The sequence below is a fragment of the Desmodus rotundus genome, chromosome Y (assembly GCF_022682495.2).
Source record: "Desmodus rotundus isolate HL8 chromosome Y, HLdesRot8A.1, whole genome shotgun sequence".
Lineage (NCBI taxonomy): Eukaryota > Metazoa > Chordata > Mammalia > Chiroptera > Phyllostomidae > Desmodus > Desmodus rotundus.
The window spans coordinates 6112284-6184372 of NC_092332.1; the positions used below are offsets into that span (position 1 = coordinate 6112284).

General features: G+C 40.5%; 1 protein-coding gene across 4 annotated transcripts; it reads right to left on the reverse strand.

The window, feature by feature from the left end:
• Positions 1-9008: 9008 nt before the first annotated feature.
• LOC112310318 (lysine-specific demethylase 5D) lies at positions 9009-44490 on the reverse strand. 4 transcript variants are annotated; one of them, XM_024566535.2, is made up of 26 exons: positions 44173-44490; positions 43491-43568; positions 41822-41944; positions 41379-41546; positions 40449-40583; positions 36176-36299; positions 35893-36047; positions 34279-34437; positions 33693-33812; positions 33419-33577; positions 25557-25738; positions 25299-25461; positions 17329-17448; positions 17017-17211; positions 16562-16743; positions 16356-16480; positions 16094-16241; positions 13994-14090; positions 13113-13471; positions 12553-12691; positions 11641-11820; positions 11359-11496; positions 10584-11183; positions 10221-10299; positions 9903-10102; positions 9009-9811 (listed from the first exon to the last, which is right to left on the reverse strand). In XM_024566535.2, the coding sequence occupies exons 1-26, from the start codon at positions 44320-44322 to the stop codon at positions 9464-9466; spliced, it is 4626 nt and encodes a 1541-aa protein (XP_024422303.1). In that variant the 5' UTR covers positions 44323-44490; the 3' UTR covers positions 9009-9463. The 4 variants fall into 4 exon arrangements, with proteins under 4 accessions (XP_024422303.1, XP_045056397.1, XP_045056398.1 ...); XM_045200462.1 differs by having other exon boundaries at positions 17017-17172; positions 36140-36299; XM_045200463.1 differs by having other exon boundaries at positions 11719-11820; positions 36140-36299.
• Between the last annotated feature and the right edge of the window lie 27599 nt (positions 44491-72089).

The following is a 72089-nucleotide window of genomic DNA, read 5'->3' on the forward strand; positions in this document are numbered from 1 at the left end:
CACCATAGATGACCCAGTGGCTTGCATCCACACCTGCCACCACAGCCATGGTGGCATCCCCGCCCTGTGGGACTTGACTGACTTCCTAAGAGGAACGAGGTGGTGCTCCCCATAGTGATCAGCAGGGCTCAGGGAGTTAGCAGTCCCTGGAAAGACTTAAATCAGTGGGGGAGCTTAACTACCCTAAGAGGCTTTTTGAGAGTGCCCAGCACCTAGGACAGCAAAGAGCCAGAAGGTGGTGAGTTTTCCCTAATTGGTACACTTCAAGGACAGCACAACTGGTGGACGGAAGGCATAGGCCCAGTGCAGAACGGCACTGGGGGCCCAGCAGTGAACTGAGGAACTAGGCCGGAGGCTGGGTAACTGTGAAGAGTGCAGCCCAGATCTAGCCCATATTCTCCCAAAACCATAGGAAGGGAGAAAAGAGAAACCCAAAACTCCTCAGCGTGCTGCAATCAGGAAGACCAGCAGAACTCACCTGACCAGTTAAAAGCAAGCAGACTTATTTTCCTGTCTACAAGTAAGACAATAACACCTGGAGCTGTGAAGGCACCCAAGTCAGACCCAAAGAGATCATCCCAAGAACTGAGACACTGAGACAAATTTCACTTTGCTATTCCAAATTACTCTTTAAATTATTTTTACTTCTTTTACTAGTATTTATTTTGTTTTGTTTTCATTGCATTGTCTGATTGGTTTCCTGGTTCTCTGTTTCATATTGTATTTTAAATTCTTCTTCTTTAAATTCACTTGTTTTCCAATAGTGCAATACTTTAGGTCATGTACTTCCTAGTCTTGTTATTTAGATCAAATAGATTCTGTCATATGATTGTTGTTGAACTATTATGGTAATTAATTCTTACTCCACAAAATTGTAAATGCTACACAGCACCCATCCTGGATCTTACCAAGTTCACTGTCTTCCAGAACTTTATTACTGTTGTGGTTAACTCCATTCTCTTCCACACTATGCCTATTTCCTATCCTTTACTCTCATTGTAGTCATAATCTGACCTCCCACAAGCTCAGTTTTCTGGATTCAACTAACAATGCTTCCCCCCTATAACAAAAGTCTTATCTTTTTTCCACCCTTTCTAAAAAGTGGCTGAAATATCACGGTTAACACTATACTCATCCAAAGCATCTCCTATTGTTCCTCACATGTTGATACTATAATCGCACAGAATACACTCCCAATGTCTTACCCATTTTGCCTTCCCCTTCCAACTGATCACAAAAAAGAATACGTGAGAACTCTAGGATACCTGCTGGAAGACAAAACTTACCAACAGAGAAACCACCAACAGATAATAAAAGAAGAGGGTGAAGGAGTGAGTGGAAGCCACACTAATCTCCACCCAGGAAGTATAATCTCCACCAATTGGAAGTATAACTAAACAATACAGAAGTTATCCAGAACAAAACTGAACAACAGCAAGAGCATAGCCTCAAACCTCAGGCAGACAGGAGCAGATATGACACAACCTGTCCGCAGCTGCACAAAAGCACAAAAGATATGCTGGGCAGGGTGACTGTCAGTTAAGCAGCTGGAGGGAAAGGCCCACGAAAGAAAGACCCAACAACAATCAAAACAGAAAGACATCCGGAGAGCAACATAAATGACAACCAAAGAGCAGCAAGTTCAGGACATCAAGGAGACACACTACTGAATATCACAGGTCTCCTACCATAGAAGTTGACACCACAACCCCAGGGAGTCAGAACAGAACCATTTAAGATACAGAGGCTAATAAGAAGAGTCTCACAAACAATGGAAACACAACAAAACAATACCCAAATGAAAGGAGGAAGCCTCAGAAAGAATGCTAAAGGAAACAAAGGCAAGTCAATTATCAGACATTGAGTTCAAAACAATGCTTATAAGGAAGCTCAATGAGCTCACTGAGAATTACCAAAAACTACTGGAAACCTACAATGAACTCACTGAAAATTAAACCAACCTGAAAGAGGAAATAGTAACAACAAGGGCCTAGAGGTAATGGAGAATAAACCTTCTCAATTGAAGAACACAACAGAAGGAATCAAAAGCAGGCTAGATGAAGATGAGGATCAAATTCACAAGCTGGATGACAAGGTAGAAAAAAAATTTTTAGTTTTCTGAGGAAATTTCATACAGTGGCCACAACAGTTTGCATTCCCAACAATGTACTAGGGTTCCTTCTTCTTTGCATCCTCTCCAACATTTGAGAGGACGTTTGTTGATTTGTTTATGTTGGTCACTCTCACCGTGTGAGATGGTACCTCATTGTGGTTTTAATTTGCATCTCTGTGATGGCTAATGATGCTGAGCATCTTTTCATGTCTCTGGGCGCTTTCATGTCTCATGTCCTTGGAGAAGTGTCTGTTCAAGTCCTTTGCCCATTATTTAACTGGGGTGTCTGTCTTCCTATAGTGGAGTCGTGTGAGTTCTTTATATATTTTGGAGATCAGACCCTTGTCTTAGGTATCATTGGCAAATATGTTTTCCCATACTGTTGGTTCTCTTTTCATTTTAGAGGGGTGGGAAGAAAATTCAGACAACTGTAATTGAACAAAATAAAATAATTTAAAAAGAAAAAAGGAAAAAAAAAACCCAGGAAGAGCAAGAAAAGGAGGAAACACTGCGAAAGAATGAAGAGCTGTTAAGGGAACAGCAGGACAACGTGGAACATAATTAATATCCGTATAATAGGGAAACTAGAAGGAGAAGAAGAAAAAGGGATAGAACCAGTTTGAAAAAGTAATTATGGAAAACTTCCCTAATTTGATGAAAAAGTCACACAAATCCAGGAAACACAGGTCAAAATCAAGAATGCAAAGAAGCCCACTTAAAGAAATGTCAAAATTAAAATGGCAAAATTCCAAGACTATGAGAGAACCTTTAAGGAAGCAAGAGAGGAAAAGGAAGTAACATCCAAGGCAGCCCCAATAGAACTAGCAGCTGATTACTCAATGGAAATGCTCCAAGCCAAAAAGTAATGGCAAGAAATATTCCAAGTACTGAAAACCAAGGGCTGCAACCAAGACTATTTTATCCAGCAAGGCTCTCAATTAAAATGGAAGGCCAAATAAGGAGCTTCCAGGACAAAAGAAGCCTCAAGGAATATACCTCCTCCAAACCAGCTCTGCAAGAGACCCTAAAGGGTCTGATTTAAGGACAGGAAGAAAAACAGAGCAACACAGCTACGAAAAATGGCAATGAATAAGTACCTATCAATAATAACCTTAAATGTAAATGGATTAAATGCTCCAATCAAAAGATATAGAATAGCTGCAAGTATAAGATAACATGACCCACACATATGCTGCCTACAAGAGACCCACCTCAGATACAAAGACTGACACAGACTGAAAATGAAGGGCTAGAAACAAGCATTTTTCAAGCAAATGGACAGGGAAAAAATGCCAGGGTAGCAATACTCATATCAGACAATCTAGACTTCAACACAAAGGCCATAAGCGACCCAGAAGTTCACTTCACAGTATTTCAGAAAAGAATGCATAAAGATATAAACATTGTAAATATACATACACCATAATAGGAGCACCCAAGTAGAAGAGAAAAATCATGGAGGGCTGCAAGAAAGATATTGACAGCAACACATAATAGGAGGGGATTTTAACACCTCACTGTCAACAAAGAATAGATCTTCCAACAAAGTATCGAGTAAGATATTGTGGCATTGAACAATACCCTAGATCAAATGGACTTAACTGATATAGAGCTTTTCCTCCGAAAAAGGTAAAACAGACATTCTTTTCAAATGTGCATGGAACATTTTCAAAGAAAGACCACGTGATAGGACACAAAACAAGCCTCAGTTAGGTTCAAGAAAACTGAAATCATATCAAGCATTTTCTCTGTCCCCAAGGTACTGAATCTAGAAACCAACCTCAAGAAAGATTACAATTGATACAAGAGAAATAAAATGGATTGTAAGAAATTCCTACAAGTATATGCCAAGAAATTTAAAAATCTAGAAGAATGGACACATTTCTAGAGAAATATAATCTTCCAAAACAGAATGAAGAGGAGGCAGAAAGTCTAAACATACCAATAACAGCTGATAAAATTGAAGTAATTATCAAAAAACTGCCAGCACACAAAAGCCTTGGGTAGGACAGTTTCACAGTAGAATTTTACTAAGCATTTAAGGAAAAGCTAACCCCTATTCTTCACGGATATTCCAAAAATTCCAAGAAGATGGAAGACTCCAAAACTCTTTTTATGAAGCCCACATTATCCTAATCCCAAAACCAGATAAAGACATAAGAAAGAAAACTTCAGGCCATCAACACTGATCAACATAGATGCTAAAATCCTCAACAAAATACTGGCAAACTGCATCCAGCAATACGTTAAAAAGAGCATACACCATGACTAAGTGGATTCGTTCCAGGGATGAAAGGATTGTACAATATTTGCGATCAATAAACATAACACATCCCATAAACAGAAAACCAAAAACCACAAGATCATATTAACATATGTGGAAAAAGCATTTGATAAGGTACAGCACCCACTGATGATAAAAACATTCAGCAAAGTGGGAATAGAGGGACCATAATAAAGGCCACATACAACAGATCTACAGCCAACATCATACTCAACAAGCAAAAAGTAAGTTTCCACTAAGTTCAGAAACAATGCAAGAATACCCTCTCTCACCTCTCCTATTCAACATAGTATTGGAAGTCCTAGCCACAGCAATCAGACAAGAAAAAGCAATAAAAGGCATCCAAATTAGAAAGGAGGACATGAAACTGTCACTGTTTGCAGATGACACAATAGTGTACATGGGAAATCCTAAACTCGACCCATGGACATGAACTATAGCAGGGGAATGTGGGAGGGACGGGATGGGCAGGATGGAGTGGAGTGAGGGGGCGGGAAATGGGACAACTGTAATAGCATAATCAATAAATATATTTTTTAAAAAAGAAAGAAAATCCTATACTCCACCTAAAAATTACTCAACCTAAATAGTGAATTTGGCAAAACACCAGGATACAAGGTCAACATTTAGAAACCAAAGGCATTTTTATACAGCAACAAGGAATACTCAGAAAGAGAAATCAGGAAAAAAAATCCTATTTGATATAGCAACAAGAAAAATAAAGTACCTAGGAATCAACCTAACCCAGGAGGTAAAAGACCTATACTCAGAAAACTATACAACACTGAAGAAAAAAATAAAGGAAGACACAACAAATGGAAGCATGTACCATGCTCATGGATTGGAAGAATTAACATCATCAAAATGGCCATACTACCCAAACTGATTTATAGATTCAGGGCAATCCCTATTAGAGTACCCATGACATATTTCACAGATATAGAACGAACATTTCAGAAATTTATATGGAACCATAAACGACCCTGAATAGCTGCAGCAATTTTGAGAAAGAAGAACAAAGCAGGAGGGATCACAATACCTGATATCAAACTGTATTACAAGGCCACTGTAATCAAAACAGCCTGGTACTGGCATAAAAACAGGCACATAGACCAATGGAACAGAACAGAGAGCCCAGAAATAAACTCAACTCTCTATAGTCAGTATTTGACAAAGGAGGAACAGCATAAAATGGACTAAAATTAGCCTCTTCAACAAATGGTGCTGGGAGAGCTGTATAGCTTCATGCAAAAAAATGAAACTCGATCACCAATTAACACCAAACACAAAACTAAATTCAAGGTGGATAAGAGACTTAAATATTAAGTTGTGACACCATAAAAGTTCTTCAGAATATAGGCAGGAAAATCTGAGATATTCCATGTACCGATATGTTCACTGATATGTCCCCTAGAGCAAGGGACATAAAGGAAACAATAAACCAATGGGATCTCATTAAAATAAAAAGCTTCTACATGGCTAAAGAAAAGAGTATTAAAATGAAAAGAGAACCACACATTTGGGAAAACGTATTTGCAAATAATACCTTTCATAAGTGTTTGATATCCAAAATATAGAGAGAGAACTCACATGACCTCACTTCAAGAAGACAAGCAACTCAATTAAAAAATGGGCAAAAGACCTGAACAGACACATCTCTCAGTAGGACATACAGAGGACCCAGACACATATGAAAATGCTCAGCATCTATAGCCATATGAAAAATGCAAAATAAAATCACAATGGGATACCATTTTAGAGTAGTCAGAATGGCCATCATAAATAAATCAACAAACAACCAGTGTTGAGAGAGGATGTGGAGAAAAGGGAACCCTAGTACACTGTTGGTGGGAATGCAGACTGGTGCAGACACTGTAGAAACAGTATGGAATTTCCTCAGAAAACTAAAAATGGAGCTGACTTTTGACCTGGCAATTCCACTACTAGGATCATTTCCTAAGAACCCTGAAACACCAATCCAAAAGAACCCATGCACCCCAATGTTCATACCAGCACCATGTACAACAGCCGAGTGATGGAAGCAACCTAAGTGCCCATCAGTAAATGAAGGGATCAAAAAACTCTAATAAATTTACATAATGAAATACTATATGTAGCAGAAATAAAGAAGACTCCTACCCTTTGGGACAGCATAGATGGAACTGGAGAGCATTATGCTAAGTGAAATAAGCCAGGTGGTGAGGAAGCAATACCATATGATCTCTCCTGTAAGTGGAACTTAATCAACAAAAACAAACAGGCAGGCAAAAGAGAACCAGACACACTGAAATGAAGAACAAGTGGACAGTAACCAAGTGACAGGGCATAAAGTGGGGAGAGTAGTTTTCAGGAACAACTATAAAGGACACATGGACAAAACTAAGTGTTGGTGGAAGCAGGGGAGGGAAGTGGGGATGGCTGTGTTGGGGGCTAGATTTGGGGGTAAATGCAACTTTACTTGTACAATAATAACTTTTAAAAAAATGTTAAACCAGGATAAATGGACAAATTTCTAGAAAAATATAACCTCACAAAACTAAAGAAGCAGCAGCAGAAAGCCTCAACAGGCCAACAACAGGTGATGAAATCAAAGGAGTAATCAAAAAAGTCCTGGAACACAAAAGCCCTAGATTGTATGGTTTCACAGAATTTTACAAAACTTCTAAGGAAGAGCTAAATCCTATTCTTCATAGACGATTCCAAAAAGTCCAAGAAGAGGGAAGACTTTGAAACTTTTTATGAAGACAGCATCAATCCTAATACCAAAACCATAAAGACACAACAAAAGAAAGAAAACTACAAGGAATACTATAATGAACACAGACTACGAAATCCTCAATAAAATATTGCAAAACTATACCCAGCAACATTTGCAAATCAATACATCTAATACATGACATAAAAAAGGAAAGATGAAAATCACATTGTGATATCAATAGATGTGTTAAAACTATTTGAGATGTCTCTAGGAACAGGAAGTGAATTGGTAATGAAATAGGGAGAGGAAATGCTTAGAGTGAGGAAGGAAAACCAAGCTAAGACAGGGAAAAATTAGAGACAAAAAAAAGAGGAAAAAAAATAGGAAAGTAAAGGAAAATAAAAGGGCAGGGTAACAGAGAAAAAGAAGCAAAAAGAAATACAGGCTAAAGCATTGGAAAAATTAAAAATATGAGATGCAAAAAAAGACTAGGAAATGGGAATCATTAAAATTTATGATTTGAAATACAAAATTAGTTAAGGTCTAGTGATAAAGTTGCAAAAAAACACAATCATTACTACCCTGCACACAACCAACACAGATTGCTTAAGATGGAGAGAGAATGTGGGTACTTTAAGAGCAGGTAAAAGGATAGGATGACCATCAAGAAAATTGGTTTTGTGTTGCTGGATGGGGGAGAAATAAATGTGGAATGTAAACAAGTTTAGCATGAGAAAAAACAAAGTTTAACATGAAAATAATAAGGAAACAAGAAAGTAAAATGGGCTAAGAAAAGGAAGGCACAAACTATGTGAATTGAAATAAACTATAGTATAAAATCTAGTGACTAATACACACAAACTTGCTGGACAATAGATGAAATATTAGAAAGTTATGCAGGAAAATATTACAAATCATGGAGAAGACTACAGTGGATTTCGTCTTGACAGTTATCTTGTTTACCTTTACCACTGTTTTCTTTTTTTGGATCCACCTCTGGTGATGTTAGATGTTGACCCTATCTGACCTTAGGCAGCCTGTCCAAGACTTCCAAGGATCTACTGTCTGTGGTTGACTCCTTTGGTTGTCAATCTAGTCAGTCTGCACTCAGCAGTCAGGCTTAAACACCACAGGGCAAGGGCAGAGACCCTCTTGGCATCAGGCCTATTGTTTCCCTCAGGCTGCTGCCCCATCTGAGGGGAGAGGGCTGACTGAGGAGGATGGTTGCTGACACAGCACCATGATTGCCCTCATCGCTTTCCCCAAAGCTTCCATACCCAGTCTCATTCTTCAGGTGTCTCTAGCCACTCTGCCCCAGCCGTTGCCAGAGTACAGGATAAGCGGCTGCAAATGAAAAGTTGTGCACCAGTCCTCTAAAATGTCACTTTGCGTCTCCAGCCGTTGGTCTATGCAGCGAGCAACCACAGGTTGTTATCCGTATACTTTGGGCTCTGGTGCTCTAGGCTGGGGATCCCAGCTTAGGGATGAGACCCCACTCTTCTCAGGGGGGCCCAATCAATCATTTAATTATACCTATGGCACTGCTGTCTGTGGGCACCCCACCAGCCCTCTGAAGTCTCCACTGCAGTCCTTACCAGTCTGGCTGTGCTGAAGCTGAGTCTTCTGTCTATCCTAGGTTATAAGGCTTCTCTCTCGCTATTGTTCAGGTGTTTGTTCCAGGTGATTTCTCCACATTTTAGTTGTAGTTTTAGGTCAGTCCTGGGAGGAACTTAGTATGACTTCTATTCACTCCTCCGCTATCTTGAATCTATTCTTACATTTCTTAACTTCAGCCTTCTCTGCTATGTTGCAAAAAGCACAAATAAAATGCATAGTTGTAAAACACACATTTTATTTTTGACAAAAGAAATCAAATTACAAATGGACATCAGTTAGAACAAAGAACTTCTTGCTCTATGCTTTTTGTACTTAACAGAATTTTTTTTTAAATAACTGAACCAAGGTGAAAAAAACATGAGGTAGAAGGAAGATACAGTAATCCTTGAAGCACCTAAGTATTTCAATATATAAAGAAGAAAAAAATAAAATGCAGTGAAGTGTGTATGGCGGGGGTAGATTAGATACATTTCCTTTTCAAGTTTTATTTGCCTCAGTCTAAAACAACTGTCTTACAAAATCACTCACTGTATGGTGGTCCCAGTAATACTGCTACAAAAGAGTTCTGGAAAGAAGCATACTGGGTAAGGTCTGTGGGAAGTGAGCTTAAAACATTGCCTTTAGGAGTTAGGGTACTGAGTAGTCTGAAGTAACAGATTCTCAATGGGAAATGAGGTCAGGACCTAGAAAGGCCCAGGATTCAGTGAAATTAAAAACAAACAAAAAAAACCAAATCTTTTTTGTGTTGCTGTCACAGCTCTTGCTGCTGAAGATAGGACAAGTGTAGCAAAGGTGTTAAAGAAAGAAAAGGGGTGGTGGTACCAGAATCATTTTGTCCAAAGTTATTCTGGTTCCATTTCAAGATGTGACTCTGGTGTGTAGCCGGTGTCAGGAATTTATTTTCATGATCTGCATCCTCCTGAAGCTCTTGTTCCTCTTGACCAATCTCAGGCTTAATTTCTGACCTCCGGGCCTTTTTTGGCCGTAGCTCTTCTTGACCAAGATCTTCGCTCTCTCTACCCAGATTTACTTTCCACTGCCACTGCTTCTCCAATGACTGAATCCTTGTCCAACTTCCTCGATGCTCATGGTTCTCCACCTACAATCATGCACACACAAGCATAAAGAACTTCTTGGACAGTAGTCACACCTGTGCTTCCTGCTTGCTTTCCCATAAGCCACTGCCTTACCTCCAGAAGTGTACGGATCCGTTTCAGGTCTGGAGGCCGTCCAGCCTGCAACAGCTGCCAGATGCTGTAGTTTTCATCCAGAGTTACCTCAAGCAAATCACCCTCCAACATGAGTTCCTCCAGAGGGACCCGAGTTTCTTCAGGCAGCTCCAATACAGGGCCAGTCAACTGTGGTAACAACGATGACAGCAGTCCCAGGTCTACAGGGTTATGATAACAGGATGTGTTAGAGATTGCCTCTGGCTGTACTGCAGAGACAGAAGACTACATAGGTCACTTGTGATATTTAGTCAATAGGCTGCCCACACTTAGACCTACCTGTTTTCCTTGAGGACTGTGCTAGGGCTCCCTTCTCAATACTGGTCATCCTGTGTCTGTTCTGCGACAACCCCTGCACCTGCAAAAGAAAGCAAGAATGGGTAGCAACAATAGAATCAAGCAGTATTTTTCATCTCTGGGGCCCAACTTTGGAACCCTTCCACCTCCTGCAGGAGAAATGCAGACACAGACAGAAAGCAAGGAAGAGTCCAAAGAGCTGCACAGCATGGACAGGATGTAGAATGATGCAAGGAGGCTGGACAAAAGCAGACTGAAAATTAAGAGGACAGGCATAACTAGAGAGTAATAAGAGTAGTGTTAAGAAATATAATTTAATGTCAAGAGTGGGGCTGCATAATTTACCTTAGGCAAATCCTTGTCACTGTCTTTTCTGAGATGCTCAGATGCATGGACTGAAGGATAGGCAGAGGAGTCCTCAGATCTGTGATCAGACTGCAGCTGCTGGCGAATTTTGGAGAGCTGCCCCAACAGAGTCATCACATTTTTAGAAGCTAGAGCCTGCCTGGCACGCCCCTGCCAGCCAATGGCTCTCTCTGTGAGGCACTGTAGGGCCTCGCCTTCTGGTAGCCACACAGGCAGTCTCTGTAGAGCCACCAGCAGTGCTAGGATAGTCTCCAGGCGTGGGCGCCGTGAGCGCATACACAGTGGACACAGAAATTTGGTGTTCCACTCCCACCAGGCCAGTGGCGGGGAAGAGGCAGAAGTGGATCTTGGGGAGCTGAGCAGGTTGGGTACAGACACACACCGCCCATGAAACCAGTCCTGGCACAAGTCACACTGTAGAGCTCCCACCCCAGCTGGCACCTGCCCACACACACAGATGGAAGTTGCAGAGGCGGCTGTGACTGATGACACCAGTGGATGGGGCTTGGTGGAGTTGGTGCGACGCAATTTCAGGATACCTTCTTTCTCCTTCTGTTCCCCCTCCTTGAAAACCACAGTCTGCCATGACCAAGACAGGGGGAGAAGAGGTCAGGGGTCACTCTTCTTTAGTGCCTTTAATACCCTACTCCCAAAGCAGGAGAACTGAAGCCCAGGAAGCAAGCAATCTGCCCATGGTTACCAACATATTTTTTATCACTAGGCCTTTCTCCCCATCTAGGCCCAAAGCCCTTACCATAGAGCCTGGGTCCCTGAGGTCCTGTGCAGACAATCGTGGCAACTCTGTGTCAGACTGACATAATCCAAACTCCTTGTGAATCCACCGGCTGCGCCTGGTGCTGTCTGAGCCCACATCTACACACGGGCAGAGCACCTGAAGCAGGGAGACAGAACAGGAATGACCAGGATTCCCCTACCTTCTACTCTCCCCGGTACACCACAATTTCCCATGTAATCATGAATCATCTGAAAACAGCCAGGTCAGGGAAAGAATCCATGGGTCAGGACTGACTTTTACCTCTAGCAGTGTGTAACATGAACTGTTCTTCAAGAAGGTCTTGGAAACCTTTTCCTTCCAGGAATGTGCCCTCCGTACCTGTAGCTCTAGCTGTTTCAGCTCTTCCAGGCTCACAGGTAGGTCTCGGCCCACCGCCACCAAGCCCTCCAAGTCATCCAAGCATGGATAGTGATTACCATTCTGAAATAGGGACAATAAAATGGGGGGAAGGTAATGGGAATAAGAAGTATAATTGGTAGGTATAAAATAGGGAGAGGGTCAGAATGGTATAGGAAACAGAGAAGTGAAAGAACTAGTATATACAATCCATGGACATGAACTAAGGGTGGAAGGAATGCTGAAGGATTGGGGGGTGCAGGGCAGAGGAGGGATAAAGGGGAAAAATTGGGAAAACTGTAATAGCATAATCAGTAAAATATAAATTAAAAAAAAAAAAAAGAAAAGAAAAACCATTTCCAGCCCCTATTTGCACAGGTCTTAAATACAGAGCTTCCCCTTAGGAAAAGAAAAAGAAAAAAAAAAAGAAATCTCAGTTTTGTTATGGCTACAACCATTGTATCTTGAATGTGCTGAACAATTCTGGGTAACTGCAACACAGACCTATACTATTTTGGGGAAATGGATACCTTTCTCTCAAAATTCCTAGTTTCACAAGCTTAGAAAAAGTCCACTTAAAAGGTCAGTTACGTGGCATGCTTTGCTTCATCTGGCCCCCTCCTTGACAACATCTCCTCAGGTCTAGACCCACATATCTCTCTCTCCTTCCTGTTATTCTAATATCTACAGTTCCTTCATAGCTATCCCCAAGCTGCTGCCTCTACTTTTCAACCAAACCCAACTGAGTTACAGAATGGAACTGCTTTTCTTCTGGTTGTATGCCAATAGTAGGAAAGTAGGAAACAAGGTTCTCACTTGGATCTCATCCACATCAGCTATCCATGCCTGTGCCTTAGTCAGAGCCTCTTTGAGTGCCTGGATGTTAGGCAGGTGAACAGGGATGTTTTCTGCCTCACGAATTATGGTTTCCAATGTCGCTGGTGGATGTTTCTGGCTAAACATATTGTAGGAAAGAGAAATCCATCCTTAAATGTTACACATTCATAGGCATGTTTTTGGTCCTGTTTCCTTGCCAAAAGCATGAACTACAAAATCTTCAACAAAGTGAGTAAGCAGTAATTGCTGAAGTCTAGGGAACACTCTAATACTGTGAAGCAGACATGCAAGTCGCTTATAAGTCAGGTGTGGTATCTGTCACCTGAGCGCTAAGTCAGTCTAGGAATATATTCCCAATTACTACTTTTACACAGTAGGAACATATAGAGGACTGGATGAAATGGTCATACTACTCCTTCATAGTTTAGCACATGTCTGAGAGTCTGGTGCCAATGTCATTACTGAAGTCATATTTAGGATGACTCACAAATTCTGAGGACTGGAGTCAGGGCACATATGGGAGAAAGGTTAGGTCCTACCTGGATTCCAGGCAGAAATGGGCTTTTTCTTCCCAGCATTCTGCAATGGTCAGCAGCTCCTGAAGTTCAGCCCGGGCCTTGTCCACAGAAGGGCTGGAGGCTACCTTGGTGCCCATAACCAACAGCCTCTGCATGATAACCAGAGAGCCCCTTTGAGCTGAAGGGGCCACTGCTTGCTTCACCTCTTCTAGCCATTGTGCCTGTTCCACCTGCCTCTGGAGCTCATGAGCTTCAGGCACCTCCACACCCAGCTGCTGCCCTCTCTCTAACAAAGCCTGCAGTTGACCTAGACTGGGTGGCAGTGAGGCCAGAGCCTCCCTGGCCTCAGCTTGGTAGGCCTCCACCTGGTCCACGATATCCTGCAGAGATACAGGGTAAAGAACACATTTAGGCACCTGGACAATCAACTACCCAACCTTCATGTGTTCCTAATCATCTCTCACACACACCTTGTTGATTTACACTTAGTTTCAACCATGCCCTATGGCAGGATGTGATTGGTACAAAGAAAGATCCTATATTTATATAAACTGCTTTTTTTTTAATTGTCTGAACTTTATTTCTCCAGATATACTTTAATAACATCTTATCCTTTTGGACAACTTCTTGAGACTAAAGTATGAAAAAGAAAAATCTCCCCAGAACCTTTGGATTCTGCAACCCCAAAAGTAAGATTTTATACAGCTATCTGCTCCTTTTGTTTGAAGACTCTCCCCTTATTTTATGCTATTAGGACAGCTCGTATTGCATTCCTACAACTTGTAAAAAGGAAATATTTTAAGGAGCTACTTAAAACAATCAGGTTCTCAAAATTTCTTTGCTATCTCATACTTGGCTAGTATCTCCTAACAAAAATTCAGTCTTGTCAGGTCCATCCTTACCTTGACATCCCCAATCTGATCCATGGCACAGGGCAGTCTGCTCATATGCTCCAGAAGGACCCGTAGCTGTGTTAGGGTCAGTTGTGGAGAATCAAACCTATATGAGTCAGGGAGAAAGGACTCACTAAGTAAATTGCCAAGGCCATACTTCATGTATCCAAAACCCTTATTTCCCCTCCATGAGACAGTATCTCCAAAGGACATCTATATTCAGGAACTCTGAACTAGTAAGTTATTAAGACAAGACTTAAGAACATTCTATATAAGATACTATGGTAACAGTTGGTAAGAGATGATACCAAAGAAAGACAATCAAAGTTCCTCAGGAAGTGAAACAGTATGGTCCATGAAGTGAGTATTTTTAGGTAGGAAAAAAATAAATACAGCCTTCTCTTTGAAGGAATGAAAATGTGAGATGGTCTCTAGAGAGCTCTTATTTTGTATGGAGATATAAGTTAAGACATATAAGGAGGTCAAAATAAGGAAATGAGACTTTATAAAAGCAAACAGCCAACAGCACATCATAGTAGTAGCTTTCACAGTGAGGTTAATCATAATATATTTGTTCTAATTGGAGTGACTACCAGAATTTTTAAGCAAAACACATGGAAGGATTAACCAGCAGAGTGCTATGTGATGATATAGAAGGGTCAAAACAACAATAGACACTCAAGATAAAGAAAAATAAGAACCCACTGTGGAACAGCCTATGTGATGTTAAGTTTTAGGAACTGGTAGAACAAATGAGGCCAACAGGGTAAAGGGATGGCAACTTGAGATAGGTAAACACTGTCTAAGTATTAAAAGCTTAAGGCCACCTGATATGACCATGATCAGGTCAACATGGGAAAGTTTGAATTTCCTTCGCAAAGAGCTCCTATATGAAAAGGGAACTCACTACTATCTTCACTTTTTAAAGAAAAAAAGGTTAGTTAATACATAATACACTATACAAATAGTGTATGAGATGTTTATACATGAATTGTACACCTGAAGCCTATGAAATTTTATTAACCAATGTCACCCCAGTAAACTCAGTAAGTTTTTTTTTTTGAAAAGAGAAGCAACAAAAACAACAAATAGAGGAATACAAGGGTTCAAGAACCATTCATTGTACTTATTCGAAGTTTATCATGTAATAAAGCTACCATATCAAGTTGAGAAAAAATGATTTAATAAATGGTTTCAAGATAATTCATTATTGCTATAAAAATGAACTTCATTCAGAAATAGACTGCAAATATATTTTGAAACTATGATAAAAATTGAAAAACTCTGAAGAAGCATATTTTATCCAAATATGGATCTTTACACTATCAATTTTATCAACTGATGAAACAAAAAGGAGGGAAGGTACATAAAGAGTTCTGATAGTTTTTAGCATGAAACATTTTCCAGGATAGAGGAGGTGCTGAAGCAAAAGATGTGATCACTGTATACTTAGTGACAGGAGAAATGGGTAAATTCAATAATGGAAGCTTGGAGGATAGCCACTGGTCTGAAATACAAAGCCTATTTGTGAGTCCTTATGCCTCAGGAGAGTGACAAAGGGACTCTTAATGAGAGCAGAGAAAACCCCTTGATCATTGGGAAAAAAGCAGTTTTACTGGTTGTTTTTAAAAATGTATCTGATGAATGATGCACTCATACGTATATTTTAAAAATCTTTAGGAATGACAGTGGCCAGAGGGGAGCAGGGAGGAGAATGAAGGTGGGAAGAAGGGGAAGGAACGAGTCATCATCTTGTTGCCTGGTGGAGGGTCTTGCTTTCAATTTGAAAAGACACAGCATCCATGAAACACAATAACGTGAAGTGCAGTAAAGGGGAGATATGCCTCTACATCCTATGTTTGAAATTTCCCATTCTCAGTGTCTTCTATTTCTTACTATATCATTTTCAAGTCTTCTCTTGCTATTCTCACTATAACTTACCCAGTGTTGAAGCCATGATTCTTCAACTATGTCATCAATATAAGTCTGGTCACCAATATGGGCATTTATTACTGACTACCTTTTGTTATATACATTACTTATGGTCTATCCATTTTTTAATTCATTTTCACATAGCACCAGCCCTTTATGCCCTTTCCTCTCACTCACCTAGCTTCTTGGCCACTGACCAACCCCAGGACTTGGGATTCACAAGTTTCTGCTTCAATAAGACAGTTCTTCAGTTGCTGAAGCAGCTCACTGTTTGGAAATTGTTTCTCATGGGCTTCAGACTCCAGTGCCCTTAGTTCGTCAAAGCCTGGAGACAGAGTAAAAGTAAAAGTTGCAGTGCTACCAAAAAAAGGAGGAAGGAGGCTGAAATGCTGACGAAAAAACAACTTGTCCATGGACACTTTCTTTTATCATCACTTACTGCATTTCGGGCCAGCCTCCACCTCTAAGGCCACTCGTACTTTGTTGGCCCAAGAGTCAAAGGACTGAGCCCGAATCTTCAGCTTATGAAGCATGGTGGGCAGCTCATCGAGAGTGTACCGATACCTGGAAAAAATGAGTAAGAAAAACAACATCTGGCCCAGCGCTAAAACTCCCCTGTGACCTCTAAGTAGACCCCATGCTCACCGCAGGTACTGTCGGCTACTTGGGCACTTGCAGAGGTCACTGATGTGGGAAAGGCAGACAAGGCCACCTGGGCAGTCATAGCAGGCTAGAGCTGATAGGAAGCATGTTGTCTTACACTTGATGCACTGGCGCTCATCATCTGGGAGCAACTCGAAAGCCTCTCGTTCAGCCTCCGTGATGCCCTGGGGGTGTTCAACCCACATACACTGTAAAGACTAGGAACAGGGTTGTGGACACCCCACCTCAGCCAACACTAAGCCCGGCTGTGGACTCAGCCTTATAAGGATAGCTGCAGAGAAATCGGAAGAAATAAATATAAACACATACAGTCTCTACCTTTTCATTTCAAAATGTCTGACTTTGAGATGAGGCACAGATACTTATTCAACTTTTAACTGTCTCTCTTCCATAATCTACTTGGACTAATTCCATAAGCACTAGTCAACACCACCCACCTTCTCCAAAAGGGCCTTTCGTAAACGACGTTCCTCCTGCACCATTATGAACATCTCCTTGTGCACAGCCATAGCCAGATTCAGATCCAATTTCTCTGGGAAGGCAGCCATCTTGCAGATGAGCTCCTCATGGGAGAAGACACAGTAGCGCTGGAGCTGGCGATAGTGTTCAATACATTGGCGTCCAGCCGGTAGCTGCAAGTTATTTGAGACTGTTTGGCTACCTATAATTCACAGTGCTTAGATGCTTCACAGTGAATGCAACTTTTATTACTTATGTCTATCTCTAAGCTCACCACATCCCACACTTACCCAGTCAGCAGTGCAAAAGTTGACAGCCTCCGCAAAGTTGTATCCTTGGTTAAAGCCACTGTGGTAAGCCCGAGGGAAAGTGATGACAAATTCTCCTGCACACTGGTTTGTGCGAACAACCTAAGAAAAAGAGAGCCCTGGCTGCCATGACTCAGCTGACTTGAGTGCAAGCCTCTGAACCAAAGGGTCCCTGTTTTGATTCCCAGTCAGGGCACACGACTGGGTTTCAGGCAAGGTCCCCAGTAGGGGGCATGGAAGAGGCAACCACATATAGATGTTTCTCTTCCTTCTTTCTCCTGCCCTTCCCCATCTAAAAATAAATAAAATCTTTAAAGAGAGAGAGAGAGAGAAAGGGTGTGAATCACACTTATGGAATGTGGGTGTAAGAATGCCTTTGAGTCTTCTTATACATGAAGTGAAAAAAGAGATCTAGGCTTTATCTTTTGGTATGTGTATGCCTTAAAAGAGTACATGAGAGAATGAAGTTAAAAGTAATTATTAAAGGAAAAGTCCAAAGAAAAACCACATGCAATGTAAGAACTAGAAATGGTCCATATACACATGAAGAAAATTCTCAATTTCTTCAATTAACAAATGCAAATTTTTAAAAGTCAGAAAATAACACCACCACAAATAATGGAAGAGAAACTCCAGAATTTCATTCCTCTAGTGACACAATGATTAGGTTGGTAGAAAGGGTCAAAACATTTTCAGATCTCTTAATAAAATCACAATCTATAAATAGCAAAACAACATTTAATAGGAAAAAACAACAAAATAAATTACTTCTGAATTTTCATAGAAGAGAACTGTGCTGTCAGAACTTCAACCTGCCTACAATCCCTCCAACCCAAACATTTGGGACATTAAGTAACGTTCTGGTTGTACTTCACTGATGGCAGACTATAATGTCAATCTCATTTGAAAAAAGCCCTGGTTGGTGTGGCTACATGGACTGAGTGCTAGCCTGTGAACCAAAGGGTCGCCATTTCGATTCCCAGTCCTGGCACATGCCTGGGTTGCAGGCCACGTCCCCAGTAGGGGGTGTGTGAGAGGCAACCACACACTGATGTTTCCCTCCCTTTCTTTCTATCTTCTCTAAAAATATTATCTTCTTTAAAAAGCTAAAAAAAGGAAGAAAAACAAGGGTGAAGACCCTCTGCTTGCCCTTTTCCTCAGAAAGCTGTGTCTTCCTGCATAGTGCCAGCTGCAACCAAGAGACAATTGTGAAGGTCGGCATGAACAGATTTGGTCATATTGGGCACCTCATAATCAGAGCTGGTTTTGAGTCTGGCAGAGTAGATACTGTCATCCTCAATGACTCCTTCACTAACCTCAACTACATGATCTACGTGGTCCAGTATGATTCTATTCACAAGTTCAAAGGCACAGTCAAGGCTCAGAGCTGGAAGCTTGTCATCAATGAAAAGCCCATCTCCATCTTCCAGGAGTGAGATCCTACCAACATCAAATGGGATGATTCTAGTGTTGAACATGCTGAACATACCATAGAGAAGACTGGGGCTAACTTCAAGGGTAGAGCTAGGGGGGTTATCATCTGTGCTCCTTCTGTGGATGCCCCCATGTTTGCGATGGGTGTGAACCATGAGAAGTACGATAACTCCCTCAAGATTGTCCGCGATGACTTCTCACCACCCACCGCTTGACCTCCTTGGACAAGGTCAGCATGACAACTCTGGCATTGTGGAGGGGCTCATGATGACAGTCCATGCCCTCACTGCCACCCACAAGACTGTGGATGGCCCCTCTGGGAAGGTATAGTGTGATGGCCAAGGGGATGCCCAGAGAATAAACCCTACTTCAACTGGCTCTGTCAAGGCTGTGGACAAGGTCATCCATGAATTGAACAGAAAGCTCATTGGCATGGCCTTTCATGTCCTTACCCACAATGTGTCAGGTATGAATCTGACCTGCCACCTACAGAAAGCTGCAAAATACGATGACATCAGGACGGTGGTGAAGCAGGCATCAGATGGCCCCTCAAGGCCATCCCTAGGTTATACTGAGGACCAGGGTGACCCCTGTGAATTTAACAGTGATACCCTCTCTTCCACCTTTGGTGGCAGGGCTGGCATTGTCCTCCTTGACCATTCTGTCAAGCTCATTTTTGCTATGGAAAGGAATCTGGCTACAACTACAGGGTGGTGGACCTTTTGGTGAACATGGAGCAAATGCCCCCTGGACCATAAGCTCCAGAGAGAGTAAAAATTGCCCTCAGCTGTTGGGGAGTCCTTGTCCCAGATCAATTACCCAACGCACTGATACTCTTCTGGCCTTTGCAGTTTCCATTCCTGAAGAAGGGGAGAGGCTTAGGAAGCCCTACCTTATCATGTAAAATCAATAAAATTAATTGTTGTCAAAAAAGAAGTAAAAAATAAGTGAGGAGGTGTGTCTTTAGGAGGTGTGTTTTGATCTGATGGCTCCAGGACTTGCCTTTATTTCACCTGCCTGAGAGTTTGCCCAGAATACAAATGGCTTCCCAGGCTCTGTCTGTCTCTTCAAAGTATATAAAGATGCCTGAAAAAGGAGGGGTAAAGAGATAACTTGCAGAGTAGGTAAGGGCTCTAAAAAACCTACCTTGTATCTGGGATTGAGAAGTCTAGGAAAAGAGGTCAGCAGACACTGACATCCCACCTCTGGCTGACTTTTAACTAAACAAGCTACCACTATTACCACAAAAACCCAGCAACAGAAGGAACTGGAAAGGGAAACTGTGGCTAGAATATGCATTTCTGAGCAGCCACAACATAATTCCCAAAATAGTTTGTTGTAAGGAAAAATCAGGAGGCATACAAAGAAACAACCAACTATGATGTATTCAGCATAACTGAGATAGTGCATATATCAGACATACTAAAGACTGAAAATAAATCATCTTCAACAGGCTCTAATTCAACATATAATGTTCAAAAAACTGAAGAAAAGCAGAAGAATGATGCTCCCCAAATATACAGACTCTCAATAAAGAAATAAAAATTAGAAGAAGGAAACAAAATATTCTGAAAGCTAAAAAGTACCATGGTTGAAGTGAATTCATTAGGTAGTTTCAACAGATTAGGGCAGGCAGAACAATCAGTGAGCTGTAAAAGAGGCCCATTGACATTATCCAATCTGAGAAGCAAAGAGAAAACACAATGAAAATAAACACATCATAAAATACCTATAAATCACGATAATTAGAGATTCCGGCCAAGATGGAGGCATAGATAGACACACTGTGCCTCCTTGCACAAACAAAAGAAGGACAACAACAATTTAAAAACAAAAATCAACCAGAACTGACAGAAAATCAAACTGCACTGGAACTCCAACAACCAAGGAGATAAAGAAGAAACATTCATCCAGACCAGTAGGAGGGACGAGAAGGGCAGCCGGGGCGGGGTGGCGGGGTGGAGAGGACCCGGAGAGGTGGCGGATTGTGGAACTAACGGGCAGGCAGTGCGACCGCTAGCAGACCCTGCGGTCCCACAATAGCATATACATAAACCAAGAGGGCCAGGCCCAGAGAAGTGGCAGATTGTGGAACAGGGCAGGCAGTACAGCCCCACATTCGCACGTAGATAAACCAGAGGAATGGTGGGGGAGTGAAACAGACCACGCAACCCAGGGCTCCAGCGCAGGGAAATAAAGCCGCAAATATCTGATTGAAAACACCCGTAGGGGGTGAGGCAGCAGCAGGAGAGACTCCCAGCCTTACAGGAGAGTTTGCCGGAGAGACCCACAGGGGACTAGTGCATGTACAGGCCCAACCACTTGGGAATCAGCACCAGAGGGTCCCAATTTGATTGTGGGTAGCGGAGGGAGTGAATGATATCTGGCAGAGAGTGGACCAGGCACCAACGCTCCCTCTCAGCCCCTCCCCCATGTACAACATCACAGCACAGTAACCAGCATTACCCCACCGCGGTGAACACCTAAGGCTACGCCCATTTATATAACAGGCGTGCTGAGACCAAAAAAGAAAAAAAAAGGCCCAAAAGGAAGAACAGATCAAAGCTCCAGAAATAATACAACTAAGCAGCGAACAGATAGCCAACCTATCAGATGCACAGTTCAAAACACTGGTAACTAGGATGCTCACAGAACTGGTTGAATTTGGTCGCAAATTAGATGAAAAAATGAAGGCTATGCTAAGAGAAACAAAGGAAAATGTACAGGGAACCAATAGTGATGCGAAGGAAACTGGGACTCAAATTAATGGTGTGGACCAGAAGGAAGAAAGAAACATCCAACCAGAAAAGAATGAAGAAACAAGAATTCAGAAAAATGAGGAGAGGCTTAGGAACCTCCAGGACATCTTGAAACGTTCCAACATCTGAATTACAGGGGTGCCAGAAGGAGAAGGGGAAGAACAAAAAATTGAAAACTTATTTGAACAAATAATGAAGGAGAACTTCCCTAATCTGGCAAAGGAAATAGACTTCCAGGAAGTCCAGGAAGCTCAGAGAGTCCCAAAGAAGCTGGACCCAAGGAGGAACACACCAAGTAACATCATCATTACATTACCCAAGATTAAAGATAAGGAGAGAATCTTAGAAGCAGCAAGAGAAAAGGACACAGTTACCTACAAAGGAGTTCCCATAAGACTGTCAGCTGATTTCTCAAAAGAGACCTTACAGGCAAGAAGGGGCTGGAAAGAAGTATTCCAAGTCATGAAAGGCAAGGACCTACATCCAAGATTGCTGTATCCAGCAAAGCTATCATTTAGAATGGAAGGGCAGATAAAGTGCTTCAAGGAGTTCATAATCACCAAGCCCTTATTATATGAAATGTTAAAGGGATTTAGCTAAGAAAAAGAAGATCAAAAATATGAACAGTAAAAATGACAGCAAGCTCACAGTTATTAATCACACCTAAAACAAAAACAAAAGCAACCTAAGCAAACAACTAGAACAGGAACAGAATCACAGAAATGGAGATCACATGGAGGGTTATCAACAGGGGAGGGGGAGGGGGAAAAGGTACAGAGAATAAGTAGCATAGATGATAGGTGGAAAATAGGCAGGGGGAGGGTAAGAATAGTGTAGGAAATGTAGAAGCCACAGAACTTATAACTATGACCCACGGACATGAACTATTGGGGGGGAATGTGGGAGGGAGGAGGTGGGCAGGATGGAGTAGAGTGAAGGGGGGAGAAATGGGACAACTGTAATAGCATAATCAATAAATATATTTTTAAAAAACAACCTTATTGTACTCCAGGTAAAGAGTAAAATCAAACTGTCAAAAGCTAATGAGAGAGAATATTGAGAGCAGCAAAGAAGGACACAATTCATCATGTGTAACAGATCCTCAGTAAGATAATCTGCAGATTTCTCATCAGAAATCAGGATTGCTGGAATGCACGGGATAACATATTTCAACTGATGAAAGAAAAAAAATAGAATGAGAAATTAAAATACATCCCTAGGTTGTTTTTCTACAGTAAATATACTCTATCTAAAATATCCTAGTCCTTCAGACTAAATAACACTACAGGGTAACTAGAAGCCACACAGAGAAATAGGTATCTCGATGGGAAAATATAAAAGCCAGAATTGGATTTTTATGACTCATCTTATTTTCTTTATAACTGAAAAGAAACATGTGAAGCAGTAATTATGTAACTATGATGGTGGGCAGACAATGTATAATATGTGATTTGTCACTAATAAAAAAAGAGGGACAGAGCTACTACGAAGTTTCTTTGAAACTTACTATTAAAGGTAAGTTTGTGTTAATTCAAACTAGACTGTTATAAATTAAAATAGTCCTTGGCTGGCCAAAAACCTCATTTAGTTTTTTCTGTAAGATGGCTCTAGTAGTGCTCAATTGTCTTTTAACTTCATTGAAAATAATTTTGTTAGATGGTATTGGGATAGCTGTCATATCAGTGCACATTAAAGAAAACATCAAAATTGGTGAATTTTTGTGTAGTCATTTTAATGGAAGAAAATATGCAACATTTTTAACATACTGTGTTATTTCAAGAAAGGTAAAAGACACAATCGAAACACACAAAAAATATTTATATAGTGTATGCAGAAGGTGGTGTGACTGATGAAACATGTCAAAAGTGGGCTGCGAAGTTTTATGGTAGAGATTTCTCTCTGGATGGTGCTTCATTGTTGGGTAGACCAATTCAAGTTGAGAGTGATCAAATCAAGATGTTAATTAAGAATGATCAATGTTATACCACACAGGAGATAGGTGACACACTCAAATTATCCAAATCAATAAAGTTGTTGGTAAAAATGAAAAATGGGTCATTTTACAGAAAAAACTATATGGACTTTTTGGCCAACCCTAAGTAATTGTAAGACGATGGTAACTAACAAAATAAGTAAAAAAATACAATAAAGACAGACATAAAACCAGAACACTAGAATAAACCAATTGATCACAAAGAAACATGTAATGAAGATCTGAGGATCAAAAATATGACATGTAGAAACAGATATAAAGTGGCAGAAGTTCTTCCTTATTAATATTATCTTCAAAATTAAACTCCAAAAGCAAAAAATGAGTGAACAACTGATTCAACTATATCTTGGGTACAAGAAACTTACATACATATTAAAACACAAATAAAATGGAAGTGAGAGAATGAAAAGGTATATTCCACAAAAACAGTGACCAAAGTAAAGCTATCCTAGTATCATACAATATAGACTTAAATATTCAAGCAAAAAACTGTTGCAAGATAAAGGAGGACATTGTATTTTGATAAAAGGGTAATTCCTTAAGACAAATGAAATAAATAGAAAAAATAATAAGTGATCAACAAAACCAAAAGCTTGTTCCTTGAACTGCCACATTAATACACTTTTAGTGAGACCATGACAAAAGAGGGACACCATAAATTATTAAAGTAAGAACCCTGGCTGGTGTGGCTCTGGACTGAGTGCCCGCCTGTGAACCAGAGTCACTGGTTCAATTTCCAGTCAGGGGGCACGTGACAGGCAACCACACATTGATATTTATCTTTCTCCTTCCCTTCTCCTCTAAAAATAAATATAAAATAAATAAAATCTTTAAAAATAAATAAAAGTGGGAATATTATCAACCTTACAGAAATGAAAAAGGGTGAGAGTAGTATAAGTCACTGTACAACAAATTATGTAGTATGTGTATTATCAAATGAAATGATATACATGAAATACAAGTTTTAGTCATGTTGTGGGAGTGTGCTGAGTATAAATGGGAAAAAAAAGAAACAACAGTAAGCTACAATCACGAGGCAATACCAACGGGATAACTAGGTAGCTACATGATTTCATTATTAATATTTAAGCTTGGTTTTTTTTGAGATAGTAGTAATGTTAGAAAAGTTGTTAGAAGTGCAAATAAACACTGATAAAATTTCAGAAAATGTAACAGTGCCTTGCAGAAACCAAGTCTATTTTATACAGATGGAAAATCTGAGAGAAATGAATATAAAAGTGGTAAGTTCTTGTATAAGGTTAACCCACACCTCACAGCAGTTCTTAGAAAAAGTGTAATGTTTTGGAGACGTAGTGTGTGCTAGTTATATATCTGCTAGCACACACTACATGCTTAGGGCTTAGTCCCTTTATTTTGCAATCATGGCAGATATAAATCAATCCTGGAAATTCCCTAGTAGAAAACCACTTCCATGTTCCCCAAGGTTTTACAGAATTAGAATTTATATGCTGTAATATTTATTAAAGGAAGACCAAGACTATGAGGCAAACTGAACACACAAAATCCAGGTTTCAGCTTTAAGTTATAAATAACTTTCTGATCTCTCCTTTCTCTTCCTCCTTAAGTGAATTGTGTAGGATGGCCATTTGACAACTAGCACAGAAAGGGAAAGACATATGAGTAAATTCAGTTTCCATATCAAAATGGATATAACTTTTGATTCCTCAAAATTAAGTTCTTCCTCATTCCCTTCCCACCATATGGCAAGATTAAATACCCTCCCCCCCTTAATTTCAGGTACTCACTGGAACACCATGAGACATGAGGGTATTGGGATTCATGAGGGTAACAAGTTGGTGTAGAAGGTCAGGCTGGTTATCAAAGAGCTCAGGTGTAAGCTTCTTCATCACCTCCTCCAAATGTTCTGCTGCCAGTGAGGGCACCCCATACCAGGTCTTTGGCTCACCCCTGATCAGGAGAGAAGGAAGCATGTAAAGACTGGACAAATCTTTGCACATAGAGGGAATCTTGATATCCATTCCAGCCATTTGGGCCCTGCTCACCAGTGTAAGTAGTTGATGGAATAGCTCCAGTGATCCTCAATATGCCAACAAAATGCTGAGAATACCATGCCCACATATAGCCAGGGAACCTTCATGCCTGAGATATCTGCATTGATGTGGCAGAGGACAGACTGATCCAGTACTGGCATTACATTCAGGTTCCAACCACTGGTAGCATATTCCTGTGAGGTCAGAGATTTGCCAGAGTGGGTAGGGTGCAACATCGGGTAAAAAAAGGCAACCTAAGCCAGGCTCATACGGGATGACAAAGGCAGCCAAATTAAACAACAATATGGTATAATAAAAAAGTTAACAATTGTTAAGACTATCTGAATTATACCTTCATTCCAAATTAAAAAGAAAGGCAGTAAGAATAATGTAGGTGAATTAATCTTTAACGTAATAAAAGTATGTCCACTGGTACTCAATGCTTAGTGGAGACCCATTAGAAACAATGTCATTATCCGACATGCTTTAGAAGCACCATGCAAAAGAATCAAGTGAAAAAAAATCAATACAAAACTACACAATTATATAATTGTACTTATCAGTAGTATTACTGAACGACCCACTTCGAAAACTTCTGGGTTATATATATTTAGTATATGTAACTTCAATTTTATGGTTAGACATTAAGACAAATCATAAAGGATGTCAAGATGGAAGAAATACTTGAGGATAAAACCTAATGAAATAAAAGCGTACATACAAATAAAAATTCTACAGTGATGTTGTTATGACCAAAACTTAAAAAAGAAAATGAAACTTAAGGTAATTACCCAACTTTAGCCTAAAGTTATGACATTTCTCATCAATATCAGTATTAGCCTTTTGGCAATAAAACTGAAGAGGCTGTAAAGGAATCTCATAAACATAAAAAGTGAATATACTTCCCTGCCTCTGTAAGACAAGAAAATAAATGTTCCTGAGAGTTTTTATCCACTGTCTGTCACCACAGGAACCTGGATCAGAACTTACATTTAACAGACCATGCCAACCCTAACATTAACACATTAGAATCTTGAATTGCAGTGTCCTCAGGCATTTAGCAGAAACACTAGTAACTATTTCTAAACAGGACATATTTTAATTTGGTCTTCGGGAAAATGCTCCATATATGTGGTTAAAAGACAGATGAGTTCACAACAAACTAACAAACGAACAAGTCACGAAATATGTGAGGTGGAAGTGAAATGAGTGAAAATTTGTTCATAAAACATTAAACTACACAAACAGACCTAATAATAGTATGGGCAGTATAATTATCAGTATATTAGAAAGTAATAGTAAAGGCAGCAGGAAAAAGAAAATTTTCCTTAATATGGACCAGGAAAATCTGAAAAATGACTATCAATTCTATAAATTAAAAATCCAATTAACATTAGAAATCTGAAAGTAAAACTGGTTTAATAGTGATTAGCTAATAAAACTTTGATGAATTATAGAAATTTTTTAAATAACCGAGAACACTGTAGCAAAAGGGGAAATACAAAATAGAGATTAAGAATTGTGAAAATAAAGTTATAATAAGAATGTCCATATTATAGTGGTTTATGGTAGATAAAAGGACTTAGGATAGAAAGGTTATATTAGAAGGGTCAATGGCCATGAATTTTCTTGAACTGGTGAAAACTGAATCCTCAAATTTGGGAAGTACTATAAATCTCTGGTATGTTAAATTAAAAAGTCACGTACTAAAATATGCAGTTTGCCACAAGAAATCTTACAACAGTCAGAAATGAAAACATTAAATTACATATAAATTAATAGGGCTAAATCTATATTAAAGCTGAAAATACAAATAAAAGAACCTATCCATTTTATTAAGCAGAAAAATGTTAAAAGGACACAAAAATTTTACAGTTGTTAGAAGAAAGGGGAACAAGATAAGATAGTCTGATACTGCTTAAGAGGAAAGAAATAGCTGAAACAAATTAAAGATTAACTTACATTTAACACAAAGTATTAAGAATAACAAATATACATATAGATATATGTATATAAACATATAAACTATATACACATCTTTATTTATGTAATTACTCAATTAAGAGGCAATTAAAAATGAAATGAGAACTTTAGCCAAATGGATTGGTGGGCTGGAACATTTTCTGTTACCATAAAAGGTTGTGGATTTCATCACTAGCCATCAGAGAGATGTAAATTAAAACCACAAGGAGGTACCATCTCATTCCAGTCAGAGTGGCCAACATAAATCCACAAACAAATGTTGGAGAGGATGCGGAGAAAAGGGAACCCTAGTGCACTGCTGGTGGGAATGCAAACTGGTAAGGCCACTGTGGAAACCAGTATGGAATTTCCTCAGAAAACTAAAAAGGAACTGCCCTTTGACCCACTGCCGAGATTATACCCTAACAACTCTGAAACCCCAATCCAAAAGAACCTATGCACCTCAATGTTCATAGCAGCACAATTTACAATAGCCAAGTACTGGAAGCAACCTAAGTGCCCATCAGCAAATGAGTGGATCAAAAAACTATGGTACATTTACACAATGGAATACTACACAGCAGAGAGAAAGAAGGAGCTTATACCCTTTGCGACAGCATGGATGGAACTGGAGGGCATTTTGCCAAGTGAAATGAGCCAGGCAGTGAGAGACAAATACCATATGATCTCACCTTTAACTGGAACATAGTCAGCAAAAGAAAAAAGCAAACAAAATATAACCAGACACAATGAAGTTAAGAACAATCTAACAATAGCCAGAAGGGAGGGGGGAAGGGACAGTGGGGAGAAGAGGTTTTCAGGAACTACTATAAAGGGCACACGGACAAAATCAAGGGAGAGGGTGGAAGTGGGGGTGGGAGGTGGGTTTGGATGGGGTAGGGTAGAAGGGTGGGGAAAAATGCAGACAACTGTAACTGAACAACAATAAAATAATTTTAAAGAAACCTGGGGATCACATACCTGATATCAAAACACTCTGGTCCTGACTTAAACACAAATACACAGATCAAAAGAACAGAATAGAGAGCTTTGAAATAAATCCACATTTTTATGTACAATTAGCATTAGACAAAGGAGTTGAGTATACAGTGCAGTAAAGATAGACTCTTCAATAAATGGTGCCAGAACCAAACTGATACATGCAAAAAAATGACCTATACCACAATCTCACACCATATAGCAAAGTAAAGTTTAAATGGATGAACCACCTAAATATGTTGCGATACCATGAAGGAAAACACTGGAAGTAAAATTTTTGGTACCTTGTATAGCTATATTTTTGATCATATATCTCAGAGGGCAAGGAACATAAAGAAAATAAATAACTAAATGGGACTACAACAAACTGAAAGGTTTCTGAACAGATAAAGAAAACATCACAATGAAAAGGGAACCAACCGTACAGGAATACATATTTGCCAACTACACCTTAGACAATGGTTTGAGCTCCAAAATATAAAAGACCTCATACAACTCAACACCAGGAAGACAAACAAATCAACAAAAATTAAGCAAACAACTTGAATAGACACTTAGGACATAGAGAGGGCCCACAGATATAGGAAAAGATGCTCAACATCACCAACCACCAGAGAGACACAAATTAAGATCATTATGAGACATCACCTCACACCTGTCAGAATGGCCATTGTTAATAAATTAACAAACAAGTGCTGGTAAGGTTGGAGAGAAAAGTGCACTGTTGATGGGAATGCAGACTGGTGAGGCCACTGTGGAAAACTATATGGAATTTCCTCAGAAAACTAAAAATGGAACTGACTCTTGACCTGGGAATTCCACTGTGGGGAAATACCCTAAGAATACCAAATCATCAATTCAAAAGAATGTATGCACCCTTTTGTTTATAGTAGCAAAAGCCAAGGGCACGTCAGTAAAATGAATGGATCAAAAAACCACCTTTTGAGACAGCATGGATGGAACTGAAGAATATTAGGCTAAGTGACATAAGCCAGTGAGTGAAAGAGAAACAATATATGATCTCACCTATAAGAGCAATCTAATGAACAACATAAATACACAAAAGAGAACCACAAGTATGGAAACACAACAGACTGACAGTGACCAGAGGAGATGGGGAGGGGAGAATGTGGAAAATAAGGAAAGGGGCTATCTAAGAACATGCATGACCCATGGATTGAATAACAGTGTGGGAAAGGGAGTGCGTGGAGGAAGGCAAAGGAATGAAAATTGGGACAACTCTAACAGAATAACAATAAATAATAAAAACAAAAATAAGTACCTAGTAATAAATTAAACCAAGGATGCAAAAGAAATATACTCAGCAAACTATAGAACACTAAAGAAATTGAAGAAGTTATAAATAAATGGAAGTATACATCATGTTCATAGATTGGAACAATTAACATTATTAAAATGTCCTTACTACTCAAAGCAATTTACCTACTCAAGGCAATACCTATTCAAATACCAATGGCATAATTCACAGATCTAGAACAACTATTCCAAAATGTTATATGGAAGCTAAACAGACCCCAAAGTGTCTCAGCAATCCTAAGACAGAAGAACAGAAGTTGGAAGATCACAATACCTGATATTAAACTCTATAACAAGGCCACTGTAATCAAAACAGTCTGGCACTGGTCTAAAAACACACAGATCAATGGAACAGAACAGAGAGCTGGGAAATAAATCCATGCTGCTATAGTCAATTAATATTCGACAAATGGGGCAGAAGCATACAATGGAGTAAAAACTGTGTTTTCAAAACACAGTATTGGGAGATCTGGACTGGTGCATGGAAAATAAAAGCAGATCACCAACTTACACCATACCCCAGAATCAATTCAAAATGGAGGACGACTTTAAACATAAGCCATAACAACATAAAAGTCCTAGCCAAAACTTAGGCAGTAAAATTTCAGACATCTAAGTAGTGATTATTTTTGCTGATATATTGTAGGGAAGGGAAAATAAGGAAAAAATAAACAAATGGGATTATATTAAATTAGAAAGATTCTGCATAGCTAAAGAAACAATGATCAAAATGAAAAGGCAACTGACTACATGGGAAAACATTTTTGCAAATATTGCACTGGACAAGGACTTAATCTCCAAAATATATCAAAAACTCACATGACTCCACACCAGGGAGACAAATCACCCAATTAAAAATAGGCAAAGGACCTGAATAGACAATTCAACAAGGACACACAGAGGGCCCATAGACATATGAAAAGACACTCAGCATCACTAGCCATCAGAGAGACGCAAATTAAAACCACAATGAGATATAACCTCACACAAGCCAGAATGGTCATCATTAATAAATCAACAAACAGGTGTTGGAGAGGATGTGGAGAAAAGGGAACCCTAGTGCACAGTTGAATGCTGACTAGTGCAGACACTGTGGAAAACAGCATGGAATTTCCTCAGAAATCTAAAAATGGAACTGCCTTTTGACTCAAGTGATTCCACTGCTATGAATAAATGCTAAGAATCCCAAAATACAAATTCAAAAGTACTTATGCACCCCAATACTGACAGCAGCACTATACAACAGCCGAGTGTTGGAACAGAAGTGCCTATCAGTAAATGGGTGGATCAAAAAACCATGGTACATTTACACAATGGAATTCTACACAGAAGAAAGAAAGGAGGAGCTTCTATCCTTTTGGGACAACATGGATGGATCCGGAGAGCATTATGCTAAGTAAAATAACTCAGGCAATGAAGGACAAATACCATGTGACATTAGTTACAAATGGAATCTAATAAACAAAATCAAATGAGAACAGAACCAGAGACATGGAAACATGGAACAGACAGACAGCTGTAGGGGGTTAGGGTGGAAGTGGAATGGTGGAAGGAAGGGGAAGGGACTAGTCAAAGAACATGTTATGACTTACCCATTGCCATGGACAAGGACAGGGACTGACTGGGGGCCAGAGGGGTAAGCTGGGTGGAAGGGGGCTAAGAAAACTGGGACGATAACAGAATAAACAGTAAGAAAATACTACATGTACTCAGGTATACGTAAGCACATATGTTAGCATTACTTGTGTATTATAAAAATACCTGAGGGCTGAAACCATTTGCAGACAATGTAAGCCACATGCTTTAAACAATCTACACTTATAATAACCTAATGAAAAGTAGTTAAGTGAGTGAAGACATGAATGACTAGTTCTCTCAGTAATCTCAGTATTACTGGGTAGGATCACAATACAGTTTTAAATATACACCCCAAAAATCCTTCCTTCAGGAGACATGTAAAGTATTCACAGACTCTCAATAATAATCGAACATTGGGAACAATTTAACAGAAAGATAATGTAATACTATACAATGGAAGATTAAACAATAATGAAAAATGCCACAAATCAAAGCTGTAAGCAAAGAAATAGATTTTCAAAGCATATCAGTGACTGAAAGAATCAAGTTATACAAACTGTAAGAAATACAAAGTTCAAAAATTTAAATAATGTACTTTTTAGAAATACATACTTATGTCATTAAACAATGACAAATTATGACAAAATCCATGCCTATCTCCTTTTGGGGTTAGTGAGGAGAGGCAAGGGATTTAGGATTTGTTCAGAAGCATGGAAACACATTATCTGCATTAGAAAGCATCAGTTTTTAGGTTGAAAATATTACCATAGTTTGCTGTGCATATGCACAATTTTTTGCCCAAATTTTTGAGGGAAAAATAAGGCTGCACATTATACATGGGTATAATGATTACATACCATAGGTATAATAACTCCATGTATAATGTGCACAAAAATGTGGGTGTGCATTATATATGGGAGCACATTATGCATGACAAAAATATGGTATTCAACATTGTGTTTTACAACTAATAAAGGGACTACAATAATTCTTTTGTAATTTTAAAAATATCATGATTAATTTTTTCTAATTTCCAAAAAGCAATTCAAAGTACATGAAAGTGTTAATAAGGAAGGCTATTAGTGGCTTTCTTCCTTTTTCCTTGGTTTGTATTTTCAATTTACCTTAACTAATCTCCAACACTTCTACCAGGAAGCAAAACCACTATCTATTTTTTGTGAAAACAGACCTGGCCAGTGCATATGTATAATATGAATAAATGGTAAGATGGTATATATACATAAAAACTGAAAATTTCGACATCCTAAAATCAGTACTTCTACTATCTGGATCAAGTATCTTGTAAAGCCTTCAATGCAGGTCAATCTAGATACGAAACCAAAGCTTTATCTTGACTCTAGCCAATATACGTGGTGAAACAATTATAAAAGGAATAATTCAACAATACATGAAAGTCTGATTTACTTCTGTCCCCAAATAAGCTACTTCAACTGGCTCTCCATGCGGGACGAAATTTCTATGTGATTAAGTCCAAATTTAGGACACCCAAATGGGTCTCTTGTATACAAGAAATCACCCTGTATCAAAAGAGTTTAGCATTTTATTAATTACTCTATTTGTTCCACAAGATGTATGCAACTAGGCATGCTAGATGAAGGTATTTCTTGATGCCTTCCTAGTGCTTTCAAACTACAAATATGAATAAGCTGGTCATAGCACTGGTTTTCTTTATCAAGCAGATAATCAGAAGAAGGTAGTTGTCCAATATTTATATATAAATAGAGCTGACGGACTACCACGGCTCCTAGCTGATAATTTCAAGTCATCATAACATTTTTGTGTCTACCCCATCACAAATGTAGGGAGAAAAAAGTGGTGGAATTGTGGCTATCCAAATTCTGGGTTTCTGACAGGTCATCCTGTGGCATTACATCTTAGTTTTATATGCAGTATGTGAAAACACCCTTTTGGGGCAGGATCATGAGGAAAAAGGCTTTCAAAATGCTAAATTGGCTTTCTGTAGCCTTCCTATTAATGTGAGTTGAAAGCCGTATTACCTCCTCCTCAGGAGACAGGTTCCCTTTTGTACTGCTGACAGGAAAACCACTTCCAAATTCTTTGGAATGAATGTCTGCTCCATACTCAACTGTCACATCCTCCTCAATGCTGCCCAGCAACCTCCAGAATTCCTTCTCCACAAGTTCTGTAGGTACCATCTGTGGTAACAGGGAGAGAAAATGATCGGCCCTAGTCTCTATGACAGGTCTCTATTCGATCTATTAAGACATAGAATTTTATATCCCCATTCCATGATCACAGGCATATACATACATGTACAGGCATGTTGAAGTAATTGGCCTTGAAGGAATCAGCCATTTCACCAAAGCTCTGCAACGTGTACTCCTGTGTAGCCTGCTCAAAGCCAAAGGCTTCAGGGGGCTTCTTACACTCCTGAAATAGAATATATTGCAGCAATAGAGGAACAACAGGCAAGAATCCAAAAGGAACAGCTTGATTCTCACATTATACTCCCACCTTTTTTTAATTTATTGGTGCATGCAGAAGATAGATAGATAATCTGATTTGCTATTTCCAGCAACCTTGTGGTATCAGAACAATGCTCTGACCAGCTGAGGAACCCAGCCATATAATTTTTCCTATGTTCCAGGAAGGTCAACTATCTTTAGTATCCATTAAACATGTTTCTTTGTTTTTATGGTTCATGTCATCTGAATTATAGTCCTTCCTCTTTACCTCCATTAAGTCTCTACCATCATACATCTAAGTCTTTGGAACCATTCTTGCTTATCATGTCACTGACAACTAATTAACACCTAAAAAGTATTAACTCAACCCAAGGATAGATTAAAAAATTAACAAGAACTAAACTTAAAATACTATGTTATACAAGCCATACCACCATGATACACTTTGGGCATCTCCAGTTCCCTCTGGGGATTTCAGGAAGAGATGGCAACAGGCAGAATATGTGGTAATGGTCATCACAGCCATCACAGAGAAGAAGTTTACCATCTTCATCCCCTCGACAACATATTTGGCAAATATGTGAGTTAATCTACCAGAAAAAATAAAATAAAATAAAAATAAAAGCTTCTTGCTCCTGATACATTACTTCAGGTTCCAGCTATCAATTTTGAACACCTATTGCCAATGAACAACTATGCAATGTTCTATTCTTTTTTTTTTGCAATGTTCTATTCTTAAGATCACCCATGAGTTGTCTGATACAAAATATGACAAGAAATAAAGAATTCCTAAATAATATAATGTTAACAAATGGACCGTGACTAAGATGTTTGGGAGCAACAAAGATGACTTTTTATCAATGTTATAAATCTAAATCCCAAAGGTATGAACTAGCATGGATCATTTTATAGAATTACATATGGTTAATAACACAGACTGTGTTAAAAACACCTTGTTGGCATACTACTTACATATGTCGGTACAGCAGTGACTCTGGGTCACAGCCAATTCCAATTTTATTTATATACACAACAGAAAAATCTACACACAGCTTAACTACAGAGTTTTAGTGTAAATAGTAGCGTTATTCACAGTAGCCTCAAACTAGAAACTACCAAAAAAACATCTGTGAAGGGTAAATCAGTAAGAAATTAAAGTCAAGTAGTATTTAATAAAATTGTACTTTAATGAAACACAATACAAGAATGTATACAATATGAACAAGTGTCTCAAACGTAACCTTAAAAAAATGCAAGGGTATGTATTGTTATAATGCTTGTTGGAAAGTAAAAAAGAAAACAAGCAAAGCTAATCTATACATTTTTTTGTGTGCACTGTATATTGCAATAAAAATAAAAGGTACTAGAACTAAGTGATCCACTAGTTGCAGCGGTTCAAGAAGAATCATAAATGGCTCCCAAGTTTGAATGACAAGAACTTGTGACAGTCGAAATGTAAAAAACACAGGGTCAACTGGGGATAAAGACAATGTTTCAGTCAACAGGTGGAGATGGTTAAGAGAAAGGAGTATGGAGCTCAAAATAGTGAGTTGTTCTAAGAATAAAACTACTGGGAATATGAACGTTTACAAAGTAGAAAATGGCAGACAAAAATTATAAAAACAAGGTGAAATTAGCCAGAGAAGAATGAGGATAATCAAAGAAAAGGGATTTACAATATCACTTTATAAAAATGTAGACACACTACAATATTTACAAAATCAGAAAAATCCTTCAGGTATGGGGTAAGAAAGTGGAAAAATTTATATATGTAAACATAAAAGTAAAGCAAGATCATAGAAGACAGTCACCGTTATGAAGATGGAGCAGTTACTAGAAAGTTCTAAAACACAGGAGATGTGACTTTTGGATCTAACTTTACATTAAATATGTTTTTTTAACCTTACTGTCCATCTGTGTCACCACAATAAAAGCTCAGAAGTAAATAGAAAAAAGGAGAATGAAAGTTAAATGAAATAACTTTAGGTTCCATCTAGTCCTAACAGTTCCAAACCAGTGTTAGAATATCACAGGTGTGTCCTTACAGACTCAGCATTGCTGTGGTTCTTCCGTAGCTGCATGGTCATCCTGGTGCAGGGCTTTAGGTTCAAATCCTCCTCAGGTAACACTGACATCATTTTTCCATCCCCCTTTTGACTCTCCATCATAATAGTGTGGGGGTATAGGATCCCTTCTTTATCTAAGAGAATCAGAGAGAAATCTGGAAATAAGTAAGTATGTTCTCCATCAAGATTAACAAATCATGTTTTCCACAATACTTGAGTACTTTACCCCTCACAGTGTGTCTGAGTCTAGTACGCTTCACACCTTTCTTCCTTGAAGTCTTGTTCTTGGCCATAATGCCCAGGCCCATCATCTTGGGACCTGCCCCATAGATCTGCAGCTTCTTCAACTCTGGATTCCTCTCAATGTCCTCGTCTGTCAGCACTGCCTATTAAAAGAAATTCAAAAAAATTAACTGATTTTTACATATATAGACACAATAAAAGCACAAGAGATCACATTAGAATCAATCAAATATCTCTACCTATTTTAAAGGTTTACTGTGTAATTTCCCCCTGAAGTAAAGTCATGGCTAGGCAGGAACAAATAAACAGACAAATCTGGGAGGTAATTAGCAGTTTATAACCCAAAAGCTATAAGGAAAAGACAGAATATTCCTATGTTTGCAAGGCTACTTAGGCTTAAATATAAAGCATAGAACTTATACTAGATACTTCAATAAGTACACTGTAAACAAGTCTATTCCTGCAACTGAGCTGAAGATGCAAATGAGAAGACAGGATTCCCATTCTGTTTAGAACTCAGATCGTTAGAAGTAACTCCTTTCTCCCTACATTGTAATCAGAGAGACGTGGGGAATTGGAAATCCACTAAATGTCAAAAAATACATATGTCATATTATACTATTATTACCTTCTTTCTCTTTTTAGTGGACACCTATTATCACCTATGTAGTAGGACTTTTTAAATTAAAGTCCTACTACATTTCTCCTTTCCATTTAAAGCCCAAGATTTACTTTTGTAACTTTTCTACACACAGAGAAACAAATATATTTTCTTGCTTTGTTTTATTCCTTAAATTATTTATGCAGGCAGTAAGACATGTTATTTGACAATACTACTGAGAAAAAGAGGGTCATCTAGGAACATGATAATGGTACTAAATACAATCTCCCAATGATCAGGAGAAGGGGATTCAAATAAACATGGAAGTCTGGTGCTCAAAATAGAGTTTTGTTCAAGAATGAAATTTTTGCCCTGGCTGGTGCGACTCACTGGACTGAGCAATGGCCTGAGAACCAAAGGGTCACCACTTCAATTCCCAGTCAGGGCACATGCCTGGGTTTTGGGCCAGGACCCCAGTAGGGTGCATAAGAGTGGCCACCACACATTGATGTTTCTCTCCCTCTTTCTCCTTCCTTCCTATCTCTAAAAATAAAAATAAATTCAAAAAATAAAATTTCTAAGATTATCAATATATATCTTCTAAACTTTTTTAGTAGCATATTATACTGCTATTTTAAAACCAATTTAAGCTACTCCTTTACCAGACCAACACTGAAAGTTTGATTTTTTGATATTATAAACAATGATATAATTAACTGTACTAATTATATTTTTTATTTACTACATTTTATGGTTTTTTAATACCTGGGGAAAAGAGGAAAATGCTTCCCTGCTGCTCCCAGGAACAGGTAATTCCTGGAGGCAGTAATTAATCTAGATGAGTATGTCTTTCTTGTACAAATGAATAAACCCCAAGTCCAGACACCCAACCACCTCATGAAATTCTAACTCACCAAGATAATAATTCCCCCGCTCTAAAACAACCAATACTGAGGAACCAAACAGAGACAGAAAGTTCCTATGCCCCAAAGACAGCTAGATTTGATCGAAATTAGTCAGTCCTGAAATGTTTATTCTACTCTGTCCTGCTTTTCTTCAGGAAACGCCAATTAAGGCTGTGGTCCTTATCTTCCACTTGTTCCTATTTGCCCCTTCCCTGACAATACTTCCCCTTGTGGCCCTATGTGGTATAGTTTCTACCAAAGTAGAAACCTATTTCTAGCAAAGTTCCAATTAGATTTTTATTTCAATGTCACTGAGTTCTACATGGTTATCATTCAGTGACATTTATAACTTAAGACCTGGGCACAAATAATTAATATCCACATATTTGTTCTAAAAGATGAACTATTAAAAGTTAAAAGAGGAGGGTATAAATATTTGAAATTTTAGTAATTTGAACATTTATAGTATCATTGAGTGCTAACATGTGCAGAAATATGCTGACTTCCTCATCCTTGCCACATTTTAATTTTACCAATAAGATATGTAAAAAGAAATATGTAGTCATTTTATGTGTTCAATTTCTAAGTGAGGTTAAACACTTTTCATTTATTGTTCACATGGGTTAATGAAGAAGATTGAAAGTATGCTTCAAAAGAAGATTCTATTAGGTATGTAGGGATGGCACTCCCTAATGCTATGAACATTATATTCCTTTGTAATGTTATATTATATAGTACATTAGAGTTAACTATGTCATATACACTATATATACACACATCACATTAACATATCTTCTAGCAAAGCAAATACCTTTTAAAACATAGATTATTTCAGACATGTTACTCTTCCTTCCATATAGTCTGTATAAAGTGGAAGATGTGTTTGTCCTTGTAATTTCTTACTGAATTTACTTGATTGTTTTTCTACCTTATGGTGAATTTAACTGTTTTCCTTTTTAATATTTTAGAAGTACAAATCCTTTATTTATTTATCATATAGTTTTCAAGGATTTTAAAAATATTGAAACCAAGTAAACAATACCACTCTTTAAGAAGGAAAATGTCTTAAGATTCTTTGATTCTGAAATAGTTTTGTACCCTTACCTGCTACTTACTACTTTTAAACCAATGTTATTTCCAGGTTATAATATGCTCATTTTTTTCCTCAATGTTCAGATACTTCTTGCTATAAAAAACTAAAAAAGCACCTATGAAATCCAGAATCCACATGAATTTCAAGAATCTAAACTAGATTTTTCTTTGTCATTTCTCCATTCTACATTCCACTGATAAAATATCTTAAAATTTAAAGTGTAGGAGTAGAAGCTGACACAAGAAAAATTCTGAGATGTCCTACACTGTATCACAATAGGTCTGATAGTGGGAAGAAGAGAGAGAATTAACAGAGCCTTGGGCTGAAACTAAAGAAATCCTGAATGTATGTGGAAACTTTGAATCCACTTCCAGGCTCTCTCTCAGATTATATGTGAACAGAACAGAACTTACACATGAACTTCAGAGGCTGTTGTTGGCCCACTAGCACCAGAAGCAGCAGACATTTTTTCCTTATGGACTGTATCTACCTATCCTGGAACTTTCCCCCCTTCACTTTTCCCATTCCCTTACCTACAGCCAGCATAAATCCTTTCAAAACCACCTATATCTTCTCCCAACTGACTGTATGAAATGGCTCTGTCAATGCCACAATGCAGACACGTCTGTCTTCTCCACAAGCTCTGCTCTGAGTCAACATACATTTTCATAACAATTTGACTGTTTTATTAAATGCTTTTGGGACTGAAACCTTTTCTGAAAAAAGACTCTGTCTGGGCCAAATTTTTATGAAAATGTATGATGACATACAAAATACGCTAGCAAGAAAAATTTTAAGACTGTATCGTTTGTATGGGTTTTTTTATATGGTATTTAAAATCTTGAAAACCTTTGTAACTAACAAGAAAGTACTCTTATGAGGTTAGGAAATTGTTTATAATAGCTTTATATAATTCTTCATATAACAAATGACCCAGCATTTGTTTGCCATTGATATGCAAACAAATTCACACAGAGCCATACCTCCTCTGTAGGGCTTCTGAGCTCCAAAGACAAGATTCTTCTGCCTTAACCCTCCCAAAGCCATATGCTAGTCAACTGAGACCTATCTCCCCATGCTGGATAGAGCCTGCCAAAATTGTGCAGAGTATCCACCTAGCCAATCCTGAACTGTTACTCTGCCTAGTTTTGTCCTTCCCTCAGAAACCCAAATAAAGGCCCCTTCTTCCTTCTAACCCAAGCTCACGCCCTCTACTGTGGCATTTGTGATAATCCATGTCTCCTGAATATAGTAAGTTTTGTTTCCTGAGCCTTCCTTATGCCACCTCCTGTGGTCACACTGGAATGATCTCAAAAAAGAACAAGACAAAAACCAACATTTAAAAAAAATGTTTATAGCATGCTTTGTAAAAGGCAAAATATTTATTATACAATCTGAAGAGAAACCAGAGTATAGTTTGCTTTATAAAGAGCATCACATTATTCACAAAAATTAACCCCCAAAACAGTATTTTAAGAAATATTTGCTTTTAAACAATGTAAAAGCTAAACTATAAAGAAGAAAATATTGCAAACCATGCTGACCAAATACCTCACTTCATTTTCAATGAATTCAACCTTGAGGAATATATGTTAAGAAAAAGAAGAAGTGTTTTCTAGAAATGTACTCTCCCCTCAAGAAAGTCCCAAAGATAAATTTTGGCAGTTTATGGATGAAAAAAAGAGGCACTCACATCAGGCTGCAGTTTTTTCGACCGGCGACCATAGCTGCTGAACTTGGAAGGCTGTAGTGACTGTCTAAAGGGAATGCTGTGTGGTTTGTGTTCCTTGCCTTTTTCCTCGCTGTCAACTGGATGAGTGTTACACTGCTGGAGATGGGGAAAAAATGTCATCATCGAGAATTAAGTTAACATTTGGCAAATAACAAAACAATGCATTCACATTCTAAATCTCTGGGAATGAAAATGGTAATTACAGAAATCAATCCTTCTCTTGTTCTTTGGAACGACAGAACACATATCTCAAGAACTTGTCTACGTGTAGAGGAATTTGTTTTACGTATGTCTTTGCCTTGTAAATACAATGGACCTCTCCTTGTGTTTTAATTTCCTCATCTGAAAAACTGGCAATAAAAATATCAATTCCAACAGAATTATGTAATGTTTTAAAATAATATGCATTTAAACACATGTACTTTTGTTAAAAACGTCTTTGCAAATGAGAGAAACTTTAGAAACTTACCATTTAAAATACCTGCTAAATCAGTTCCCACTTTTAACCCCACATAATACCAAGATTTTATCCCTCCATTCTCTTGAACTGAAGTGCCTTCGAAAACTTTAGTAGTTGAGGTTTATTATCTAATTATTTTTCATGGAGAATGGCCTAAACTAGGAACTCCTTTTCTCTAACATCTACTGCAAGATCATGTCCATAAAGACACCAAGCCTCTAGTACAAACAGAAAGGATACTACAATTCTCATCTAGCTGCCCTAGCAGGTATAAAACTTTTTCATAGCTGCAAAATATTGTCCATGGCTTCTATCAATTACCTTCTGTCAATTAACTCAGCACTCCCTAAAGCTTAACTAGTCAGCACCAAGCCCAACCAACATAAAAGAGCAAAATCACAGCAGACTGCAAACCATCTAATGGCCCTCACAAGGTTCGCTCCAGATTGAAATATTTCATAGGGGTAAATGATGCGTTCATAATGAGATCTTAGCAGGGACCCAATGTTTTTGCCTGGTGGGTAGTTGAGGTGCTGGGCCACTCGGGCCCACCGACGGTTCTTGCAAATGGCTTCATAGCCCCCTTCCTCCATCACAACCTAAAGGAATTAAGAACGAGTATAGTTAACTGTGAGCAGACTAAAAAGATACCTAAAAAAATAAAGCTTAAAATATGAACTATGTACTCCACCAATGCCAAACATTCCAAAGACTCAAAGACTCTATCAAGAAATGTTAGACGTAAATCTAGAACGCTCTACATTCTCTCCTTTTCTGCCCAGAGACATAATGTTCAACTATAGAGAGTTTTCCAAGACAGCACTCTTGTGTTCTTTTTACTTGGTTTTCTTTTTGAAAACAGAGCTACTCCTACCTTACTAAGGCTATAAAGGTCCAATATTCTCCGCTCCACATTGGGAACTTTTAATGAAGAACCTTGGAATTCCCAGAATTTTGCAATTTTGTCCAAGTATATCAGTTTCACTCTGGTCTGAGCCTGGGGAAAAAGACAGGCTAGTTTAAGAATAAAGTAGATCAACAAGCATTGTTTGTAGTATGTACAGTTCTCTACCAGGCTGGAGCCTATATATCATTGCCTAAATAACCATTACTGTTTATAAAAAGCTCAAATGCGCTGATTCTTTAAATTGAACGTAATGCTCAGAAAGTGATGCCTGAATCAAAATCCGAAGTCTTAAATTTTAAAGTATTACACTTGAGCTCAAAGAGGGCTGAACACGACTGCAGTGGGGAGGGGGCACACCCGAGAACACCAGAATTATTTCCTGGAGGGCTAGCCCCTTGTAGTACAGGCTTCCCGGCTATATAGGTGTTCTTGAAACCCACTGGATCAGTGCACCAGCTGGCATTGTTGTGTGAGGCTGTGTTCTGCTTCAGTGAATTGTTTTTAAGACTCTAAATCTGTTTGCCCATCTCATGATGGGAGATACACGAGCATGCCTGCCCACATGGTGTGGAGTGTTTAGCAGTTTTAACAAAATAATTGCATGACCTCCATTCCCCACCTTCCCTATTCACCTGATCTCACCCTGAGAGTCTTGTTCTTGTTTCTCTGAATGAAAAAAGTCCTCCAAGGGAAACATTTTGGCAATGTAAAAGAAGTGAAACAAAAAACAGAAGAAGCACTAAAATGCATCAAAATCCACAAATTCAAAAACTGAGCAGTATAAAAATGTTTCTAGGTGTATTACATGAGATAGAAAGTTCTTTGCAGGTAACTGCAGTTTAAACATGTAATGAATACACAATTTTTTTAGAACTAAATTCTGGGTTTTTTGGTCCCACTTCATATTTAGGCTTAACTCAAATTATTTTCATTAGCATGCTCACCTTGAGTCCACAGACCCAAAAGTGAAGGGAATGAAGTATTTTTATATTTTAAAAGGTGTTAAAACCTGGACATGAAACCAGTTTCTGAATTGTCCTTGCTTTATGCTACATTATTTTGGAGCTTCCAGCCACTAAAAAGAGTCAAAAATCATACTAGCAAAAAAAAACACAGGAAACCATTCATGCATTTTCCATATTTAATAGTAAGCTAAGTGTACTGTATTAACTGCTTTAAAAATCAACCTTTGCCTCCCGCACTTACTAACACATTTCTAAATGTACTCCATTTTACACAAGAAGAAAAAACACAACCCTTAGTTTTAGCTGGTAATTTAGAACATATTTTTGCCCTCAACTTTGTTTTTTGTAAAAGACATCACGGAAAATCCAAAATGACAAAATATGAGTATGGAGAGAAAAAAAGGGACAGAGGTAGTATCTCTGTACTTGACAGCTCTAATTTTAGCTTATTCTAAGACTGTAGTATGTCATTCATGTCTACATACTTAAAGCTTTCATGTCTTGGCATTTTGCATAAGCTTTTTTCCAAGATCAATAAACATTGTGGGAAATGATGCAGCTGAGATTAGAATCAAAATACACTTCAATCTAATTTCTTACACGAATACAAAGCTTCTAGTAAAATGAGATTAAGAGTTTAGATTGTCATAGAAGGTGACTTTTCAGTTTACCTCTAGTTCACTCAGCCTCTGGACTCGAGGAATAAATTTAAAGTTGTCAATTTCCACTGCAAAGGGAGGCTGCCAGTCCTGTTAGTTTAAAAACACACAAACTGGTTATTATGATACAATACAGGATAAACGTGATAAGAAGTGAAACCCTGTGTATCTCTGTTTTTAACACTTCAGGTTGTTTTCCTAGAAAATTTGAAATTGTTGTCAGTGAGTAAGTTGGGGGAATAGGGGCTAAAGCAATAACGAAAACTCTCTTTTGCGTGTGTCCTACAAAAACGTAAACAACAACAACAAAAACTCGTCAAACTTAGGTGTAAAAAGTGTTTAAAATAAATGTCTGGCTTTCCAGGCTGGTAAGACTAGGAAGAGCTAATAATCAAGCTTTAAAAATCTAACAATCTCTTGTGCACTTTCGAATCCGACCTTTTGTTTCCCAAAAGAGTCACACGTTTAAGTCTACAGATTCCAGCGACCGGATATGAGCGTTTTGACGGAGAATGTTCTAGTGAGACGTTTTTAAAAAAGAGAAATTGGCGAGCAACTGGAGGGCTGAAGTAACTGGTAAGAGTTTGTGGTTTTAAGTATGAAGCTTTTTTAAAGAGTCGTGCACTACGCCACACTGACTCCAACGCTACTCTCGTCCACGCCCCCCCCCCCCAATTTTGTTTCAGAGGCTTACCTCGGGCGGGCGGATCTTGCAAATGCCCGACTTTTCGGCGATGGGCCTGATTTTCGCGATGTAGCCAAGCGGGTCTCGAAATTCGTCCCATGTAGGTTCGAACACAGGGCACTCAGGTGGCGGGAGGAATTCTTTAGTCCCCGAATCCATGTCCGTTTAGGAGGCTAATACCTAAAAGCAGTTTCGCTATTCTTCCGTTGACAAAGTCCCTCCTAGCTAAACAAGGAGGCCCACAGGGACCTCATTTTCCACCGAATTCCTGAGGTGTTTGAAAACATTTAGCAGCCTACCAATCGCGGACAGTCTCCTATCACCATCTTGACCCTTCAGCTTTTCCGCTTCTTTACGTATTTCCGGTCTCTTTACGGATCGCGTCACTCACTTGCGGATTGATTCTTAAACTCTCAATTACATCCAACCTAAAAGGTACGTGTACGCTAGGTGAAAGCTTAGGACGAGAGCAATTTCACCAGAGTTGAAACAAAGCAAAACACAAAATACCAGGTGAAATAATATTAAATAGTTCTACAATCAAATACGATACTGAAGTATAAATATAATCAGCATCTTAAAAAAAAAAAAAAAAAGTCCGGGAATCATGTTACGCCTGCCTACTGAAGGGAAAAAGCTTAACCGTGAGCGTGCCCATTCATTTTTTCTCTAAAAACAGAAAAAAACCTCACTTGCACTAACGCCACACAAACGTCCCTCCTTAAGTATTTACGCGACGAAAAAGTGATTACTCGTAAGTTGTTGGAACAGTCTCCACAGAAGTACATGATTCCCCGTTCCCGACCTGCCATTATAGAAAGAGAATCTGTTAGAGCAATTTTACAAAGCTACAACCACATAAATTACATTCACGTATATGATTTCATTTAAAGTGCACCTACCATGCATACCTTAGCTGCTATACCTTTACGAACTCAACTTCGGATATCTCCATAACTGTAAGAAAAGCCACTAAAACCTGCCAGAATTATTTGCGAGTATGCACCAAAAAAGTCCAGAACATTGTTGGGGAATACCTTTAACTAAAAAACGATTATGAACACATAAACAGATGATAACTATGCCATCTTATTGTAATGCTTTAAGTTTCTGTACAATCAACTAAAGCAAACTCTGCCAAAATTATCAGATAAATACACACACACACACAACTGGTCACTTTTTATGAGACCAGACTTCCAGAATAAGCATAGAAAAAGGCTACTACCAAATAAAATGTTAACCAAACAAGTTGTCCAGGCTACACTTGAAAAAATTAAACAAAACATTTATACAGGTATTTCAGGTAAAAAAAAAAAAAAAGAATACGATTGCCACCCAATACAGGCTGACTAGGGCAGGCTAAAACAAAGAAAGGCAACATTTCTAAAGGCAAAACCACAAACTCTCCTCGTGTAAACGAAGGATTACTTTAGGTTAACAAAAAAGTATTAGCTCCAATATGTATACAAGGAAGACAGAAACTACTGAGACGAGACCCTGGCCTTATGATTCTGTTGATTACTACACCAAACGGTTGTAGGTTCAATTTCTAGGAACATACTTAGGTTGCTGTTTTGATCAACTTCCCTTTTTCTCTCTCTCTTCTCTCCATCCCCTCCATAAAAATCACTAAACATATCCTCCAAAAAGGATTTAAAAAATAGAAGGAGAAGATAAAGTCCATCAGTGACTAATACAATACTTATTTGAGGATGTGTATTCTTTCACACTTGAACCTAGTTTAGCACAGGTCAGCAGTCTAATAACGCCTCTGAGAACTGAGGCACAAGATGTGCACAGACCCCACCTCCTTAATAGATTCCCCACTCTCATTTTAAGTGACTCTCATACCATGACATTTCATTTTCTCTTTTATTAGTGTACACAAATATTAAAATAACAAATAACATATCTGGGCCAAAACAATAAACTGGTCTGGTTATCACCCTCAGGAAAGCCTGGTTTGGAGGGACTTCTGAGCCTGCCACTTGTTTTTTGGTATTTCTACATTTTTCTTTAAAAGGATAAAATCAGAATGGTAACTTTTCTGATGCAGAACTCTCATTTTTATTTCTCAAAAAAATTCTAATTCATTAATGAGGTTTTATTTTAAAACAAGCTTTTAAACTTATCTGTCCTTGATTTTATTTATGTAATTTTACATATTAATAAGCAAATTTGCCATAATTTTCTGTTTTCCAGACATCTTAGAATCAACTTCACACTTGTAAAATGCATTTGTGGTGCTTTCTTATCCTCTCTATATTTTTTATAAATTATAAAATTTAGGAAGTATTCATTCATTCTTTGAAATATTAACTGTTACTGTTACTTCTGAAGGGACTTGAGAAGAAATTGTTGCTTTAAAGTTTACTGTCTGATTTTAATATTGTTTCAATGCTATACTTGATAAAAGGACAAAAGCCACTTTCTCAGGCCCTCTTTCCAAGAGCTGGCTAGACCCCCAAGCATGACTGACCCTAATCATTTTTGAGACTTTATCCACAGGATAAAAAAATTTCTGGAAGCACTGTGAACATGCAGAGGCTCTAGGAACCCATGACACAATGACTGGACAACCACACCCTGCACCCAACCATAAAATTGAAACAAGTTACAGCCCAACTGAAACATCCTGCTCTAAAGACCACCCCACTTACCAGACAAAAACTCAAAGCCCTGACTGCTGATGTCCTAGTGCTGGTGCTATTACATATCTCAACACCTAGCCCTTTTTTTCCCTTAGGAATAGCACCATTCTTCTCTTTGTGAATTCTTTCACAGCCCACACCACTGACCCTGCTAACAACCACCTCAACAAGAAACCCAATTTATTCTCATTAGCAGTCACTTACCACCTCCTGACCACTAATATACTTTTCTGACACTACAGATTTGAATATTGTGGACATCTCATGGAATCACACAACATGTGTCTGCATTCTTAATTTGTCTCTGGCTTCTTTCACTTAGCATAATGTTTCAAGGTTTAGCCATGTGGCAACATCACAACTAAACAAAATATACTATTTTAACAATTAGAAGTCATTTTATGTGTGCAAATCAGAATTTTATTCATATAACTGAATAATATTTAATTGTGTAAATATATAACATTGTTTAGTCATTAATCAATTCATGAATATTTGAAATGTTTCTACTTTTAGCTATCATAAAGAATGTTATGAGAAAACTTGCATACAGGTTTTCTGTGTATGTATGTTATCATATCTATCGGGTGTGCAGTACAGGTAGAATTACTGGGTTATTTGATAATTCGATGTTTAAACTTTTAAGAAACGGCCCCAGCTGGTGTGGCTCACTGGATTGAATGCATGCCTGCCAACCAAAGGGTCACCAAATTGATTCTGAGTCAGAGCACAAATCTGGGTTGTGAACCAGGTCCCCAGTAGGGGGCACACAAGAGGCAACCACACATTGATGTTTCTGTCCCTCTCTTGCTCCCTCCTTTCCCCCTGTAAAAATAAATAAATAAATAAAACACTTTAAAAAACTTTTAAGAAATGGTCAGACTATTCTCCAAAGTATCTACATCATTTTAATTCCCATGAAGTGTGTAAATCAGTTTAATTTCCCCATCCTCATGACCATTAAGTAGGCCAGGATCTCAAGGTCTGAGCTTTTCTAAACGCAGGTACTAAATGCTATTCTTGCTAAATGTAAAAATGTAACAAAATATTTTCCAAATCAGCTGCAAACAGGATGACCTTGGTAGGTGTATGAGTGGGATAACTGCAGCTAACTGCAAAAGAAGAAATTACAGGAAATTAACTGAGTACTGAGTGCCCTGTAGGGTCCCACATGTAATCAGTGACTTTTGGGGAAGAGGAAAGTTTGCAAACTTTTACTCTTCCTTATCTGCTGCAAGTAAATAAAGTAATCCACCCACAACCACGTATTGTTTGTGAAAGGAATACTGTGAGTCAGAACCCCTTGAGGTTGTTAACAATACTGTTATTATCTGACTTATTAGCATGGCAATTAGTTTTGATTTGCATTTTCTGAATTAATAATTATTATGATTATCTTTTCATGTGCTTCTTGGCCAGTTGTATAACTCCTGTGAGTAAATGTGTATTCTAAATTACTGCCCCACTTTTAAATTGTATAGTTATTTAAATGTTAGTTCTTGTAAGTAATTTAAATGATTCTGTTACAATAGAATCATTTCATTCTTATTTTCTAATCCTGTGGATTGTCTTTTACTTGTGTAATGATGTCCTTTGAAATACAAATTGTAATTTTGTAATGGGGCACTAAGCCAGAATGGAGAAATAACCCCAAATGGAGAAAACCCCCAAAGCTGTCGCTTGGATGATGAGTGTTATTGAGAGCTAGTTTGCATATCTGAAGAACTTGACCAGTGTTTTAATGTTAAAAGCTCTGGCTGGGCCCAGAGCCAGGGAGGTGGGCATGACTTTAACCTGTGATGCCTTGTAGCCAGAGGTGCTTTCTGTGCCTGCCTGTGAAAGAGGAGAGAGATGTGGAGGCTTGGAAGCAGCTTCTACATCATGAGGCCCCACTTGTTGGGACTAACAATGCCAGTTAAGAAATGCAGAAGAAACCAGACTACCAGCAGGTGTGTCACTGAGTGTGGGAGAAGTGGGAAATGAATTTAGAGCCAGTCTCAGCAGCGATGCTGATGTTTAACCATGTGGTTTGGGAGAAGAGAGGGGACTGTCCTGACCACACAGCTTAGAAAGAAGCAGAAAGCAGGATGTAGCACCTGTGCAGGCCTCTTCACCAAGATGATAGGAAAGAAGAAGCCTCTTTCCCATGTAGAATCAGTGCAAGGACTTGCCACGTAGTTTGAAAGGATTCAGAAGGGATGCAGCCCACCATAAGGATGCAGTTTGGGATTAAGAACAGGAGGCTACCTGAGCCACAGACTTCTATTTTCTTTTCCTAACATACAGTACCCCTGACTGGCCTGGTTTGACAAGGCAGGCAGGACTGTGTATGTGTCTGTGTGTGGGTGTGAGAGTGTGTTTTAAAGGGACTTTAGGATTTAATGCTGATAATCTGAAATTATTCTAAACCTGTGTAATTTTTGAATAAATAGCTCCATTATTTTTACCAAACTCTGGCATTGAGAGCCACAGTTATCAGCCAGGGGTGGTGGAGGGGGTCAGGGTGACTGGAGAACCAAAGAACAGAAGATCCCAAGTGGCAGAGGGTTTTTTCTGTAACAACTTAATGACTATCCAGTTTATTTTTCTTTTGTCATTTGTGGTTCTTTAGTGCTTAAATAAGAATGGTTTGACTGACCCAGAGTCACAGATATTTATTTCTCTATTCTCTTCAATAAATTCCAATCTTGGCTTTTACAATAAACTCTTTGAATTATTTTGAGTTAACTATTTTACCCTGTAGAATAATGGCCCAAAAGTACTTTTATGTGTGTGGCTATGTTACTGAACCCCGTATTCACCAGAACTCAAGGTGTTCAGGAAGGAGATACCATTGTCCCTAAGCAGTTTTATTTATTTGCAGGAGAGAGGCTTAGGCATTGCTTACACACTATTTGGTTACTTTCATTTGATTTCTTATTTGCAGTTGGATACATTTATCCCAGGGAATTCCTGTCAGGCTCATCCTGTTTACAGCCAATATTCAAATATTACCATGCTACCCTGTAGAATTTAGCAAAAATAGCATTTAGTAAAATCTGCACAGACCTTAAGATTCTGCTTATTTACTATGGAATTTCCTCAGAAAACTAACAATGGAATTGCCTTTTCATCTGCAATACCACTGCTGGGATTATACACTAAGAACCCTGAAACACCCATCCAAAAGAACCTATGCACCCCAATGTTCAGGGCAGCACAATTTACAATAGCCAAGTACTGGAAGCAATGTAAGTGCCCATCAGCAAATGAGTGGATCCAAAAACTATGGTACATTTACACAATGGAATTCTATGTGGCAGAAAGAAAGAAGGAGCTCCTACCCAACCCAACAGCATGGATGGAACTGGAGAGCCTTATGATCAGTGAAATAAGCCAGGTGGTGAAAGAGAAATATAGGATCACATGTATAAATGGAACCTGATCAACAAAACAAACAAGCAAGCAAAATGTAACTGGAGACATTGAAACTAAGACTGAACTGAAAGTAACCAGTGAAAACGGAAAGGAGGATAATAGGGGAAAAGCCATTAAAGAACCTGTATAGAGGACACATGGACAAAAACAAAAGGGGTAGTTTTAAAAGTGGGAGGCAAGGTGAAAATGGCAACAACTGTACTTGAACAACCAATTTTTTAAATTTTAATTTTGTATTGTTATTCAATTACAGTTGTGTGCCTTTTCGCCCTATCCCTCCACCCCACCCCAGCTGAAACCCCCTCCCTCCCCCACCTCCACCCTCCCCCTTGATTTTGTCCATGTGTCCTTTATAGTAGTTCCTGTAATCCCCTCTCCTCACTGTCTCCTCCCCACACCCCCCTGCTCATTGTTACAATGTTCTTAACTTCAATGTCTCTGGTTATATTTGAACAACCAATTTTTAAAAAAGAACATGATTATTTAACAGCTGTACCAGCAAGGTTTGATAAACATATATTTCTTTTTTTTTAATTATTTTTTTAATTTATTTTTATTTTTATTTTTATTGTTATTCAATTGCAGTTGTATGCCTTTTCTCCCCATTCCTCCACCCCACCCCAGCTGAACCCACCTCCCTCCCCCACCTCCACCCTTCCCCTTGCTTTTGTCCATGTGTCCTTTATAGTAGTTCTTATAATCCCCTCTTCCCACTGTCCCCCCCACCCTCCCCGGCTATTGTTAGATTGTTCTTAACTTCAATGTCTCTGGTTATATTTTGTTTGCTTTTTTCTTCTATTGATTATGTTCCAGTTAAAGGTAAGATCATATGGTATTTGTCCCTCACAGCCTGGCTTATTTCACTTAGCATAATGCTCTCCAATCCCATCCATGCTGTTGCAAAGTATATAAACTCCTTCTTTCTATCTGCTGCATAGAATTCCATTGTGTAATATACCATAGTTTTCTGATCCACTCATTTTCTGATGGGCGCTTAGGTTGCTACCAGTACATGGCTATTGTAAATTGTTCTGCTATGAACATTGGGGTACATAGGTTCTTTTGGATTGGGGTTTCAGTGTTCTTAGGGTATAATCCCAGCAGTGGAATTGCTGGGTCAAAAGGCAGTTCCATTTTTAGTGTTCTGAGGAAGTTCCATACTGTTTTGCACAGTGGCCTCACCACTCTGCATTCCCACCAACAATGTACTAGGGTTCCCTTTTCTCCGCATCCTCTCCAACATTTGTTTGTGGATTTGTTTATGTTGGTCACTCTGACTGGTGTGAGATGATACCCCACTGTGGTTTGAATTGGCATCTCTCTGATGGCTACTGATGTGGAGCATCTTTGCATATGTCTCTGGGCCCTCTGGATGTCTTCCTTGGAGAAGCATCTGTTCAAGTCCTTTGCCCTTTTTTAATTGGATTGTTTGTGTTCCTGAAGTGGAGTCATGTGAGTTCTTTATATATTTTGGAGATCTGGCCATTGTATCAGGTATCATTAGCAAATCTGTTTTCCCATACTGTTGGTTCTCTTTGTATCTTAATGGTGTTTTCTTTAGCCATGCAGAAGCTTTTTATTTCAATGAGGTCCCATTTGTTTATTCTTTCCTTTATGTCCCTTGCTTTAGGGGACATGTCTGTGAGATGTTGCTGCGTGGAATGTCTGAGATTTTCCTGCCCATGTTTTCCTCTAGGGTTTTTATGGTGTTACAACTTATATATAAGTCTTTTACACACCTTGAATTTATTTTTGTGTATGGTGTAAGTTGGTGATCGAGTTTCATTATTTTGCACATAGCTGTCCAGATCTCCCAACACCATCTGTTGAAGAGGCTATTTTTGCTCCATTTTATACTTCTGACTCCTTTGTTGAATATTAATTGACCATAAAGACTTGAGTTTATTTCTGGGCTCTCTGTTCTGTTCCATTGGTCTATGTGCCTGTTTTTATGCCAGTACCAGGCTGTTTTGATTACAGTGGCCTTGAAATACAGTTTGATATCAGCTATTGTGATTCCTCCTGCTTTGTTCTTCTTTCTCAAAATTGCTGCAGCTATTTGGGGTTGTTTATGGTTCCATATGAATTTCTGAAATGTTTCTTCTGTATCTGTGAAATATGTCATAGGTACTTTAATAGGGATTGCATTGAATTTATAAATCACTTTGGGTACTATGGCCATTTTGATGATATTAATTCTTCCAATCCATGAGCATGGTACATGCTTCCATTTGTTTGTGTCTTCCTTAATTTCTTTCTTCAGTGTTGTGTAGTTTTCTGAGTACAGGCCTTTTACCTTCTTGTTAGGTTTATGCCTAGGTACTTTATTTTTCTTGTTGCTATATCAAATGGGAGGCTTTCTTTCTTCCTGATTTCTGTTTCTGCTGTTTTGTTGTTGGTGTACAGGAATGCCTTTGATTTCTGAGTATTGACTTTGTATCCAGCTCTTTTGCCAAATTCATTTATTATGTTGAGTAGTTTTTTGGCAGAGTCGCTAGGATTTTCCATGTACACTATCATGTCATTCGCAAACAGGGACAGTTTCATTTCCTCTTTTCCAGTCTGGATGCCTTTTATTGCTTTTTCTTGTCTGATTGCTGTGGCTAGGACTTCCAATACTATGTTGAATAGGAGTGGTGAGGGAGTTCCTGATCCTTGTCTTGTTCCTGATCTTAGTGGGAAAGCTCTAAGTTTTTGTTCATTGAGTATGATGTTGGCTGTAGGTCTCTCATATATGGCCTTTATTATGTTGAGGAATGCTCCCTCAATTCCCACTAAGTTGAGGGTTTTTATCATAAAGTGGTGCTGTACCTTATCAAATGGTTTTTCTGCATCTATTGATATGATCAAGTGGTATTGTCTTTGCTTTTGTTTACGTGGTGTATTGTGTTTATTGATTTTCCAACAATGTACCATCCTTGCATCCCTGGGATGAATCCCACTTGATAATGGTGTATGATCTTTTTAATGTATTGCTGGATGCGGTGTGCCAATATTTTGTTGAGGAGTTTAGGGTCTATGTTCATCAGTGATATTGCCCTTAATTTTTCTTTCTTTGTTATGTCTTTATCTGGTTTGGGGATTAGGATGATGTTTGCTTCATAAAACAAGTTTTGGAGTCCTCCATCTTCTTAAATTTTTTGAAATAATTTGTGGAGTATGGGGTTAGCTTTCCCTTAAATGCTCTGTAGAATTTTCCTGTGAAGCCATCTGGTCCAGGGCTTTTGTGTGTCATGAGTTTTTTGATTACTGTTTCAATTTCTTCAGGGGTTACTGGTCTGTTCAGGCTTTGTGCTTCTTCTTCATTAAGTTTTGGAAGTTTATTTTTTTCTAGGAATGTGCCCATTTCATCTAGGTTTTCAAATGTTCTGGCATACAGTTCTTCATAGTAATTGCTTACAATCCTTTGTATTTCAGTGGTATCAAATGTAGTGTTTCCTCTTTCATTTCTGATTGTGTTTATTTCAGTCCTCTCCTCTCTCTTTTTTTCATGATGAGTCTGCTTAAAGGCTAGTTGATTTGTTTATCTTTTGAAAGAACCAGCTCCTGGATTCGTTGATCCTTACAATTGTTCTTTTAGTCTCTATGTCATTTAATTCTGCTCTGATCTTGGTTATTTCCTTCCTTCTTCTTGTTCTGGGTTGTCTTTTTGTTGTTCCTCAAGTTCTTGTAGGCATAGGGTTAGGTTGATTATTTGAGAAGTTTGTATGCTCTATAGGTAGGCCTGAATTGCTATGAACTTCCCTCTCAGGACTGTGTTTGCTGTGTCCCATAGGTTTTAAATTGTTGTCAGTTCATTTTCACATGTTTGCAGAAACTTTCTGATTTCTTCCCTAATCTCATTTTTCACCCATTCACTTTTCCATAGCATGCTATTCAATCTCCATCATTTTGAGTGTTTTGAGTTGTTACCTTGATATTTTTTTCTAGTTTCAGTCCATTCTATGTTTTAGGTCAGAAAAAATGGTTCATATGATTTCAATTTTCTTGAACTTGTTGAGGCTTGTTTTGTGTCCTGTCATGTGGTCTGTCTTTGAAAATGTTCCATGTGTGTTCAAAAAGAATGTGTATTTTGCTTCTTTGGAATGAAAGGCTCTGTATATATCATTTAAGTCTATTTCATCCAAGGCCTTGTTCAATTCCACAATATCTTTGTTGATATTTTGTTTAGATGATATGTCCATTTTTGACAGTGGGGTATTAAAGTCCCCTCCTATAATTGTGTTGCTGTCATATCTTTCTTGAAGTCCTCCAAGATTTTCTTCATGTATTTGGGTGCTCCTATGTTGGGTGCATACATATTTACAATGTTTATGTCTTCTTGGTGGATTCTTCCTTTGAGTATTATGAAGTGACCTTCTGGGTCTCTGTTATGGCCCTTTTTTTGATGCCTATTTTGTCTGATATGAGTATTTGCTACCCCTGCTTTTTTTCCCTGTCCCTGTTTGCTTGGAAAATTTGTTTCCGGCCCTTCACTTTCAGTCTGTGTAGGTCTTCTGTCCTGAGGTGGGTCTCTTGTAGGCAGCATATGTGTGGGTCATGCTTTCTTAACCATTCATCTATTCTATGTGTTTTGATTGGAGTATTTAAACTATTTACATTTAAGTTTATTATTGATAGGTAGTTATTCATTGCCTATTATTTGTACCTGTGTTCTTCTCTCCCTCTCTCTCTCTCTCTCTCTCTCTCTCTCTCTCTCTCTCTCTCTCTTTTCCTGCCTTTCCTTACAGCAGTCCCTTTACCATCTCTTGCAGAGCTGGTTTGGTGGAAGTGTAGTCTTTTAGACTTCTTTTGTCTGGGAAACTCCTTATTTGGCCTTCTATCTTGATTGAGAGCCTTGCTGGGTAAAGTCTTGGTTGCAGTCCTCTGGTTCTCATTACTTGGAATAGTTTTTGCCATTCTCTTCTGGCTTGGAGCGTTTCCATTGAGAACTCAGTTGCTAACCTTATCAGGGCTCCCTTGTATGTTACTTCCTTTTTTTCCTTTGCTGCTTTTAAGATTATTTCTTTGTTTTGAAATTTTGCCATTTTAATTATGAATTGTCTTGCAGTGGGCCTCTTTGTTTCATCTTCTTTGGGACTCTCTGTGATTCCTGGATTTCTGTTACTTTTTCTGTCATCAGATTAGGGACATTTTTCATCATTTCTTTTTCAAACAGGTTTTCTATCCCTTGCTCTTCCTCTTCTCCTTCTGGTATCTCTAGTACACAGATGTTATTGCATTTCATGTTGTCCTGCATTTGTGTTAACCCCTCTTCATTCTTCCTCAGCCTCTTTTCCTTTTCTTGCTCTTTCTGGGTGTTTTTTTCTACCCTGTCCTCCAGTTTGCTGATCCAATTTTCCTCTTCATCAAGGCTGCTTTTGATTCCTTCTACTGCGTTCTTCAGTTCAGAAATTGTATTCTTCATTTCCTCTTGGTCCTTGTTGATAGTTTCTATTTCCTTTTTCATGTTAATATAGTTTGCAGTGAATTCATTATAGTTTCCCTGTAGTTCTTTGTAAGTCTATGTGAGCTCATGAAGCTTCTTCATAACCACTTCCTTGAAGTCATTATCTGCTAGTTGACTTGCCTGTTTTTCATTTAGCATTGTTTCTGAGGCTTCATCCTTTCCTTTCATTTGGGGATTGTTTCTTTGTCTTCCCATTGTTTGTGAGACTCTTCCTGTTGGCCTCTTCTTCTTGAGTTGCTCTGTTCTGACTCCCTGGGTTTTTGGTGTAAACTTCTGTGGTAGAATACCTGTGAGATTTAGTAGTACAGTCTCCCTGATCTCCCGATCTTACTGATCTTGGGCTGTAGTTCATGTTGGCTCGGTGTGTGTCTTTGGTTTTTTGTTCTTGTTGGGTGTTTCTTTGGTGGGTCTTTCCCACCAGCTGGTTATCTGAGGGTCAGTCTGCCCCCCACCTCTTGTTTTCTGTTGTGCAGGTGTGGGCAGGTTGTGTTGGAACTGGTTCTTCCGTGTGTACAAGGTTTTGAGGCTTCTCTCTTGCTCTTGTTCAGTTGTTTGTTCTTAGTAATTATTTCAGTATTTATTTGTATTTTCAGATCCATCTTGGGTTGATTTAGTGTGGCTTCCACTCCCTCCTTCACCTTCTTCTGTTCTTATTTGTTGGTGTTTCCTTTGTTGGTGGGTTTCCTCTTCCACTAGGTATCCTGGTGTTCCCAGCTTCTACTCACTCTTTTTACGGTAGTCCTCCTGTTGACTATGGGTGTGCGGGCAGATCATTCCTTGATTCCCACATTCCCCAATTGGTGCCTGTGGTCTCAGTTCCTTTCGAGATGAGGGGCAAACACTCCCGGGTTAATACGCACAGTTTTGTTGTTGTGCACACTCCCTGGTTGCTGGCACACTCCCCAGTCACTGAAAACACTCCTCTGGTTTGTTCCTGTGGTCTCAGCTCACTCCAGTATGAGGTCCGGATAATCCCTGGTTGGTGTGTATGGATTCTGGTCGGTGCACACACACCCAGCTCGCTGGGGACACTTCCGCATTGCTAGGCACCTTCCCTCCTTGGTGCCTATAGTCTCAGCTCCCTGGAAGATGAGGTGGGACACTGCTTGGTCTATGTGCACAATCCCCAATGGCGGGTATTGGGGTGGAGTGGAGACTGGATCTGTTGCTTCAGGGGAATTCCCCAAAGTGCCCCCATGGGTTTTTCTTTTTCGGAAAATCCTCCTGCTCAATCCTGTGTCTCTTTCCGTACAAGGAAGGCACTGTCCTGTCACACAGCCCACCTCTCCAGCTAGGCCGGGGATTGTCTGGGTCATGGTTGCACATGGCCAAACTCTCAACTCTGCACAGCTGGTGCCATCGGTGTCCCTGGGTTTACCACTTCGTCCTTATCCCCCTCCCTGCGACTTCAAGCAACCAGGTATCTCACAGTGTTGCTCGGGCCTTGACTGGCAGGGGAGGGAACCGTTAACCCAGCTCTCTCCCAGGAGTCCTGCAGCAGGCCCAGCAGGGGCGGGCCTGGGGCTGCAGCCACTCTGGTCCCCGTGCTGGTCCCAGGGACCTTTTTGTGCTAAAGCAATCCCCTTACCTTCTGTTTTCTCAGTGTCCTCTCTACTTTTTGGTCTCCTATCTTCATAAACACTGGGCTGCTTTTGGCTCTTTGCTTTGTTCCTCAGTAGATTGGGTAGGTGTTTCACCCACGTGCAGAGGGAAGTTGACTCCACTCCCACCTATCTTGCTGCCATCTTCCTCCTCCTGGCCTTCCATTTTAACTGAGAGCCTTGCTTCATAGAGTAATGTTGGTTGCAGGCCTTTGCTTCTCATTACTTATAATATTTTTTTGCCATTCCCTCTGGTTTGTAATGTTTCCACTGATAAGTCAGCTTTCGGCCTTATTTGGTCTCCTTACTATGTTACTTCCTGTTCTCCCTTTCTGCATTTAAGATTCTTTTTCCTGGAATTTTGCCATTTTAATTATGATGCATCTTGGAGTGGACATCTTTGTGTTCCTCTTGATTGGGACCTTCTGAGCTATCTGGACTTGTGTGACTTTTTTGTCTAATCAAATTATGGACATTTTCCATCATTACTTTTTCAAACAGGTTTTCTATTCCTTGTTTCTCTTCTTCTCCTTCCAGTATTCCTGTTTTATGGATATATCTGTTTCAGGTTTTTCTGCATTTCCCTTGACTCCCTCCCCCCCCCGCCCACGCTTCTATTCTTTTTTAGACTTTTTTCCTTTTCTTGCTGTTTTTGGAAGCTTTTCCTACCTTGTCTTTCAACTCACTGATTCAGTCCTCTGCTTCATATAGCCTGCTTTTGATTCCTTTTACTGTGTTCTTTAATTCAGAAATTGTATTCTTCATTTCCTCCCTCACCCTTCTTGATTATCTCTATGTCTTTTTCTTTTGTTTCTTTTTTTAATTTACAATACATATTTTATTTTTATTTTTTAAGTGTTTATGCTTTTATTTCTTTTATTTATTTATTCATTTGTTTGTTTGTTTGTTTTTATTCAGTTACAATTGTCTGCATTTTCTCCCCATCCCTCCATCCCCCCAGACAGTCCCACCTCCCTCCCCCAACTCTACCCCCCCCCCCCGATTTTGTCCTGGTGTCTTTATAGTAGCTCCTATAGACCCCTCTCCCCCTTTCTATGCTGATATAGATTTCAGTGAATTCCTCGTAGTTTCCTTGTAGTTTTTGGTAATTCACACTGAGCTCATTGAGCTTCCTTATAACCACTGTTTTAAACTCAATATCTGATAGTTGGCTTGTATCTATTTCGTATAGCACTCTTTCTGAGAATTCCTCCTCTCCTTTGATTGGGGTTTGTTTCTTTGTCTTTCTATTTATATGTGAGACTCTTGTTTTTGCTTTTGCTTCTTAAATTGATTTACTTTGACATCCTGAGTTTCTGATGTGAACTTCTATGGTAGGAGGCCTGTGAGATTCAATGGTGCAGTCTCTTGATACCCTTTACTTGATGCTCTTGGGATGCCCTTCCTGCTCTTTATGTTGGTTCTCTGGATATAAGTAGGTTTTGATTATTTTTGTGTCTTTCTTGGTGGGTCCTTCCCTCTAGCTGTTTGACTGCGAGTCACTCCAGCCACCAAATCTTGTGTGATGTTGTGCAGGTGCTGCAAGAACCAAACCTGAGGCCCAGGAAGAAACCCATAGCCACAAATATAACTCCCCACAACACAATCCCAGTATCAACAGCTACTGAACCAGTATTAATAAGGGTTTAAATAGATTAAGACTATTATAAGAAAGGAGAGCATATATGAGATGACTTACTCAAAGAAAAATGATGTCAGGAGGGGAGAGGGAGGAGCACTAGTAAGTATTGGGAGTTGGAGCAATGGAAAGAGAGAAGCTAAAATTTACCTCATGAATAAAATATGGGAAAGAAGAATGTGGAATGGAGTATGAGAAGGGAAGTGTATACTATTAGGTTTAAATAGAAATTAAATTAAGATAAAATAAATTATGGTGAGAGAGACAAAGAGGAAGGAAAAATAGGAAATAAGTAATGAAAATATAGGAGCCAAGTTGAAGAGAAAGATCCATCAACAGGAAAGTACTGCAACTGCAAAGTAAAGCTGGTTATTGAAAGTACTATCAACAGGAAACCAGCTAAAATTAATATAGGTGGTATGGGAATAAAAGGGTAAAAAGAAACAAAGAGAAGTCTAAGAGATGTTTAGAGGAATGGGAAGTGATTTTGAAGTGATAGAGGAAGAGGGAATACTGAGAGTGATGAATAAAAACCAAGCTAAGAGGGGGAAATATTAAAATTTGGTATGTAAGGAAAAAGAAAAAAAGGAGAATAAAGAAAAAGAAAATGACAGGAAGAAATATAATGGAAGGAAGACAAATAAGAAAGAAGAACAGGCTAAGTTGGCAAAATTAAAATTTGCAATTAAATATGATTAGAAGAGGGGACTGGTAAAATTAGGTATTTGAAATGGAAAATTAGTGAAGCTCTAGAGGAAAAAACAATGCATCAACAACTACCCTACCCACAACCAACTGGTAAAGATTGTTAAAGGTGGAATGAGAATGTGGGTATTTTAAGAGCAGGGGAAAAGGATATGAGATGACCCTTGACAAGATAATTTGTTTTGTGTGTCTGGATGGGGGGAGAGAAAGTTAGAGTGTGGAATGGATTCAAGTTGTAGCAAAAGAGGAAAAACAGAATTAGAAATGAAAGTAATAAGAGGAAAAGGGAAGGCAAAATGGGACAAGAACAGGAAGGGTCAAAATATGTGAATTGAAATACACTACAGTGTAAAATCTAGTGACTTAATATGCACAAATTACTGGACAAGAAATGAATTTTAAAAAGCTATGGAGGACAGAAAATGTCAGAAATCCTGAAGAAGACAACAGGACCTTTCATTTCTGTAGCCTCTAGTATTTACTACTATTTTTTTCTTTCTGGATCTGCCTGTGGTGATGTCAGATGTTGATCCTGTGTGAACTTAGCCAACCTGTTTGATACTTGCAGGTATGTTCAGTCCCTGTCTGTCTCCTTCAATTGTTCATCTGGTAAGTCTGCACTCAGCAGTCAGGTTTAAACACCATAGGGTGAGACTGAATCCCTCTTGGGGTGGGGACCATTGTTTCTCCTCAGCTGCTGCTGCTCAGAGGGGTGTGGTCTGTCTGAGCTGGATGGTTGCTGAGTGTGTGGGTTAGCACAGTACTTGGATCCTGGCTGCTCCTCTCTCAGTTCTTTCCCCAAGGCCTCAGCCCCCGGACTCTCCTCAAGTCTCTCTAGTTGACTCTGGCCCTCCTTTGCCAGGGATCTAATATTTGTGGATGTCTCATTTGGTTGTTAATCTGGTCACTCTGCAATCAGCAGTCAGGCTTAAGCACCAGAGGTCTGGGGCACAGACCCTCCCAGGGACAGGGCTATTGTTTCCCTTCAGGCTGCTGCCACTCAAAGGAGTGATCTGTTTGAACATGATGGCTGCCACAGTCTGGGGGATTACTCAGCATCAGGAACCCAGAGTTGACTCTATCAGTTCTCTCCCCAAAGCCTCACTCCTAGGTCTCTCCTCAGGCACTATCTGCCCACACTGCTCCCACCTTTGCCAGAGCCCAGAGTAGTGGCTGAAAGTGAAAATTATTGTATTGGCCCTTTAAAGAGCTCTTGCATATCTAGCCATCAGTCTCAGCAACACTGATGCTTTTCACTGCTGGTTGTTAACTGTGTATTTTTTTGGATCTAGTGTTCTAGACTGGATTTCCCAGTTTAGGATTTAGACACTATTATTCTCAGGAGGATCCAGCAGGCCCCTAATTATTCCTCCAGTGCTGATGCCTGTGGGTGCTGACCCAACATCCCTGAGTCTCCACCACTCTCCTTACAAGAAACGTTGTGCCAAAGCATGAACTCTGTCTTTCGAAAGTTTTACAGATTCACTCGGGCTTTTCCTCAGGTATTTGCCCCAAGTGGTTTCTCCACAATAGTTTTGTAATTCCAGATTGGCCTTAGGAAGAGGTCAGCTTCTACCCAAACCTCCTGTACCACCACCTCCTCTTCCACGTCATCACCTTCTGCCCCAGAACCTCCTCCCACTGTTCCATCTCATATCTCCCTGCCTGTCCTTTGAATCCTCCTTTTTTACCAGCTCCCCCCACCCTGAGTCCTACTCCTACTTCCACTGGACTTTTGTATCTGTACCCTGCGGCTTTCCAGTCATCATCCTCCACTTCACTACAGGCACCATCAAAACCCCTCCTCAATGGCCACCACCTCCACTTCCACCAACACTTCATTCCCTGATCCCACTTCAATGGCAGGCATGAGGTCCCGCATCTGCAACATTTCAGCACTGCCTCCGCCCTCACCTCTGGGGCATCAGATTCCTGCCATGCTTCCAACATGAACACAGAAGCATCTTCAGTACATAGAACTAAAGCAGGCTGCAGGGTCCTCACATTTGCTACTGCACCTTGGAACCCTGAGAGCCTGTGTCACATCAAGCCCACCTTTGGAAGCAAAGACAATGTAAGGGGCCTGGGTTGCCCCTGAGTACACAGATACATACTACTCACCATGCAACCTTCATCCTCAGCTAGCCCCTGTCTATAAACAGGTGTTGGAAACACAGAAACTGTGTAGTTGGAGAATGCTAATGTACACTGATAGTGCCATTGAGTTTCTGGCTGATGACCCTGAGCTGAATCAGCTGCTTGGGTGAGGAAACAGGTTGCTGAAGTCGTAAGGTGGCATGGAAGGGGCCGTGATGGGGCAAGGGAGTCTGCAGGCCCTGCCCGGCCTGCTCATCACACATCTCCTCCAGTCAGAGATGGGACCGTGGGCAGGACTCCACGTGCACTGGATGTATGAATGTCGGTCCAGCTGATCTGCTTAATACCAGTACTTTCCTTGCTACAAAAGACACAGAGATGGAAGCACTGCTGAGAACTTTATGTCTCTGTCCATGTCACTCAGGTATGTGATGAAAACTCTCTGCATCCACAGGCAATCCCTTTCACAGCCTTTGTTCTTGTGCCAGAAAACCACACAGAACACCTTCAGCCATCACTGGCGTGGTAGACTCTGCCCAGGCCGTATCCTCTCTGGCCAAGTTGCATGGTATGCCCAGCTCACTTCCTGCTCTGCATTGCCCCCCAGGACTCACACCCAAACAAGCAGGCACGGGCACACAAACGAAGTTGTCTTGGGCCAGCTGATACTCATGGTGTCCCCAGTCATTCCACCATGTCCTTTCTTGACACTGCTTCCTCTCCTTCCTCCAGGGTGTCAAAGGTGTGCCTCATGGAGCCTTATGCCAACACCAGCCTGGTGGGCTTGGCTGAGGGAGTTGGGGCCTTAGATAGGAACTCTGGGTAGCAGTGCTGAGAGGAGGTGGAGCGTGGCAGGGTAGGACTTTGCCTGGATGGCTGGGAGGAGAACTGGCAGACACAAGGCCAACTGAGTGCATTGTGGCCCACGTAGGGAAGGCCTCAGGTGCCTTAAATAGATTGGCAAAAATTTAGTGAAGAATCCTTCCAGTACGGAGCCCTGAGTCATTCATGTGGAAGGCTTAGGTGCTTTGAGATTTCTGGCCTTCTCCTACATACTCCGTGAGCACAAGGGCCTCCCGATGTCCTTTGCAATATTCTCACCCACCCCCTGGCATCCTGCAGTGCCTTCCAGTTTTCCTGAGCCCGAGGTTTCGATCGTGTTTCTTAGAGGAATTTCCTCAGTGCAACAATTCACCTGTGAACGCCCAGGCCATAGACTCCTCAGCAGTGGGTCCTGCTCTCAACTCCCAGCACTTGGGCTTTCATACACCAGGGGTAGTGCTTCAGGGGATTGGGCCACAAGTCCTCACTTACGAGTGGAACACAAAACAGTTCAGGGGAGAACAATTCCAGACACCTCTGCATTAACCCGGGGCCTCCAGCATCGCCATTTCTGACCACAGACAGTGGAACCTCACTCACCTCAGCAGTCTTGCTGGACCCTGGACAGCTGTGCCCAGACAGCCTGTTGAAGATGTTGACTCTGAGTGTGTCATGCCTGTGGCTGGGGCCTCCGGCTTCATAGACCCAGAACCAGTGGACTACAGTGGACGCCAGTAGTCTGATAGCCTGAAGCAATGGAGCTTCTAGGGTGTTCTCCTATAGCCCAGCGTCCACACATATCCCCCATCTGCATGCCCTCTCACATCTGTGTCCAGGGAACCCCATCTCACCTGCAAGGCTGAGATGATATTCCTTCATTCAGGAAGTAGGGGATGATCCAAAAGAAGAACATCAGCCTGCAGTGGTACTTCAGCACACCCAGTTCCTTCACCTGTGCTGACGTGGTGGCAGGTGTCCTCTGTCCCAGCTGCCTGACTTTGCCTGCTTGCCAGAGGCATCCACTTCTCTTTCCCTTCTTCTCCCTGCTGGGACCACTCCCACCATGCGCCCAGGCTACCCAAACTCCCTGCCCCTCTGTCACCCCAGTCTCACCTCCAAAGTGATCAAGTACTCTAGCATGTCTTTTTCTTGGTCAATAATGATAGATGATATCTGCGGGTGGTTTTGAACGTACATTTTGGCCAGGAAGCCAGCCCTCTGAGGCAAGGGATGGCAGAGATAATAGCTACAGAGGCACTCTATAGTCAAAAGTGAGACCCGGTGGGGAGTGTGAGGAAGGCAGAATCACTAGGACGGGCGGCAATGTGTGAGGACCTTCTTTGGGTAGTCCTGGCTGGGGGTTGTGCCACACCTTCGTTATGACCCTGTGTGCATAACAGAGCCTTGGGCTTACCTTCAGGCCTAGTTGTGCTGTCTTCTCTTCTTGCTTATGATGTTTGTGTGTGGTCGTTAGGGCTTTGAAACATTCCAACTGTGCTTCGTACTTGCTTATCTTGTCCACAAAATGGACGTCCCGAACCCCATTCCCACCCTGTTAGCTGGAGGTCATGGTGGGGTTTTGGATGTATCCTTTAGCCTTCTATCCACTCACTAGACTCTCTGAGTAGTCTACCTGCCTCTTTAGCATATCGTACTGTCCACTGTATGGTCTTTCTTATACCCACTAAACGGTTGCCAGCCCAGGAGATACACCTCCTCCTCTCTCACAGCCAGCCTGACACACAAACTGTTTGGTGAACCTGATGTAACCTGCCTTGACCCAATAGACTACCCTTCAAGGTGCAACTCAAAACCATCACAGCTAAGAAGCCAATTATTCATTTATTTGTCCTTTCATTAATTTGACTTGTACTGAGCACCACACTCTGTGCCAGATACCACTTGAGGCCTTGGTGAAGAGGGCAGTGGACCCCAGGAGGGCTGAAATTCTGGTGAGGCATGACAAACACCAACTGAGCAAGAAAAGAGACATGTCTTCTGGTACTAATCTGTGTCATGAAGAGACCAATATAGCAGAGAATTCCTTTTGATGACACGCCTCCCTGGACCTGCCTTTTGCACCCCCATCCTCTCCATTTCTTGAGCCTGGGCTGCACCCATCTCTCACCCTTCATGCTCATTACCTGTAAAGGGGACCCTCCCCTTCACTGTTCTGACAGTCCATGGAGGGTGGGGAAGAATTTCCATGCAGCTTAGGCCTTGGCACACATGATCTGAATGAGCCTCCACAGTAACACTAGGGAGTAGCAGTCCTTATTATGTACTCTTAAAGAGTTTGAAACCAAGGCCCAGATATTTTTCCTAGGATGATCTCTAAACCCAAAGTGTGTATTTGACTCCAAAGCCCAAGCTCTCTCTCCTGCTTTGGGCTGAGAACAAAATGAATCGCCATCACTTACATTTGTAGACTTCCAGAAGTGCCTGGAGCTGAGCCAGGCTAAAGGTAGACACTTAAACACACACTGGGTTAGATAAACATCACAATCCTTAATCTTCCTGCTTCTTGGGTAGCATTTTTCTTGTGAGGGGTGGTGGTGCTGGGATGCCCCTGTTTTCTAGATGGGAAAAGGGAGGCACATGGCTAAGAGTATTAGGTCCTGTGGGACCACTTCTGGGTTCCTCGCATCCTGGGCATCCTGAGATTTGTCATCTTGTCTCAGGTCTAGGAGGCCACTAGGAGACTCAGGGCTTAGGCAGACCTGGCTACTGACTCAGGCCAGGCATTTGGGAGGAAGCCAGAGAACCCATCATGGGGAGCTCAAGGGTCAGCATCCAAGCCCCAGCTGGCCATGCAGAGACATGCTTTGCTTGCCATGTGGAAAGGAGGCTGTAGGGGAAAGGGCAGAAGCAAGGGCCAGGGACAGCTGATGCTGGCTTGGCCTTGGGTGTGGGGAGCCCTGGAGGTGGAGATGAGCGATTGTATTTTGGAAACATTCTCAAAGCACAGCTAACAGGATTTGGGGATGGATAAAATGAGCAGGGCAGAGGAAGAGAGGACTAGAATATTGTGCCAGTGTTTGTAGTTGGGGCACCTGGGGAAAAAAAAGTTCCATCAATGGTGGTGGGGACAGGAGGACAGCTAGTGGGGAGGGAGCATGGGAGTGGGGGTGAACAGCTGAGATTTTCAGAAGTCTGAAGTCCAGGTTTTTGCCTAAAAGCACTTGATTTCCAGGCATTTTCAATAAACTTAAATTTAAAATGTCATGTAGGCTGATCCCATTCAGGCCAAATGAAGCACAGCTGTGGGTGCCTGGCCCACAGGCCACCTCTTATACTCTTTGTTTTTTCTACCCTTGTAAGATTCATTGAACTGCCATTTTGTCCAGGAAGTTTTCCATGATGGGTCCAGGTCCAGAGATCAGAGATGCCCATAACTGCCTCCCAAAAACCTCTTTAGACCTGAAAAAACAAAGAGAGAGAGAGAGAGAGAGAGAGAGAGAGAGAGAGAGAGAGAGAGAGAGGAGAACAGAGAAGAGAGGAGAGGAGAGGGGAGGGGAGGGGAGGGGAGGGGAGGGGAGGGGAGGGGAGGGGAAGGGAAGGGAAGGGAAGGGAAGGGAAGGGAAGGGAAGGGAAGGGAAGGGAAGGGAAGGGAAGGGAAGGGAAGGGAAGGGAAGGGAAGGGAAGGGAAGGGAAGGGAAGGGAAGAGAAGAGAAGAGAAGAGAAGAGAAGAGAAGAGAAGAGAAGAGAAAAGAAAGGAAGAAAGAACTGAGGCTAGGAGTGATCTGAGAATGAATACAGGCTTTATTCATCAGTTCCTCATTTCCCTTGCAAAGGAATTGTCCCAGAAGAGGAGCTAATGAATGAAACTTCTGAATAAATGTGGAAGCCTCTCAAGAGGTCTGTCTGCCTTCTGTCTTGCTAATGAGGAAACTGAGGCCAAGAGAAGAGACAGGACCTGCCCAGGGTAGGGTCTGAGGCAAGGCCTGCTTACTGTTTAGCCTCTGTTTGTCAGCTACCTCTGAGACTGAGTGGGTGGGATGTATGAAGATAACTGCACAATTGGATCGGGTTTTTCCAGTGGAGGGCAAAACAGAATCTGGGCAGCTGCTGACTTCCACAGGAAGACCCTGTTCCAGAGATGTTTCTCAAGGAATCCTCCTATGATGGATATCAACTGGGGTGATGACAAAGCCAGACCTTAGCAGAGGATATCCCACAGGTGGCTTGCCTATGGAGTCCTATGATATGGGTGGGCACTCATATCAGCAGGCAGTCACAGCCACAGGAATTTTTCCTTGATCTGCCATTTAGGGAAATCAGGCAATGCAAGCAATGGATGTCCAATGCACTTCCCCAAAGTTGCAAAAGGAGAAAAGAAGTCTCAGCGGAGTGAAGTGACTGACCGACCTAAGGTCACACAGCCAGACACTGCAGATCTAGGACTCTGAACAGCGGTCCTCACTTCAATACTTGCATCCTTTCTGTGATGCTGAGCTGCACTGGCCATGGCATCTTTATAAGCCATTCTTCACACCCCACCCCTCATCTACAACATGGGGAGAGATGCCTGCAGCGTGCTTCATGAAGACCCAACACGTGGAAGGAGCTGATGCTGAATGACGCCACATGGAGGAGTGAAAACATAAAGAAATGCTCCTCTTAAGCTCTGGGTTCTCAATTATTTTGGGCATGGCAGTCTTTAAAATTTCCAGAATGAGTCATTTTACTATTACCTAGTAATGATAACACCTAACAGTTATTGAGTGATTTCGATAACCAGAGCCCTGTGTGTGACTAACTCACCAAATACTTAGGTCCATTCGTTGAGGTAGGAATTGTATCTCAACTTCAGGGTGAGGAACGAAGGCACAGGGGTTCAGAGACTTGCACAGAGCTATATAAATACAAAATGGTAGGGCGAGGATCTGAATCAATGCAATTCTGCCCTAAAACATACGACACAACATTTCTAGTCCAGCAGGGAAATCCTTCTCAACGTCTAACCTAAATTCCCTCTGCAGAAGGCTGTGGCCATTCCCTCGCTCCTCCTGTGCAAAGAAGAAAAAAAAAATGCTTCCTTTGACCTCCATTCTTTGCTCTAAGTCCTGAGTTCTTTGGGCCTTGGTTCACAGCTATATGGCTCCTGGCATGCAGGACAAGTTCCCCCAAACAAGAACTCTCCTCATGAATCTCCTTCCCAGAGCACTAGTAAGGATGCACTACCCTGGGCCAAGACAATACATTCCCACCAGCCTCCTGCTGCCTTTCTTCTTCATCCCTTCCTCAGGGCTGTTTCCCAATACCTGGACTGGTCCAGGTCAGTCTTCTACCTGACTCTTTCTTTGGTTTCTCCAAGCACAGACAGGTCCCATGGTGCAGAATCACTGTGTGCACATACTAAGATTAAATGTAGTACCGTTTCATATTTTCTATTAGGAGCAGCTGGCTTAAATATTGGACCCATGTCTAAACAAGCTTCCTGATTTAACTCCTAGTTTATAGGAAATATGCAAGACAGAGGAACACATTAAGTGACACCAGTGGGAGAGATGGTCAGCCAAAAACTGATTGTGGAACATGCTGAAGGCAAATGGCCCAGGTTCTTCAATAAATAAATGGCAAGGATGACCAAACAGGAGGAGGTGCTTCTAGATAAAAGCAGGCTTCAGAGACTCATGCATTGTGTGGGTCTTATTAGGGTCCTGGTTTGAAAAAAAAAACACAACTGACTGTAAGTGATATATGTAAGGTACCATTCAGGGAAGCTGAATATGAAAAGTACTGTGCAGTGGATGGAGGGGAGGTGAAACATGCCAGGCAAAGCAACCAACTGCAGTGCAGGTTTGTCCTACCTGAGGGACAACCACTACGCAAATGGATGAGACAAATTTGGTGATAGTGAGGGTGAGAAATAAAACGAACTGGGAGACTCGAATGAGGACAACTAGGGGAGGCAGGAGGGGGCTATGCTAGACAAGGTAATTGGGGAGGACCTCTCAAAGAAGGCGACATTGGAGCTGAGACCTGAGAAACTGAGGAGGAGGCAGAGAGGACACAGTGACATTGAATCTGAGGACACATTGCTCCAGGAGAAGCCAGGGCCTGAGCACGTGCAACCACTCCTCAGCACCTCCTTACTCTTTTTTTCTAACTTTCTCTTTTGTTGTGAGTTTGGACTTACAGAAAAGTTGCAAGAAGAATACAAAGAATTCTTGTATATCCTCAACCGGATCCCACACTGGTATCACATTTGTTGTATCATTCTCTTTCTCTCCCCTTCTCCCTCTGACTCCTTGCACCCCACCCTAACCCCTACTCACAAACACCCACACTTTTTACAATCACTTGAATGTAAGTTTCCCATGTAAGTTGTCCAGCTCAAGCCCCTGTTAATTCAGAGTACCCTTCCTAGAAACAAAGGTAATGTCTGACATAATTACAGCACATTTTCAAAGTCAGGACTCTCACATTGATTTAATACAACTGTCCGATCCTCAGATCATGTTCAGAGTTACCAACTGACCCTTTGAAAGTGAACAATGTAGCATGTGGACAGGCCGGCTCAGGGCAGAGCAGCCTTGGGCAGAGCCATATTGGAGCCTGAGGCAGAAGGTGAAATTGTGCACTTGCCAAAGTATTGTGCTGATTTTTAACCAAGTGAAAACCCTTACTAGAGCTTCAAAATAATATCTATTCTTTCACATGTCCTAATCCATTTGCAGATCATTGTCTGTCCTCATGGTCACATTGTGTTGCAGGACCTGTAAGCTGCTGAAATGACTGTTTCCGTTGCACAAGTAAAGCCTATCTTTACATACGGTAATTTTTTTTTTTACAGCAAATAAAAAAAAATTGAATTTTATTTGCTCATATTTTTAGTGCCCACTTAATTTCTGCATCTCAGGTACATGTCTCACTCACCGTACCCTACCAGCAGCCCTAGCCACCACACACCACGTACCAGCCCCCTTGAGGGTATAGTGCATGCGCACACACTTTGTGCTCAACAGTCTAATGACGAGCCTGGGAGTGGGTCTTTGTTCCACCTGACAGATGAAAAAACAAGAGGCCCTACAATAGTTTGTTCAGCTGGCATAATAAAGTACCACAGGCTGGGTGTTTAAACAACAGAAAAACTTTTTTTCACTACTTTGGAGGCTGAAAGACTGAGATCAAGGTGTCCTCAGGGCTGGTCTCTTCTGACACCTCTTTCTTTCGTGTGTGGATAGTCGTCTTTTCACTTCGTCTCACATGATACAGTGCTCAGGGTCCTTGAGGAAAGAGTACCAATAGGAGGTGGTGGATGTGTGCACACAGAGACTCATGGTTTTTTGGTTGGTTGGTTTGATTGTTTTAAGGAATCGGCTAATGGGATTGTGGAGGCTCACAAGCAACAAATCTGCAGTTGGCAAGCTGGAGATCTTGAGCTCCAGAACATCCAGGAAAGCTGATGGGGCAGTTCCAGTCCAAATACCAGAAGGCCTGAGACCCAGGAGAAACACTGAGAGCCAATGTTCCTGTTCGTGTCTAGATGCAGGAAAATGCTGATGTCTCAGTTTGCAGGCAGTTAGGTAGGGGATGTTCACTCTTATTTAGCACTTTTGTTTTCTTCGGGCCTTCAATTAATTGGATGAGGACCACCACACTGGGGAGGGATATCCGCTTTCCTCTGCCTACTGATTTAGATGTTAATCTCATCCAGAATCACCCTCACATACACACAACCACAATAATGTTTAGCCAGGACCCGTCAAGGTGACATATAAACTTAACATTCAGGCCTTGTCATTCATCTGTGTGTGTGTGTGTTTGTGTGTGTGTGTGTGTGTGTGTGTGTATTACAACAACAAGAAATAAGCTAAAACCCTGAATGACTACTGCGGAACATGTCTATCAGTGGGAGCTGGTTAAAAATATATATGTGCTTACAGCATGTGGCAGGGTACACCTGTAGCTTTGAGAATGGGATGTTTGCAGGCCATGTTGTTGACAGTCATTAGTAAAAGAAAACATAGGTCATCAAACTGCTTGTTCAGAATGAGCTCTGCAATTAGGCAAATGCCAGCAGAACACATGTCAATGTGCTATTCACAGTTGGCACCTGGGAGTGGTGAAATTATAGCTGAACTCTATTTCCCTTTGTGTTTTCATTTCTTTTTCAAAATTGCTACCACATACTGTTGTCAAAAAAAGTTCTTCAGTCATCTAAGGGACTGAAAAGACTACTGAACTAATTTTTAGGGGAAGACAAAATTGGGATTGTGCAGGGCCAAAGCACAGGTCAGGAGTAGGATGGGGGTTTGAATCTGGCTCTCCTGCCACCTGCTGTCATGCCTCTCAGCCTGCTTCTGCCTCCAGTGATCAGACCCCATCCATTCCCTCACAGAGGATGCTGGGAATACTGGTGGAGTGTATGTACGCAGCACACCTAGGACAGTTGGTGCCCTGTGGCACATGTTTCACCACGGTGACCAGCATTACCAGAAGCAGAAAATCGGGATACTGTGAAGGCACTTTTTGGCACAAAGCTGCTGCCCTCAGAGGGTCCTTATTGGATTGTGCCCCTTTCATAATTTTCACAGTAGTGCTGTAGCCTCTAGAAGGTGAGATCACCTCACAGCCTCTGCAGTGACCCAGAAGCTCCCACTTGGCCCCCCAGTTGCCTGCCCACTTGCCGCCTCAGTCTGCCTCAGGCACTATGGCCTCTCTTTTTCTCCAGGTTACCAGCCCCTTTCCTGCTCTAGAGCCTTAGCATGTGCCCAGCATGTTTCCCAGGGGGACATTCAAACATATAACAACAGGCACTGACCCAGACCACTCAGAACCTCCTTCCTGCCAAACTTCAGAGCTGGAACCCAGGACATGCCTGCAGAGAACACCATGAGCAGGGCTAACCCTGGAGGCCCCTGGCCCTGAGGTGTCTTCTCACTCCCACCCCCAGGTGGCTGTTGTTTCCCCTTTGTCAGTCACCTGCTAGTGCTTACCCTGAGAAGAAATCTGGGAACTGGCTCTTCTCTGGGTCAGCCAGGCCGGGTCTGGCTGGTGATGGAGGTTCCTGGTGGGGACAATGCTGGAGTGCTGAGTTCCCAGGTCACCCAGCCCAGAAAGGCAGGGCCCCCTCAAGTCCCATGATGGCTGTTCCTCAGCTGGGGGAGCAGACTATGGGCACAGCAGGCATGGACTCTGCCCGCTGTTCAAATGCTGCATGACCTTTGGCAAGTAACTGTCTGTATCTGAGCCCCAGGTACTACCCTGGCAAGTGGAAAAGGCCCAGTACTCACAGGGAATGACATGCAGAGAGTTACAGGAGATGAGTTGTTACAGCACACACTCTGGGAGGGTATACCCAGCATCAACATGCTAGCCCTGGAGAAGCGTGTTTCTGCATCCATGTCAGTCCACCCCTGGCAAGGGTCTTGGGAGATGCTGGGCAAGCAAACACACCCCAGGGTTATGGACCAGAGGGGGCCTTTTTGTTGGAAGAACCATGGTCGTTCTCCACTGTAGTGGGGGTACCACCTATTAATACTATGGCATGCCATCTTGCACAAGTGAAAATTAGATCCATCCCTCTTTGGCTT

What these genes read in the sequence shown, in the direction of transcription:
- LOC112310318 (XM_045200461.1), bottom strand. Translation starts at nt 44,322, where the DNA reads ATGGATTCGGGGACTAAAGAATTCCTCCCGCCACCTGAGTGCCCTGTG. An exon ending in ACCACAGCAATGCTGAGTCT is followed by an intron (nt 34,438 to 35,892) that starts GTAAGGACACAC and finishes TTTTTCTGGTAG; the next exon opens with ATTAACTCACATATTTGCCA. An exon ending in ACCTGTCTCCTGAGGAGGAG is followed by an intron (nt 25,739 to 33,418) that starts GTAATACGGCTT and finishes CTGACCTCACAG; the next exon opens with GAATATGCTACCAGTGGTTG.